The sequence below is a fragment of the Mercenaria mercenaria genome, chromosome 13, assembly GCF_021730395.1.
Source record: "Mercenaria mercenaria strain notata chromosome 13, MADL_Memer_1, whole genome shotgun sequence".
Lineage (NCBI taxonomy): Eukaryota > Metazoa > Mollusca > Bivalvia > Venerida > Veneridae > Mercenaria > Mercenaria mercenaria.
In genome coordinates this window covers 33,297,235-33,364,876 of record NC_069373.1, presented here as the reverse complement: position 1 = coordinate 33,364,876, position 67,642 = coordinate 33,297,235, and the positions used below count along the sequence as shown (strand labels likewise).

The 67,642-nt window shown below is 35.9% G+C and overlaps 1 protein-coding gene across 1 annotated transcript; it reads right to left on the bottom strand.

Moving 5' to 3' along the window:
* Positions 1–10,406: 10,406 nt before the first annotated feature.
* LOC123530442 (cadherin-23-like) lies at positions 10,407–56,319 on the bottom strand. The gene is made up of 17 exons (XM_053520814.1): positions 56,172–56,319; positions 53,976–54,041; positions 39,950–40,120; positions 38,985–39,106; positions 37,703–37,871; positions 37,104–37,265; positions 31,128–31,262; positions 30,341–30,463; positions 29,914–30,096; positions 25,378–25,577; positions 23,663–23,816; positions 20,950–21,039; positions 20,246–20,560; positions 19,312–19,492; positions 18,384–18,487; positions 14,155–14,178; positions 10,407–11,251 (listed from the first exon to the last, which is right to left on the bottom strand). Exons 1-17 carry the CDS (start codon positions 56,317–56,319, stop codon positions 11,220–11,222), a joined length of 2,379 nt encoding a protein of 792 aa, XP_053376789.1. The 3' UTR covers positions 10,407–11,219.
* Positions 56,320–67,642: the final 11,323 nt, after the last annotated feature.

The window sequence follows — 67,642 nt, the reverse complement described above, 5'->3', positions numbered from 1 at the left end:
ATGATTTAATTAAGATCTGACGGCACAAGGCAGCAGATCTACCTTACGCTTACATATACTTTTGTTAGTAGCCCGTAAGATCTGACGGCACAAGGCAGCAGATCTACCTTATGCTTACATATACTTTTGTTAGTAGCCCGTAAGATCTGACGGCACAATGCAGCAGCTCTGTATCTTCCATAATTCTATTTCCTTTGTCAATTTTGAACTGATGGTATTACCCCAGGATGTTATGCTTGTTTGTAGCTAGAATTTAATAAAGATCTGACGACATACGGCAGCAGACCCGCATTTTTCAAAATTTCAATAACTTTGTTCCTTGTCGAGAATTTATTTTCAAACAGAATCAATGTATTACTTATTACTATTTTACTACATTTGCTTGTAACTGGTATCTAAGAAAGAATTTACAAACCATTCAAGATGAAAAGTGACTTTGACACTTTACTTGGGCATCTATTCCATGAAAAGGTTTTGATAGTAATTTAAAATGTTTACTACACGTATCATGCAATAAAAACAAAATGAATTCTCAAGAAATGGATATAAGTTACATAAATAATTGTCTATTCAACCGGATTTGTAACACATTAATTATAACGAGATAGTTTCAGATTTAACTAGATGGATCAGATGCAGAACTCATGACGTATACTGGTATGGACAGTTTCTGTCGAAAAATTTCATCAACCACCCCCTCCTCTATCGTTATTCTATTCATACCAAGGTCAAGTGCTCACAAGCGTTATCACAAATAAACCTCACGTGGTCTATTATTTAAACTAGGTCAATCGTATTTGACAGCCCCGACTGGACAGTTTGTATTATGTAAACATTTATGATTGACTTCAGATTGTTGTGTAAAATAATGGCCAACAAAATTACGTATTTAGGCTTTGTGTATGTCATGGTTTTTTTTTTTTTGTTTTTTTGTTTTGGATTTAACGTCGCACCGACACATGATAGGTCATATGGCGACTTTCCAGCTTTTAATGGTGGAGGAAGACCCCAGGTGCCCCTCCGTGTATTATTTCATCACGAGCAGGCACCTGGGTAGAACCACCGACCTTCCGTAAGCCAGCTGGATGGCTTCCTCACATGAAGAATTCAACGCCCCGAGTGAGGCTCGAACCCACATCGATGAGGGGTCATGGTTTTGTCATCTGTAATACTGAGTATCATAGTTGTTGTCAGCTGTAATGTATATGATATAAGTCAATTTAAATATGTGTAAACTAACAAGTCGTGGTTATGTTCTCTGTGCACAAACAAAAAACCGAATAAAGACAGAGAAAAAGAAAAATGCGAAAGAAGAATATTTAACATCGTGGATGTCTATATTAACGTATCTATGAAATTATGTGTTATTTTTTCAAATCTTTTCTAAAACGCAGACTAAAAACACACGTCTGTCTACAGTATGCCTGTATTTTTGTTGTATCAATAATGGATTTGAACCAATGGAAAATATGTATACATTATCTTTTATGAACAAAATACTTATTTAGTGGAATTTCTGTAAGCCATGAAGAATTCTACGCCCGAAGCGAGGATCGAACCCACAACGATGAGGGGAAAGTGATCTGAACTCAGCTACCGTAACCACTCGGCCACAGAGGCCCCAACATTTACATGGAGGATGAGGATATTACATGTGCCTATACCGATCATAGATTTTTTAACCAAAGCATTAACTGAGATATGATAGGAAGCAACGTTCAAATAGGCTGGTCATTTTAACTTTTGAGGTTGAACTTATTCTTACGTAAACTTTAAAAGACCTCAGACATATCATGGCACATTTTTGAGATTCTGAAGTAGCATCTAGTACGTATTGCGACAGTGACTTGGGATCATTTGCTATATTGTTCAATAACTGGTATACAATAGCAAAAATGTTTGCTTTTGATATCAGAAAAAAACAACACTTTTTTGGTTGCGGGTTTACCCCGCTATCAAAGTTACAAGTGTATTTCTGACATTCGTATAGGATCTTTATTTTATTCCTAATCTTTAATATGCGACAATTAAAGAAACTCATCTAATACAGTCACTAAAGTCTGATGAAAAAATTGCCGATATGTATGTTTCATCGTGTTTCCGGTGTATATTTAAACGACCAATCGGAAATGTATGAAAATATGTGATGTAACAGAAGAGGTTCTAGGATAGGACAGAAATATCAATATGATATATCACGTTTTTATCAGTCAGACACTTTAGATTTTTTTATGTTAGAAACTGTGTTCTATAAATAAATATGTCTTAGTATAACATATTAAATGCTAAACGTTTGAAGTTTTGCAGAGCCACGTACTAGTATTTTATGCAAAAAGACATACAAATAAATTCTTTTATAGCTTTTGAACTCACCTATATATATATAGATATTCACATACGAAAAGTTGCACTTTAACTTTCTAATGGTCTTTTCAATCATTGCTAACTGTATCCTTAACGAACAAGTTGTACCCTACAACAATGATTCATATCATAAAAAGGCGGAATACCACGTAGGCATCGTTTTGAAAACGTACAGCTAAACTAAAGACAAAACATTGAATTGAGCATTTTTACGAGATTTAACAAAGGTATATGAAATGCATTTTTAACTAATTGATACCTAATATATTGGATCCGTTGTTATTACATAATATTAGTGTTGATATTGCTTAAAGTTGTACAAACAAGTTTTACTTAATTAAATAATCATTAGCAGCGTTTTGGGCCAGAGAAACGACCATGTTAGCAAGAAAGCTTAGCGCAAGTAAACAATTTATTTATACGACCTAGGGTCGTATTTGAATTAAACACTTATTCAATCAGGAAACATATAAGTTATGGCAACAGGAAGTATGCTAAACACAGGAGTTGTCGCATAGTTGTTGAAGTCATTGTTTGCTATGGTAGCTACGCAAATCAGCTTGCCTTTATCAGCATTGTAACATTGCGTTAGAAGTCTATGACAAAAGTAACAGGCTTATTTAACACCTGTTGAAATACTATAACGACGTGTACCTATTGTTTGAGGAACAGATATTTTTACTGAAGTTTGCGATAAAACGAAATCTAAGATAGATATGTTTTTATCAGAAACTGTTCACTGCAAATTTATGGAAATGATTGCCGTTTCATTAACTTTGCAAAGCCAGTTTTGTACTATTTAGTTTTCATAAAACTTTTGATAGTAAAGTTATTATGTTTTTAAACGTAGTAATTTGTGTGTAAATGTTTTACGTGTCAACATTTGATATTTAAAAGTTATGGCATGTCGAAATCCTTTCAACAACTCTAAGACTTTCAGATTTCATCAGTTAGCCAAGATCGTGTACCACGATTGTAAATCTTTTGATATCCAAATTTTATGATAAACAGCGTGTAAAAGTGTTTCGAGAAAATATATGAAAAATGTAGTGTATGCCTTTATCGTGCAGTAAAATATTCTGGCGAAGTGATACATACATTTAAATTCAGTAATTACAAAGTTTCTTTAATTGTTACGTATACTTTATTTACTTCATATTCTGTTTAACTACATAACTTTATATAGAACAGACCTCATAAATAATTTCCTGGGATGATGGCGACCCCACTGGCATGTATTTCCAATATTATGAATATAGGAAAGAAATGCTTATGACTCTGCAATTGTATAATATTCTGGGGACTCTTAAATCATAACCAATAGTAGTCTCACTAAAACACAGTTTTACTATTCATGATCGCCAAGTCATGAATGACCAGATCTCCTTACGAATGATGGCTTCAAATGTTTTGACTCAAATGACAAATGTGATATCGACCATGACCCTTATCTAATTCGGTGAGGATGTACCCATGCAATATCTACTCAGGTTTTAGCTCACCTGAGCAATGCTTAAGTGAGGTGAACTATTGTGATCGCTTGATGTCCGGCGTCCGACGTCTGTCGTCTGTCTGTCTGTCGTCTGTCAACATTCAGCTTGTGTATGCGATAGAGGCTGTATTTTTCAACTAATCTTTATGAAATGTAGTCAAAATAACGTCCTTGATAAAATCTAGGCCAGATTTGAAAATGGGTTATCTGGGATCAAAAACTAGGTCACTAGTTCAATTCAAAGAAGAACATTGTGTATGCGATAGAGGCTGTATTTTTTCAATTGATCTTCATGAATTTTGGTCAGAATGATTGCCTTGATAATATCTAGGTCATATTTAGAATATGGGTCATCTGAGGTCAAAAACTAGGTCACTGGGTCAAGTCAAAGAAAAACATTGTGTATGCAATAGGAGCTGCATTTTACACCGGATCTTCATGAAATTTGATCAGAATGTTTTGAGGTAAAGCCGAGGTGGGGTTTGAATATGGGTCATCTGGGGTCAAAAAATAGGTCACTAGGTCAAATCAAAGAAAAACCTCTTGTATGCAATAGGGGCTGCATTTTACACCGGAAATTAATAAAATTTAGTCAAAATGATTGCTTTGATGGTCAAAAACTAGGTCACTAGGTCAAATCAAGGAAAATGCTTGTGCAAGCAGCAGATACTGTATTTTCAATTGATCTTAATGAAATTTGGTCAGAATGATAGCCCTGATAAAACTAAGGTCAAGTTTGAAAATAGGTCATCTGGGGTCAAAAACTAGGTCGCTCGGACAAATCAAAGAAAAACGTTTTGTATGCGATAGAGGCTGCATTTTTCAATTGAGGTTGATGAAATTTGGTCAGAATGATTGCCTTCATCAAATCAAATTTGAATGTAGGTTATCTTGGCTTAAAAAATGGTCACTAGGTCAAATTGAAGAAAATACTTGTTTACACTTAAGATTTTTGGTCCAATCTTAATGAAAATTGTTCAGAATATTTGTTTCGTTTCCATGAAATCACTAGATCAGACATGTTAACACTGTTATGGTGTGTTTCTCAGATGGCCATCTTGGCCCTCTTGTTGCGTTTTACGGTATGCAGTCTTGTTGAATAATTCATTGAACGTAATGGATACATATCCAGTAAACTTCTGCTATAATAAGCTGTGAAAATACATGTTCGTTATTATATATATATGACGTTCGTTATTATATATATATGACTTTACTGTTTCAAAATTAAAATTTACTTAAGGTATTAGAAGCCTGATAGAGTACCTCCTTTTTGAAGAGTATTCAATTCCTACCATAAACCTACTTTTACTGCAATTCTCAGAGGGGCGTAGGTTCAAGCCCTACTGGGACCAAATTTTCTAGTAAGTTTTCACTTCTTTCAAGGCTTATAATTGATTGATTGTACAAAAATGGGAAAAATTTGATAAGCGATTTCTTGCTGTTCAAAGTGAATTTACTACTTAAACAGAAGGGGTAGAGTTACATATCTTTAAAAATATTGAGTTACATGCGGTAAGTTCTCTATTTTGCTTTCACTCTTATATGTCGTGGAAGAAATTTAGGTAGGTTTTACGTCTGCTCCAAGGTTATTTTTGAATGAAGTAAGCAAAATTCAAAACAGAAACACAGGATTCGACCTTGTTTTTTCAATGTTGAAGTAAGAATTCTGTCTCATTAAATCCGTTTACCTGAGGCACCCTAGAAAAATTGATATTGACATTTTTATTTTGTGTTTTATAATTGTTTACCAACAGTTTGATGTTTCTTTGATTAAAATTAATGGTAAAATGATTTCTTTGCAAACGTTTTGGAAAGATGGCATCACTTTGAAATTTCTCTCTACTTGAGCTTGGGGAGATAGCATAAGTTATACAAAATTTATAAAAAAAAAACAAAACGGCACGGTAAAAGTTGTTTAAAAATGGAAAAACAGTGCAAAACACGGTCACCTTTAAGAATATACCGAGCAAATGCCATTTTGTAATCATTACTATTAGTGATCTAATACCTTAAAGATATTTCTGCAAAATCCTCAATACCTTACTTTTATGGACATGTTATTTACAAACTTGGTGAGATCGGAGTCTGTATAATTTCAAAATATTATTACACGCTACTATTTTGAAATGACTTATTTGTTTCTTTATCAGCCATTGTATTCCGTCTTAAATTCTTTGACATTCAACTTTGTATGTTTTTGATGGGAAATTTGAAGATTCTCAAAGCCCGCTTAGATTTAACTTTCACAATCTGAAGACTCTCAAAACCCGCTTAGATTTAACTTTCACATTTGTCGTCAGTCCCCATTTCATTACTGTAGGCGTTTACATGTGGTTCTCTTGTTCTTCTGTCTTCTATAACGTCAAGTACGTGCATATTTGGTTCATTGTGTTTTTCTTTGTTCTTTATACTAGAATATACATATACGCTCTTCGGTGGTTTACCTATGGTGTCTTTTGTTCCCATTATGTACACTGAAGATTCACTGGCGGCATTCGCTTTAATTTACACCGTTATGTAATTTTTTTACACGGCATTTTTGTTGGCGGTGCCCTAAGGTGTTCCTTTATTTGTTTGTTTCGTTCTCGTTATCTCTGTTTACTTTCTCTCAGTACATATCAATCGACACATCCAAACAGCTGCAGAGCTTCATGTTGCAGCGCAGGGACTCAGGTATTCCTTTTAGATCCTTTTTAGACTGTATATACTTAGTGAAAGCAAACAATGTTTATAAAGAGATATAAATTGAACCATTAGGACCGGATTTGTAAGAGGAAAATAAGGGAATGTGAAGAATCATAGAGAGCTACTCAATTATATAAGAAACGCTTGACCTAGTCAAAAAGGCAACGAATTTCTACATGTTCCCGCAGTTTTGAATAGGGCGACTTTGTACTTCACGTTTAAGAGTGCGCAAATTTACACAATTTGTTTTCCCCTGAAACATTAAGTCGATATCTTATTAAGATTCGCGTTTTCATATACCAGTTATTGGGTAATCGGGATAGTCTGAACTAGTACAATCAATCTTACCTAGTTAGGATCTGTATTTTATATAAGTAACATATTTCGCAATTTAGATAGCGAACAGTTAAAAACCATTAAATGGTGGCAGTTCTGGGCTCACTTGGGGCTACTATTGGTGCTAAAGAATTTGACTAACCGGGGAAAATCGCAGACATAAACTAAATAACCAGATTATTTTCTCTAATTGTATAAATCGAATATTTTAGTGAACTTGACAACTCATATTGCATATTCACCTTTAGCAGATTCAGTGCAGACCATGATCAGCCTTCACATCCGTTAAGTCTGATCAAGGTCTGCACTGTTTGGTCAGCCTGCACATCCGTACAGTCTGATCAAGGTCTGCACTGTTTGGTCGGCCTGCACATCCGTACAGTCTGATTAAGGTCTGTACTGTTTGGTCAGTCTGCACATCCGTACAGTCTGATCAAGGTCGGCACTGTTTGGTCAGCCTGCAAATCCGTACAGTCTGATCAAGGTCTGCACTATTTGGTCAGCCTGAACATCCCTTCAAATAATACATGGTATTGCCTAAATTGAATGATCGACCAATCCATTTTAGAAATTTAGCAGGCTAAGGGTTAAAGTTAAGGGAATGGACCCGTATGACAAACGAAAAGTTCCGTACAGAAAACCAGTAGAAGAATGTTACATTCTTTATGGATCCAATACATTAATTCACGTTAGAAATAAATATCGATGTTATCGGTAACGGCTGTGTTCACATGTGAAATCAAAGCGCTCAAAGCGCTGATGGTGGCTGCTAATCAATGTTTAAAATATTACAAAGAAAGTGACAACTGAGGAATTGTTAATATAAACTATAAGAACTTTTTTGCATTTTTTTATATTCGGCTTTGGTTTCAAAATTAATCCTTTTTCACTGCCAGTCATTGTTTACATACACACTGATTCAGTCTTTAACGAATAGTTTTGATTATTTGTGAGGAAAACGACAACATAAATTACATCGAAAATGTTTTACTATGAATAAATAATATAAGCTTTTTCTTCAAATCATTCAGCTTTTAAGATTTCTTTTTAAAGCTTTTGGGCAGTGTCTGTCATGAATTATTATACACACTGATTTAGTCCGTATCAGATAGCTGTGGTTTTCGTGAGACTTTTGTGAAAGGAAACAACACAAACATGCACCACAGATGCACCTCAGAATGTCAGTTCTGCAGCTAGTGTATTTTAGTGGTGCATTAATTATCACACCTTGGCAAAAATGCTGGACATTAAGTCAGACAAACTTACAACTTTAGTCAGACCGAGAAAAAAGTAGAAAATATGTAACTGGCGAAACGAAACCGTTTTACTTTTTATACATATATTTGTATCCAGATATATTGAGACGCACCATGAGAAAACCAGCAAAGTGCGTTAGCGAACAGCAAGGATTCTGACCAGAGTGGTGTATGGATCCGCAGTTTGATTTGGGCCCATGCTGGTCACAAATGCACTATGTTGTTTTTCTCATGGTGCGACTCGAATGAATTTAGCTGAAGTGAGCAGAAACTGTCTTGAAACAATTCAATTTTAAGTTGGTCAAATCTGTTATCCGACGACTTGCTACAGTCTGACACATTGCCTTTTAAAAAAGGCGAGTATTAGTATTATCGCTGCGCCCACTTTCATGGGCTTACAAGTTGATGAAATCGTGATACAGTAGCACCACTTAGTCAAAGCGAGCTTGAAACACTTCTCAGGTTGGGCGACCTGTGGGTTTCCACGTTGATAATTCGTGTTTTGTCGGACGAAATTATACCGAATACATGTGTATCTATGCACACATATAGTATCTTATATTGTACATTTGCTGAAGGAAGATTATCCGTGAGGAAATATTATTTAGAAAACATACATGTCTTTGATTCTCACGGCAGGTCACATTGCAAACAATATCGAATGAATTTTAACTGAATGTTCTTTCATTTTTGTTCACTCTCGTATTGTAAGCATGTTTTAGTATATTTTGTTCTTGATATAACGATGAACTGTACATGTTCAAGTTATATCAATAAAATTCTGTTCTGTTCATAAATCATCTCACTAAATTTGCGCTAATTAATGTTAATTTGGCAGTATCAACGCCTGAGGAAATCTATATCACTGCTGATTATCGATTTTCTATAAATAGCCTAATCAACATGCGGTCATATTTTTGCGTGCTTGAAACGAAAACGAGACAATGCAGTCGAAAATTCAGTAACATTCTTAGATCACTAGAGTTGCATTAATATAACATCTTACAATTTGATAGCCATGACGAAATTTAAGTTTGTTCTGACATATTTGAAAAGTATTACAACTTGCTGGAAAAGCTATCAGCAGTACAAACTGGTATTGTCTATGGACCGGAAATGTTTGGAAACTTTTCCGTTGAAATTCCGTTTCTATTTTTAGCCGCGGATTATTGCTATCAGAAGTCATTGTTCTTTATCAAATAAAGCCTTAAATTTCGGAAGTTATACATGTGACACTGCGGTTAGGAAACATTTTTGAACTGTCAGTCTGGATTCCCAGGCTAGGTTTCTATATACATAAGCTACCTTTTTCAACGTTATAAGCTACGTGACCTCTGGGGCAGTACTACATCGCTCCAGTTCAGGTGACATGAGGTCATCGTTTATTCACGTGACCATAAATTTGCATATTTGTATTCATACACGTTGTTGTTTTAATTAAAACAATTACCTCAGTTTGTATTGATTTTAGTCGCCGAATTTACATTAAAAATGGTATTAAGGCATATACTGTAGCTTTTCAAATTATGCACGTTGTGTAGATAATTGTTTACCTAGAAAGCTTGGAACTATTTTTGATTGTGTTGTTAGGATGGTCTTAAGAACTGACAAGATTTTTCAAACGGAGTATTCTTTTTGACACTGGTGGCAGCTAGCAGCCACCAAAAAACCATAACAGACATTTAGATGAAACAAAATTTAAATACTTTTTACTGAGTGCTATGGTAAACGGACTATTTTTGCCATAGAGTAGTATGCACACAAAAATAATCACGCCGTTCAGGGTAAAAAGGGAATATGACACTTTACTTGGGCATCAGTTCCACAGACACTTGGGGTTCAGCACCCTTCCCACTCCCAATCCGCCCCTGCCAACCTTCAGTCAATATATTTTGGTTATTAAAAGGAGCACTGAGCACATTTCTCGGTCATACAACAACTTCTGTTACCATTTCAACAATATATTGGCTGAAGGTTAGCAGGGGCGGACTGGGAGGTTGAGATGTGCTGACCAACAAGTGTTTGTGATCTATTCCATGAAAAGCTTGTGACAGTAATGAAATAAAAGTACACGGAGACATTTAAGATGTTTACTACATATATTGTGTAATAAAGATAAAATGGAATCTAAAGAAATGGATATAGGTTACATAAACAAATGTCTATTTAACATTTTTATACAACAAAATGGAAGTTGAATACGTATCAAAGATAATCTAAAAATGCATTAGTAAACATTACGATTCCTAATACTTTCTTGTTACTGGCTATGCAATGAGTTAGCTATAGATTTATTTACATGCATTAAATGCCAGACTCATGACGTGCACTTGTATTAAAAATGAGTTTCATTGCTACAACTATCACTCTCTACATGAAAATATCTTTGATCAATGACATCAGATTGTTGTGTAAAATAATGGCACAAAAAATTACGTATTTAGGTGAAGTACAAAATATATTTCTTGGTTTTGCAAACATTATACAGAGTATCATAGTTGTTGCCAGCGGAAATGTATATTTTACTATGTGTACACTAGTATATGTAAGTCGTAGACATGCTCAAACAAGAAAAAAAAAACAATAAAAAAAGGGGGAAAATAAAATTGCGAAAGAAGAACATTCAAATATGTCGATATCCGTATTAACTTATTTATGAAATTATTTGTTACATTTTCAAACTATTTCTAAAACGCAAAACTAAAAACAAATGTATTTCTGTATATCTTTATTGTTTCAATAATGGATGTGAACCGATGGAATAGATAATATTACCAATCACATTTCTTGAAATATGTCTTTTGATATAAAACATCCAGGTTATTTCTTCTCTAAACTGAAAATTGGAAGCACTACCCCACATGACGATCTCACAATAACTGATTGAGTTTTGTCTATTTTTCCTTCTTTTATTTTCCTATTACAAATTTGTGATCCAAATGTTTACTATTTCATAAAGGACAACAGATGATAAGCATTTTATGTAATCAATTTAATATACGTGTAGGCATCTATTTCACGAATAATTTGCAAACAAGAAATGGTAATCGTGTGGTGCGTTTGGTGCCTAATGGAGTGGTTCCTCAAACTGCTGCTGATCGCCAGGCTTGTTCAGCTAAAATATATATTTGTAGATGTTATAATATACATACGTGTCATATGCAATCTACACAGAAACATATATAAAATTATGAAATATATAGTGTGAGAAGTCTCGGTGTAAAAACTGACTATAGCAAACACAGTAAACTACGGTTTTCCGTTTATACCATCGATATATTTTTTAATTTCTGAACCCAATATCTCGTCTACGATGATGATGAAAGTGAGAAAAAAAGGATGCTGAAAGCCGAAATCACGATGGTGAAAACTCGAAAGTACGATGGTGAAAGTCGAAGTCACGAAACCAAGGTTATGAAATTGCGATATCATTTCGCGTTGTCACCATCGTGGTTTCGTGTTTTCATCATTATGCTTTCGGCTTTCGTCATCGTAGTTTCGACTTTTGAGTTTTACCATCGTGCTTTAAACTTTACTACGATTAATAAAGTCGAAAGTCGTAACTACGATGATGACAGTCGAAACTACGATGTTAAAAGTCGAAACCAATACGTAAGAATGATACTTACAGATATTTTTTTGATTTTTTTTTATATTATTATCGATATCATTAATTTTAAGTAACATTGTGTATCAAAACATCAAGGACTTCGGACACTATCATATGCTTCTAGCCTACATTTTGAAGGCAAAATTCCCATTAAGTATTTAAACAATACCCAAATCGTTTCGAGTCAATGATAAACCAATGTGTTGGGTAACTTATTTCAGCAGAAACTGGTGTGTATTGTTCCTATCAAGATGTTTTTCTTATTTTATCTAGGCCAGGTATATTTTCTTGAAAAAATAAAATGTTTATTTCCGTAAAAATGTAATGTCATCAACTTTTACGAATTTTAAATATATGAATTCAGTCGAATAAAGTGACAAAATCATATTTATTAAGGAAAAATAACATTTTAAGATTAAAATCCTTTAATAAAATTAAAAATATGAAAATTTATTTTGCAAACAACTGTACTTGATATTATTATCATGTTCGTATGTAAAGTTTATTGATGGATTACTGTGTGAATAGTAACATGTATAAGTTGACCGGTTCAGTTTTATTACAGTGGTGTCAGGTAGTTATATAAGTACATGTACATGTCTGTATAGTTCTGTTACAAGTGAAGGTAAAGATCCGTGTGACAATAACATTAATTACTAAGAAAAGCAGTCATCTTATCAAGACCGTAGGTAGTTCTTGTTTGGGATAAGTCCAGTGCACAGATAACATTTGAGCCGCGTCCATGGAAAAACCAACAATGGCATATATAAATACGGCATAACTGAAAACGAACTAAAGGTCCAACGAGTTTCAGTGGATTTTATGCAGCAACCTGATACATTTTATTATATGTTTAAGGCAAATGAGTCGTGCATGAGAAAACCAACATAGTGCAATTCGACCAGCATTGATCCAGCCCAGCCTTCGCTATCTGCGCAGAACTAGTGGATCCATGTTGTCGCCTAACGTTGGGTCTAATTCGATAGGCTTTGAAAGCGAACAGCATGGATCTCTACAAGACTGGCCAATGCGCAGGCTAGTCGGAACATGTGGTCGCAAGCCACTATGTTTGGTTTCTCATGGCACGGCTCATTTGGCTTAAACATGTAATAAAAATGTATCCAGGTGGCTGCAAAAAAATCCACCTGAATCGGCTGGACCTTTTAGTTCGTTTCGTCTAGCCGTTATTATATATGCCATCTTTCATGGAAAGCGACTTGACACATTACTTTCGTGGCATCACACTGAATGTGAAAACGTCACCGATATGGACCTAGCCATAAGCACTGTTCTTGACCTATGCATCACAGGCATATCAATGCCAAGCGTTAGTTCTGTTGAATAGACTATAGTCAGGATCGAATTAACTGCTGAGCACATATTGCCTCTTTTTTGTATGTTTAGGCCTATCGCCGCAAACAACAGTCTTCAATTTCAGTTTTTCACAAAAGGAAGAACATGAATTGATAATGCGTGTGACATTTAGTATGTGCTAAAAAAAAATATAAACGCACAGAAAAGATGAAAATAAGGAAATAAAAATATATAAAAATACAAATTATAAAAAAATGGAAAACAAATTACATCCTCATCGCTGTGCGTGCGCGTCCGATGGAGAGGGGCGGGGCGGTGGCGGGTCATGCAAAAGATTACCTGTGTGTTGCAGTATGTTAAGCCATATTTGTCAATCTACTACAACAAACAACCAGGATAAGCCAATGAAAATTAACCCAACGAAATAATAATAATTCACAGTAATAGCTTCTTTCACTATTTACATGTATAACATGCTAGTGTACCTTTTAAAAATTTGTATAGTATTTGAGATTACAACAAGATGTAAAAAATATGTGACTATCAATTTATTAAAAGTGTATATATAAAGTATGTTACTTACATTTGGAACACCCTGTAGTAAATTTTTTTGTTTAAAAGTACTGTTCCACCCTTGCATCATACAATAGTCACAGAAAATGTGTTAATTAAGATCTACATATGCTGGCCAAAATCGGTTTTGATGCACGGGTGGAACAATTTTGTATAAAGCAAACACTTTTTATATCTATATAACAGGTACGTAATTCTATTTAGAACAAAAATCACTGTTCTATGAAACAAATACTGAAAATTTGACTTTAAGAAATAATCTCGAATATATATTTTGATGGCATATGTAATTAAATACTTATTTCTTAGTACTTTATTTTTCAATCTTGGAGTAGGCAAATTCATATAGAAAGTGTCCGAAGTCCTTTGTATAACCCTTCTTTAGCTATATCTCAAATTCATATCGAAATGTATAAATGGAGATATGGAGATTTTTTATTTTTCACCAAAAATGACAGGAAGAGTATTCCAAAACAATAGACAATAAGTTAGCAAATAAGTAAATAAATAATAAATTTTACCTTTTGGTGGCGGTGGCTTTCGCACTGAAAAAAAGTTTTTATATAAAGTCCTTCATTTCATTTAAGCTACTGTATAAAATCTCATTTAGTTATGGAGAATCATTAAGGTTACCGAGGTATCAAACTCGGTGTTTCGTTTTAATCTTATAATAACGTACTGATTATTTTCTAAACTTACGCCTGATTGAGAACTTTTTCTGTAATTAACGTTAATGTACATTTTTGAGCAAGTCAAAGTTGTCAAACACAATAATTACAGATAGAAATAGATTTTGCAAATATCATATAAGTTTTGACATAAAATTAAGAATTTGGTTGATATAAAATTTAATTTTGCTCACTTGGACTGGCTTTACTGAATACTGTGAAATCATTAAATTTCGTGGGCAGGAATTTCGTGGTCTTGGTCAAAACGGCAATTTCGTGGGGATATGAATTCGTGGATTTCAACTTTTGAACATAAAATGAATGGGAATTTTACTTGTTCGTTGGAATTAAATTTCGTGGATTGACTCAACCACGAAATCCACGAAAATTAGTCCCCCGCGAATATCAATGATTTCACAATATAATGAAGCTTAAAAATCCAGTGGAAACAATTGTCATCTAATGTCAGTGGCTTTTTATCGACATAAATGTAATTTGCCACACAAGAAATGAAACTTGAATAAAATTCACCATTTTATTTTGCAGATGATATAAATATATATGTTGATACTTGTATCAACAAGAAAATAGTTCAAAATGTAAGAACCTAAATGAAACATAGGAAATCTCTCACAATAACTGAAAACAAAGAAATACTGTTATCAAATGTACATTGACAGATACCATTCTGTCACACATACAGTTAAGTTAAAAATAAACTATTTCTGATTACAGCAAGCAAAAACACCGATTTAAAATTGATTTCTGTTTCATTTATACCTCTGAAACCTCTTGAGAATACTAATATAAACAGCGCTAGGAAATATAACCTATGGGGAAGTGTTTCCACTATCGCGAAACCTATAGACAAACGAGTTTATTGTCTCACTTAAATCACATGAGACGCTGTCATGCAATCTACATAAAAAATTTAAAACTGGAAGTGCAGAAGAAACACGGATCTTGTTTCCGTAAGTCACATCAAACAATTGATTTACCCAAAGTCTTCTGTAAGTGCCACAAGTATTTTAAACAACTAAAACAGTTCCCTTGTTTAAACTGGCTTGTACGAAACTGGAATATCAGAGCCTTAAGACTTACGGAACATATTCATTGGTCGAGAAAATTCGTAAGTCTTGTTAATTGGATGGACTCGATAAGAATGTTTACAACTTACTGAAATTAATGCTGTAAAGTTTATAAACACAGCTTTATTATTCAGTTTGCGGCTTTCTATCCGTGACAACGGACATATGGTTGAAATTTACGTTCGATCCGCAAGGTTACATTTTCCGTAAGTCACGGAATCCATAAGCAATTAAAGACACTGATTCTGGTATGCAAGGTCTGTGGCTTATGGTCTGCATATTGGCAGTAAGAGCCAATATACAAGACTGGACGATTGATAGACTTGCTTCTGTTTATCATATTAAGCTACTGTACAGCTGCTGTACAGTACATAGATTGCATGTGATATTTTTCACCTTTATAGCAAACCAGTTCTCACTTTTACAACGAGTTTAGAAAGCCTGATTAAATTGGGACTAAACAAACAAAGTGATAAAATACAACAGCATATTTATTTTTCAATTAATCAAGCTTTATAAACAATTATATCTCATTATTGCTTGATTTTTATAAAAAAAAAAAAAGAAGAGGAAAATGCATTCAGGCACCTTTTAAAAAATAATGAATAATTCATCTATAAATAAATCATGTGTATTTTGAACAATGATATCTGTTTATTGCTGGATTTTATCATGAAGGTCCATATTTTTTATTTTTATTTATTGAAAATGCAATTGAGCGCTTCTTTAATTTCTAATACAATCCAGCAATATTCAATTTTTCTGTGTTTTATTTTGTTTCTTAGATAAAAAGATCATAGTTAATTAATAATTGGAAAAAAATTCTTGTAAGTTCTCTTCTTGATATTTAAATAATTATTTCATTTTTCATTAAATAAAGGTGAGAGTTTTCTAAAATGGTGAGAACTGTCTTGATGTAAGAATAATAATTTTATTGGCCAGGACATTACTCAACAAGAATGAGCAATAAAAAATAGTATATTATCAATTAAAATAATTTTGTGTATAATCTGAAAAAAGCTGCATTTCAATCAGTGAAATGTATAGCACTGGAAGTAACCAATTATCTTTACATATCAATAAAATTTATGATCCTCTGACATGGACTACATGTCAAGTCTACAGGGGTTTTATGGACCCTTATCAGACTGGACCAGACAGGATCCTGTTTATTGGGGATTAAAGTGTCTGGCTTTTAGGGGGGGTCACTTATATAGGAGATTTTCTTTGCCTTTAATAACAGTATATATAAATCTATACAAGAGACAGTACTGTATAAAAGTACAGATAATATACGGGATCCGTAAGTTGATAAAGCCGTCAGTCAGTAGAGTCAACATTCGATCACAGATACAAGTAACAATTCACAAGGTCAGCACTGGAGAAGCATAGTACAATGAACGTTAACAACCGCCGCCCTTCTAAAGACACTATTTTAAAGGCAACGCATTTACATATTATTTTAGTTGTGTTGTTTCAAAATCATTCATATAACCTATACCGTTTCAATATCAATTACCGTTCTGGTGGTCATTTCGGTATTTAATACAGATTTTTAGTCGAAGGCATCCTGTACCTTGTACCGTAAAATACACGCCTATGCATAACTTACAATATGGGTTTCTTACGAAAGACCGGTAGTGACTTCACACTTCAAACTTCGCACTTCAGACTTCACACTTCATACTTCACACTTCATACTTCACACTTCAAACTTCAGACTTCACACTTCATACTTCAAACTTCATTCTTCAGACTTCACACTTCACACTTCACTGCACGCTTCGCACTTCGTAGATTAAACATCACGTGACTTGACATCATCTGCTTATTGTGTATTGGCATAGATGTGTACAGTTCGATTACTAGGTCATACGTGTTTACACGTTTCCAAACCAAAATTTCTCTACTTACAAAATGACCTTTCTACTTTTTGATTATGTTTTGTTTTAGCTTGAGCTCACGTTTTCCTTATACAAGACACACTAAAATATGGAACCCTGAATTTAGCTTACAAAACGCAATATTTAATATTTACAAACATGATGTTTACAAAAATGAACTTTATGTCATTTCTTATTTGAGTTTTAAGTATTATTGATTGTGTACATTTTCAATGTTCTAGGAAAATAAACGACTTTTCGAGTTTAGATTATATCACTTGCTGATATTCGAAAAATAAGGGGAATTCACTGTCTGTCGTCCGTCCGTTCAAAATCTTCTTGAGAAAAACTGTTGGGATAATTTTTTAAACAATCTCACGGGAATGATACATGGGTGACATGTATATATATATATGCTAAAACAATTTCATTCAATGCAGAAATGTGGTTGCCATAGTAAACGACAGGAAAAATATGTTTAAAAATCTTCATGTGTAAAATAGAAAGGCATAGAAATTAGATATACGGTGTGTGGCATTACCTAGCGGTCTTCTAGTATTAAAGGTATTCAAATTATGCCAATGGATTCAAAATTATCCCATCCGAGGGCAGTACTTTTAAACGGACTTATAAAGGAAAACCTTATTAATATCTTCTTCTCGTACAGTATATTATACTCTACGATATTCATTCAAATTACGCCCCTGGTGTCAGAAGTAACTCAGCCATAATCATTATTCTACTTCATTATGCCCAATCTCGGTAATTCCAGGTTGTTTTAAAAATAGAAAAAAAAACGCCCGAAAAAGACTTCACACTTCAAACTTCAGACTTCAAACTTCAGACTACACACTTCAAACTTCAGACTAAACACTTCAGACTTCACACTTCACACTTCAAACTTCACACTTCAGACTTTCCTATTATTTGTATGTGTATTAAGAATTATATATATGAAGTGTGAAGTGTGAAATTTGAACTGTGAAGTATGAAGTTCGAAGTCACCACCGGTCTTTCGTTTCTTTATAGAAGACGTGTTGACGTGTTTTTTTGTAGACAAGACAAGTAGCAAGATTCGCAATTAATAAATGCATAATGTTATAAAACATACCAGAGACAAGATATGAATTCGGTCTAGGAGGGCGAATCGGCGGTGTTGGAGGTGTCAGTTGTCTTCTTTGACGAGGCTGCCATACCTTTTTCTTCTTCTTGCAGCTTTAGAATTATGAAACAAATCCGAAAAGAAATAACTCTGATAACGATTTTACTCCGATATGGACGATATTAAAAGAGAAATATCATAAAGTCAGATTTTACTCAAAATATCTCAGTTACACTTTGTAAAACGATTTAGCAAAATTCTACCGAAAGTTACGGCATTTAGGCATTTATCTGGAGAACATATATCATAGAATTGACTTGTCGTATGCAAACAAGAATAGACCTAGTACTAAGAATGTGTAAATAGTAAAATCTGCAACGCTAGGTAAAAAAATAATGACACAAAAGTTGACACGTGAAATTATTCAAAATTTTGTCCTGAAATCCGCTCGAAATTTGTGGATTTCTCAAATCATAGGCAAATATTTCATAAATCAACACAATGGCTCTATACGATTTATTAAGACATAAAATTGGACATATCTTAGCTAACAACTGTAAACAATTTCGTAAAAATCATAGGAAAATTTCTATTTACATTGGCACCAATTTATTGGAACTGCTCAAATTCAGTCTAACAAAACCATTAAGCACACGACCCTATCTTTTTCATTTGGCACATTTTCTAAGTATAGTGTGAAATTAATGAAAAAAAATATTGCGAATTTAATCAGATTCTTCCTTAAAAAAGCTGATCCAAATATGTAGACCTACCTAAAAACAGAACCAATGCCGACTTTCCATTTTTAAGTAGATTTATATATAAAATAGCGCCATTTTACGTATTTTAACACCCCTTTGTATATTTTCGTATTACAAATGTTACAGTTAATGTGAAAATATAACTGTAGCTGTGTACATAGATCATATTTACTCACAGTTGTCTTCTAAATGCTGTACAACCTCTGTCTCCATTGCACGTGCTGATAAGCCAAACGAGAACGCCTATTATAACTACCAGTATTATACAGCACGCGACCAGCCAAGCCACATTCCTGCCGTCCTCGATAAATGTCTTGTATCGATCTGTCGTTGTTGTGGTTGACGTTGTCGTGGTATCTTAAAACAGGCAGCAATTTAAAAGGAAACTTGAATTACCTGATATTTTGATATTTACAGTAATGCACCTGATATTCCAGTCTTTAAACAAATGTACCTGATATTGCAAGAGTCAAAATAAGTTACATGATATTCAAATAGATGCAAGTTTTTTTTTACTTTTATTAAAGCGGAGAGAGAATTTTACCTGATGGCAAATATGTTTGAAGACTTCCTCTGATATTCCAGTAGTAACATGTTACCTTACAGCCCAGTACTAACAACACTTTTCCAGGAGGGTAATCTGTTATCTACAGCGAATTTCAACTTTCATACCAACTTTTATCCAAGACGTCAGTTTAACAATAATGTTCCGCCCGCCCGTTTATCTCAATAGGGAGAGCGCAGACCGACAGATCGCGGGGTCGCGAGTTCGAGCCCTAGGCGAGGTGTATGTTCTCCATGACCTCTAATTCATGTGGGCAGGGGAAGTTGTCAGTTACTTGCGGAGAACAGGTTTGTACTGGTAAAGAATCCAGGAATATTGGTTAGGTTAACTGACTGAAATACTGTTGAAAAACGGCGTTAAACCCAAAACAACCAACCAACAATAATTTTCCTGATATTCCAATGGTAAAAGGAATTCACTTGGGATTAAAAATCAAACAATGTAGTTACAAAAATAACGTAATAATCCAGTAGTTACAAGACTTTTTCTGATATTCCAACATGTTCAAGAAATTTCTTGACATTTCCATAACTTCAATAGTTTACCTGATATTCCAATAGTAACAGATGCTATATCGGACAACCCACCACCATCTGTGGCTGTGACGTTTATTGTGACTGTTGTGGAATATCCAAGGGGACTTGGTGACTTCAGAACCGTAATTTGTCCGTTGGTGTCTACAGCAAAGTATTCATCCAGTAGAGATGCTTGATCTAATGTATATGATATTGTCCCAAAGGTTCCCGTGTCTCCATCGGTTGCTGTGACTATGCCGACGACAGTACCGACGGAGGAATAGTAACTGATAAAGAATGAGTACGAAGCAGGGGAGAAAACCGGCGTGTTGTCGTTAGTATCACCTAGTAAAACAAGAAAACGGTTGTATATTAACAGTATCAGTAAATTTAACGGTAATTTTAGAAAGTTCTGCCGTTTTCAGAACGAAAATAATGTGTTTTCTTTTCTTCTGGAATACATGTACAAGACTGTATATAGTCAACTATAACAATAATCCTAGTTATAATATAATATGTGCACTGTTTCAAAGAAATGTGCTGAATGAGGTAAACAATTACTATGTGAACATATCGTACCAAAATGTATACATAATATGCCAATGGAAATAGTATTAATAATCTAAGGTCTTGAGAAAGCGTTTTGCTAACCCAGGATGACGCAGTTATTTTACTCTTTGAAATCACGTTTTCTAATACTTGAACAGCACTGAATGTGTTTTCCCGCTACTCACTTATATAAATATAAAGCGTCGCTGTATCGATTAGTCCGCCACTGTCTTCAACCGTTACATTGCACGTGACAGTTGATGGCAATCCAGCACCTGTAAATACAAAATATAGCTCATTACATCACTGACTGAAAAATTGTTGAAAAAGACGTTAAACCCGAACACACACACACTCATTGTGTAAGTCTCCTTGTTTCTGTGGAGTTTAATGTGTGTGTGTTCAGGTTTAACGTCTTTTTCAACAATTTTTCAGTCATATAAACGACGGGTGGAGTTTAATGCACATGTAACTTTCAGTTTTGACTTCCATTGGAAACTGAACCAGGTCTTTGATTTCAACATTGAAAACTTAACTAATTTAATGCTGATCATTGACCATGGATTTATTTTTGTTACAGACTGTTCAAACAGGCACAAATTTACCCACATGAATATCAATTAGACATCCTTCCAAACGCACAACACTGACCCTGGTCTGATCCCTCGCTCTCTAACAGAAATTAAAATCGAGTATTGGAACTAACATACTGGTCATTAACGGACTGTACAACCAGGCACATATATCAAAGCTAAATTTGATATCTTACCTCCTGATATACATGTATTTTAGATTTTATCCTCAGAAATCTGCAGTATTCAAAAGTTTGCATTTTTTCTGATCACGACAGTTGCATATGATGCATGATTTCATCAAACAAACAAACTCAATCAGCGAGCACATTTCTTTTTTTTATCAGATCAGATGTGTCTTCTTTAAATGAGTAACATCAGGTGTCCCCAAGGGTACAGTTCTTGGTCCCCCACCTGTTCTTGGTTTATATCAATAACATCCCCCAGTGTGTCCAGTCTACTACTAGACCTTTCGAAGATAACTCCCTAATGTATCGGATCATCAAGACCACTGAGGATGCACAGGTCCTAAAAGATGACCTCAACATACTACAGGAATGGGAAAAGGAATGGCTAATGGAATTCAACCCTGACAAGTGTTAGGTACTCCGAATCTCAAACAAGGTGTAGAACATCAATGCTGACTAAAACATCAATGGCAAACAGCTACAACATACCAAACAGTCAAAATATCAAAGGGCCATTCTAAGCAACACACTATCCTGGAATGCGTTCATCAACATGATAACCAAAAAGGCCAACAACACAACAGCCTTCCTCAGTCGCAACATCTCATCTTATCCCAAGTCCACAAATAGGCCTGCTACAAGACCTTCATTCGACCCAAGTTGAATATGTTGAATATGCTTCCACTGTATGGGACCCACACTCAAAGGCCAACATCACCAAAATTGAAGCGGTGCAACGCAGAGTTGCCAGATTCGTTCTTGGGAATTGCTCACGTAAAAGCAGCGTCACCGCAATGCTCAAAACTCTTGGCTAGGTGAGTCTCTAGTAGCGAAGGAAAGAGGCAAAAGCAGTGAAGTGTTCAACCACAGGGAGTGTCGACGAGAGGCCACTCGATGAGATACAAGACACCTTACTACAGGACATCAGCAAGAGTCATTTTTCCCTACCACCATTGTCCTATGGAACCAGCTCCCACAGAGCCTCGTCGCAGTACCCAACTCGGACTAATTTGGCACTTTGGACCATCCTTAACTTGTGCATATAGTAACCACAATGCGACAATGTCAATCATTTGGTCCCGAATACCTGAATAATGTTTTTATGCCTAACAGTACTAAAGGAGCCAGTGCGGAGTTCATTTTATCTAGTCGCGTAGTGGCGGCCAGGTTAAGGAACATTTTTCACTTTGGATGCCCATAGAAATATATGCGAAGGCTATTTTTGTTGAAATTCCATTGTGTAAGCAAACGTAACAGTTAGTATATTCAATGCTCCTACTTTTCTCTTTAATAAGTAATATTATTTAGTGTATTTCAACAGGCTACGGTATTAAGTTATATAACGGTATTCAGTAGACATACTTAGTAACCAGTTCTCCTGAATTGTGTGATTGTATCCACACGAGACAGAGATGAAAGCTGAATTACAATATACACAATCGCTCCGAGAATATTCACCTTGCACGAAGATATAACGCACTTCCTTTAAATAAGTCGGTCTTTACAATTTTCTGCCCTACCATCATGCGAAATATAGGACAAATGTAGGGTATTTTTTTAAAAACCTTTTTACAAACGACACCGGGCCCCGTGTTCACAAAACGTTTTCAGTCTCAGCTGAGTTTGATAATGAAACTTTATATGTCATTTATATCAAAATAATATGCTTAAAACTTAATTTTAGACTCAAAATTATTTTCAAGTGGCAATTCAGTATTGATGGTCTGTCTCAGATGGAATTTAACCTTGAAGTTTTAGTAAAATTGATAATAAAATATCAAACTCAAACTCAGCCGAGATCGAAAAATGTTTTGTGAACACGGGGCCAGTTTTTTTATTAAATGGAATGAAGGAAACAGAAGTGGTTAGCTTTCTGCTGCACTAAAATCAATGAATATGTATCTGGAAAGGAATGTTATTGAATAAGATCATTGGAGAAATGGTTATCTACTTTTTCTATTAAGCGGCGTTATGGCCTTATATATTTAACCAAGGCCTTATACGTCTGGTATCCAAATTTCAACTGAACTTTGGAAAAGTCGGCAACAAAGTACAATTATTTAATCATGTATAAGAGTACACAGAAGTGGGGTACAAAACATGGCGTTATTCTAACTAGACATGGGTTTTACATTTACCTGTATCGTAGTTGGACTGGAATGAAACTTCCCCTGTTGAGGGGTTCATCAGGAAATAGCCCGTGTAAGTTCCACAATCAATCGAGAGTGTGTGAGAATCACCAGTATCTTGGTCTATCACGCCAAATGAAGGTGTTCCTATAATATGTCCCGCCTTGAATTTACAAAACAATAGCGCAATTTATATAATGTAAGTATCAAACGAATACATAATTCCGCTAAAATGCATATATCAAACCCGTCTCAACGGGATGGGGCCATTCCATCCAAATTGTTGGTCGATACACACTATATCTTATAAGAAAGAACCCTTAAATAAAAAAAAGTTTGAAAGTACTGCAAGCTGTGAAAATTAATATCTTAGTATATTAAACAAACTTTATTATTATTATCATCATTTTGATTATTGGTGTCTTTTCTTCTTCGTAGGCACATAAGGGCACCTAGGGTCTTGGTCTTGATTTTGTAATGACCGTGATAACATTTACAGAAACAGTTTCAGCTTTCGGCTACGAGCAGGGTTTTCATAGTCAAGCAGAAGGCCCTCACAATCAAGGCGATCAGAGTCTGATTGAGATGTAGTTTTAAAATATGATATTTTAACACTACATCGTTGAATCGCTCATATAACTATGGTTACCATAACATTTTGGACATATTTAAGTAGTAAGTATAATATAGATTGTTTCTTGGCTATATTTACTAATATATTAGTACAGCGGTCACATCACATAATGATAATTATAAAGTCGAAAGTTTAAGTATGCGGATTATGAAGCGAATGCGTATAATATACTTATTGACCCGACAAGGAGCCCCCATGTTTTTGTTATCAACGAGTTGTCTTTACAAATAAAGAAACTTTAGTCTTTACCCATGGACATTTTGGGGGAGTACTTCCGAGCTACGTATTTCCGACCCATGTATCGGTGACCTCTACAGAAACTTCTTTCTATTGCTAGTTTTCAAGAAGTCTGTAAAACTTATGTAAATTGATAAATGTTTAACGTTTATCTAACTAATAATTTCCCGTAACACTCTGACTTTACGTGTTACAGTACTATTATTCTCACTGGAGGTCCCTCGAATCCCTACACAAAGGAGATTTGTACTGTGCCTTCTCCAACCATTGCTCAACATTTAGCCAGTACTGGTTTCAAAACAGTTTTAAATTTCCGACTAAAACACACATAAATTATCAATTATCTATAATACACAAACGGTGGCATTTCGTTATAATGCGTGAAAATTATGTTAAACGCAATCTGACTTTCTTTACTTTGTCCTTTCACGAAAAATAAATGTGGTTGGATATTTGACCATTATCAGACATAACTCAACATTCAGGTCTGTTTTTGTGACTTTTAAAACTGGGTAGCGGTCACTGAATTGATTTAAAGATATTTCGTAAGTCGGTTTTGTCGAACTTTCATCGTATTATTAATATAAAGATATATTTTTCTTATTGTATGAGAAATTAAATGAACGTGCTGCTTGAAATATGAAATAAAATCCAAAAACTATCAAGGGGTCGTTAGTTTATTTTATCATTAGACCAGCACGGTTACGACGTTCATATTACATTTCCTGACCCGCCGATCGGTCTATTTTTACGGCCAACATGTCACACTCGAATAAAAGGGACATATTCATATGAGGACGCTTATGAAATCGTCTAGAAGACTTGTAAAACAAAAGAATACACAAATACTTACAGCTCCTTCTGTTGTCGACAAACTATAGCTAGATTGAGGGAACTGTGGGGCCTCGTTAACGTTGATAATATCAATTACTAATGGCTCTGTATCCGAGGCTGTTCCGTCATTGACGCTTATAGTGAACGTAAATGACGTTGTCCCAGCGGCCGCGAGGGTCTCATAGTCCAATACTGTACCGGCAGTAGATATAATCCCACCTGAACGGAGAATAACAAGAAACAATTGATTTTTTTGTAATTTTACAACGTTAAGCATATTCATTGTCAGTTTCCTGAGTGATCTCCTCGTGCAATAAAGTTCGTTTTGGGTTTAACGCCGTTTTTCAACAGTATTTCAGTTATATAACGGCGGGTTTGCAATAAGAGACAGTAATTTAATTAAGCGGGGAATTCATACTGACACATTCTGAGCAATGTAATGTTTATAAAGCGCATTTGTTTTCATCTGTTTGAACGACACCTAAAATGGTAAAACTATGGTAATTTGTCGATAACTGAAGACAAATGGATTTATATTGTATTTATACATAATAAATCTGCTTAATTTTCATGGACTCCTTGTCACGTGAGAACGTTACGTAGTTGTTTCCCTGAACATTTTGGGCGTGCTTTGAAATAAAAAGCGTCAATTCCGTGTTTTAGATTTGACACGTTTGCTTTGCCATTTAAATCTTGGTCAGTATTGTAGAATTTCACCGGATTTATCCTACCCGCAAAACCCTATCATTTACAGATATTGTATATAAACTTTATCATGAATCAGAAATCTTTGCTGCTTCTATTCCTCTGTTTTTTAGGCTCCTACATAGTAGATCTGGTTCAGACCCCAGCATACATCATTAGGGAACAGGACAGTAGCAGAATGTTGAATTCCCACAGACAACATACAACGCTATATAATAACTGGTCAATTATTTTGTTGTGTAATGTAAGGATTTACGTAAAATGCAAACTGTAATGTAGTGACCGGTGCACCTGAAGCTTTCTTTAAAACACAACACTGTTCAACAGTTCTAACATATTTATTTCCTACGAAGAACAATGCACAGTTTCTTATAAATGTTCAGTTGAATTTCAAAGATGTAATCAATTTTCAGTTAGCTTTCTAAAACAGTTCTGTTTACAACTCTATTAACACAATTTCGTATTTATAAATGTATTTCGACCGAGCTTTTAACAATAATTATTGAGTTTCAGCTCCTGAGAGCTGTCAGTCAAACCCGGGACCATGTCCCTAGCCCGTCACCTGGGATGCGACTCCATTTTCAGAATATACATTGTTTTTATATAGGCAAACACAGGAAAAGTTCGTAGACACATTATTCATCTTCATGTCAACTTAGTAATCATAATAATAGCACAGGTTTTGTGAGGTTATTGTCTAGGGAATGAAAAGTGCTACACGGACTAATATTTATTTAGTTATTAAATGTCCTGTTAAATTGCCAGAAACTCAAACTGGAAGAAACATGTTTAATTTAGGTGAATGTATGTCGCGGCCTTATAACGTCAATCTGACTAAAGTTCTTGATCTTCTAAACGAAGATCTGAGAACGACTCATTCACATTCGTCTTCTGTATATTTTGGATTTCCAGTATTGCTATTTTTATTTTATCCAATCAGACGAATTGTTCGAATGTCAAAGAGTAAGAAAAATGTGCAGTCATTCCAGGGCTCGAACCCGGGACCCCTCCTTTACAAAGCAAGTGGCCTACCGACTGAGCTAACCGGCTATCTAATACATTATGACATAAGAATTGTAAATATCAAAAGTCAATGCTACAGGTAGATTTGCAAGATGTTGTAAGTTAGGCTCTGATTGGCTAGCGAAAGGGTCGTCAGAACGAGGCAATGATTAGGTCGTTCTCAGATCCTATGCGTAGCGTAATAGGATATGTACTTTAGTCAGATTGTTATAACGTATACATGGAAATGATTTTAATTTGAGATTTCACAGCGGGAGTACCAAAATACATTATGTATTCAAGTAATAGTATTACCCTAAGTAATATGTTAATACATGTCACGGTACGGACTTGGTCACGTTAGGGGAGAAGATGTGTCAGGCAGCCGGTTTGCTTAGTCGGTAGAGCACTCACTCTGTAAGCGACATAAACTTGTATACCCTACATGCATAGTTTTGACAACAAAGGGACATAACTCTAGTCTGACTGAAGACATCTGGAATAAAATCCAAGGTGCATAACTTCCCTTGCTGTATAATATTTCAATTATATTTCATGCTGAATACGCTTTAAGACTGTAACACACAAACTTTTATGCCTTTTATACCCTTTTATGCATATTTTTGATTAAGTCAAGGGCCATATCTCTGCTCTTGCTGAGTAAAATCTCTAACGAAACCCAATGTGCACTACTTCAAATGCTGGCTGAATACTATTCTTGTAAAGTTTCATAATCCTTAAGTCATATACTTTTTGAGATACATGTGACACAAACTTTTGGGCCCTTTTTAGGCATATTTTGACTAAGTCAAGAGCCGTATCTCTGCTCTTGCTGAGTAAAACCTTTAACGAAACCCAATGTGCACTACTTCAAATGCTGGCTGAATACTATTCTTGTAAAGTTTCATAATCCGTAAGTCATACACTTTTTGAGATACATGTGACACAAATTTTTTGGGCCCTTTTTAGACATATTTTGACTAAGTCAAGAGCCATAACTCCTAACTAAAACACAATGTGCACAATTTCACATGCTGAATAACAATCCTATGAGGTTTGATGATTCTAGTTCAATGCACGGCACAAGTTCGAACGGATGGACGGACATGGGCATGTTTAAGTGCCCCACCTAAAAAATAAGATAAAAACAAATTTGTGGCACAAAAATTCATAGTAATAGAATATTGTCAAACGATTCAGCGTACAGCGGAGAACTTTGTCTAAACTCGTGCATATACAAACCTCGTTTGAACGAACGATTAGGTCACCTGACTGACTATATATGCGGTGACTTCTGAAGAAAAGTCATTTCTACGCAAATCGCTTATTGTTTTACTATGTATTGTGCATAAAAACAATTTTAGAAAAATATTTAAGCTAGACTTATAATATTCAAACCCAGATATGTTTCTTAATAAAATCTGTAAAATGATCCTTTGGAACCCGAGCAAATTAATAGCAGGTTCGGTTTTAATGAGTCTGTCCATGAAAGGTAATGGAAAGAAAAACACTCCTCAAGCCCCTAGCACCGGCTTAAGCTGAATTCTATTATATATATATATTGAACAGATTTCATGGTCCCAAAGGACCAGAAAATACAATAACACTGAATCCAAGTACGGGAGACATTTTACGGCCGCCACACGGCACTTAAAAATTGCTGTTGTGATAGTTAATGAAATATTTTTTTAAAAAAAATGTCTGTTTGATATATATATTTCAGCATGCTTGACTTTGTTCCGTTGTTCAGCGTTGTGGGAGTGGGGGGGGGGGGGGGGGGGGGGGAGGATTCGTAGGCGAACCATACACTTGAATGTTTTTCGTAACAAAGTTAAGAGGCTTGAACTGTATTGTTTGATAATACAGGTGCGTTTTATTTCTGTACTCGAAGTTTCGAAATACATTCTCGAAACTCGAAATTTTCAAAAAACGGAAGTCAAAAGTTTGGATTTATTTACTCGAAATTAGTTATTTCGATTTACTTAGTCGACTATGTATATTGCCTTTCTATCCACAAATTTAAACGCCTGTCTGTCCAAAACTTATATTGACTCTTAGATAGTTAAATGTAAAATGGACACATCTATCTATACATCCATATACTGTACCAAGCATGTAGGGAATTGAACATATACCACAATACATCAATGTATGACCTACCCTAGCCTCTAGAACTACTCGAGATTTCAAACTGTATCCATTATATATACCTACATTTAGTATGTGCCGGTTCTAGGGCTTGAACAAGGTAGAAAATACTCCAGATACTGTCAAAAATATTTTAAGTTCGAACAGTACACGGTCATCTCCTATGACCAAGTACTCAAATTTAGAGCTACCAGGGTACCCGATCTTGGTCGGACTTATACCTACACGCTCATGTAGGAGATATCAATAATTCCTTGTTACATGGGCTTAAATCGGATCGAAAACCTTTAAGCGTTAAACATAATTAAAATAGTAGTATTTTAAGAGCGGAAGCTGCCCGGTCACCTTTGATGACCTTATAGAGATACCCGAGGGCTACGCAAGGTACATAATCTTAGCCGGGACCTATACATTTAAGTATACAATGGTAAATATAAATAGTAACTCGAAATTGAAATTTGAAATAAATGATATACACCAGGAACAGATGTTCTGCCACAGAATGCCACTTATCCATACATCAAATGATTAATTTTATGCCGCTGAAAATATTATTACATATTTCACACGTCTAGTATAATGGTAACACGCCACAACTAATAGAAGAGAAATGCCATCGGAAGTTTGTTCGTTTTACACAGAATAAATGAGAGAAGCATTTAGTGTGCATACGTATAGAGAAATTAAAAATAAAATTTACCCGAATCCAGAGAAAAGTATGACAATCCCGTTCCTGGTGTAGACGACATCGAGAAGGTCCATGTTTGTGTATCTTGATCCGAATATGACACGGTAAACACTGATGAAGATAACGCAGTGTTTTCAGGAACTACGTACGACGAGGTCAAAGGTAAGTTGGTTATCAAAACAGGATCATTTATACCTGAAATAAATAAATTGCCGTCTGTTTCAAACTGCTTCAGCAAGAGTAGACATATCTGTTACCTGCTTATTTCTATAGCCTTACTTTCATATTTGGAGATATGTGACATGCAAAGTGCAAAGCTAATACAATGAAAACTGTTAAAGCGCCTTTTTGCACTTTCTAAAGTTTACTCCATTCGAAGTAGTATTAAACATAGTTAAAAATTTCAAACGAAACATATGAACGCTGTCCAAGTCAGTACCTTGGATTATAACAGTTAATATTGTCGGTCCCACCGTGTTCTTGGCATCTGCTACAGTTATCTCAATATCGTAACCTACTGTCGTATAGTTTGAAATATCCGCGTTCAGCTGAATTTCTCCCGCTGTAATATAAAATATTTCATTTTCATTATATCCTTGTGGAACATTATACATCATATGCATTCAACTCATAAACAATAAATAAAAAATAAATTATTCGTATAATACTGCACAGTATAATATGAATGTAAAATTTATAGTGTTATCGATGAAATAGCTGCTTGTCTAGGATTGTATGTCTATGCTGTGCTTCTTTGTGAAATCAATACTGCAATTCATGTTATCAAAGGTTTATCTATAAAATAATTGTGATGTAATCTAAATATTAACAAAATATTAATAAAAAATTGTCCATTCATGTTTGCATGCTGGTACCTATATAGATATCACATGTGTGAGCTGTATACCTTACCTGTATAAACTAGATTCGACATCTGGTGCCAAACGGCTGAACTAGGTATGTGTCTTAACTACTCAGCTACTTTAATACCCCTACTAGTTGTATAGCTTAATATGTTTTTTGCAATAAATCTCAAAAACGCTGTATATTTTCAGTCGTCTGCTAAAGTCCGTCTCTAGTCCACATCTCGAAAAGTGTGCATCTTGCGTTTAATGAGAGTGTTCAGCTGTGACTTTCATGAGATTCAAACAAGCGACCCCCAGAAGCGGTGGGTAGCAAAAGAGTATTCCCTATTTCTTTCGTTTTTTATTAACATATTAACTTACATGCAAAAATTTGGAAAGGGCATGATGCAGGGTCACAGGTCATGGTATATGTCAGTGTATCGCCTTCATAGTCCGTGGTGTTAACAGTAAACACGTTCGTGCCAATACCAGAAGATGTTGACAGAGTCGTCGCCCCTTTGTGGAAAAATATAATAAGTTTTTCAGATTAGAGTGTTTGAATCACATAAATAATTGAAATTTGTGAAACATAGACACATGTTAAGACCTAAGTGCAGTCACTTTTTCTGCCTTTTTGCTATTTTCTCCTCATCTACTTCATTCTCAGCTAAAACGGAAGCATAAGTTCAGACATTTCTGTTTAAGCACTAGACAACCTACTGCATTTATCGAACGTACATTATATTATGTTATTAAACTGTGCAATTACTTAAGACATAGACCAGAGTGTAGTAGTTTATATTTTGGTATGAAATTATATCTGTGTGTGCATGTGTGCGTGTGTGTGTGCGTGCGTGCGTGTGTGTTTAAAGCATAACCATGTTTTTCATAACAAAAATGAAAATACTTAACCTCGATTAATATCTTCTATCAAGATCTACAGCTCTTTCACATTTGATCCAGTGTTAAATACGTTAGAAGTTATAGATCTATGAATTGGTAAATGTTGCCTTTGGGGTTATAAAACGTCGCATCACAACGTTAACTTTCAATGTTTAACGCCCAGGTAAATGCAATTAATGTATCCTGTATGACAACATGACTTACGTAAACAATCGTAGCTGATCGTGACATCCGTTCAGAATATTTTACTTCTATTTGACGTCATAGTCACCTTGAGCTTAAAATTGACCCCGCCCCCCCCCCCCCCCCCCCCAGGGGGAATTTTCAACACTATGATTTTCTTAAACCTTATGGTAGTTGGCATTCACAGACAAAAGTTTGCAAGTTTCCGTTGGGGCTTTAACGAGTTACGGAGATTTAAAATACGTTACCATGCAAATTTTCATTTAATTCACCATTTATGTTAATTTAATATTATAAACATGCCTGTGGTACAATTAATCGTAATAAACAAGACGCTTAGATATGTTTATGTATTTAAAATAGAAATTATCATATGTTCATATCATTTTAGGTGAATAGATGTTATGTATTATCCGTAACTTACGTTACTTCTTTTGAAATTACTAGAACATAGAAATATATCAACAATGATGATTTTTTAAGTTGTAAAATACTGATAATGGCCAATACACAGTTCAGTAATTGAATTTATATATAATAAAACTGTCCCTAGAGTTAACTTATTCAATATGTCACATATGATACGTTACCTTTCCGAAATATGTGTTAAAGAAAAAATATTTAAAATTTTGGTATTACCTATATGGTCAGGATTTTAAAAATAATATACATTGGACTATAAATAAACATCACCAGACATGAACAACATTATCAAATAAATGTATATAGATTTATAATTCATTAGAAATATTATTTAAATGTATATTAAGAATATATAGCTCTTTGAATGTACCAGTATGACTGCATATCATAATTATCATTAGTATAATTAAATAACATAGACTCCGCATGCGAAGCAATATTAGACCATATAAGGTATGACCTCTGACGACTAAGTGTGACATTGAGCTTGAAGTGAAAAATGGTATTCACTATACACTCTTATAGGGGGTGGAAGAGGTTTCTAACGCTAAAAGGCAGATGGCCTTAGATTTCGGTTGTTGATGATAAATACAACTGCATTCAATAGAGATTGGTCTAGAGGTGTACTCTAGATCTACGATCCTCCTCGCAGATCTGCTGTTTCTCCTGTGACCTCTGACAGTGAGCTTGGTTACCATTAACAGCATTCTCACTACACTCCCCCAGCCCTGTTCTATAAAGTGGGTCATAAGGGCTTGGGAGGCCACAAATGGATTCCTTGCAGAATCAGACATAACAGGTATACCCTGCAGGATAATTAACATGGAGGTTTTGCCAATAACAATCATACATCTAATGCGAAGCAGACCACAAGTACTTCCTTCTTAAAACAGACGATATTCCCCAGTGGATGGTTAATTACTATACTGAAGCATGTTATTCCACACTATCTTATAATAACAAAACTTAAGGTCATCGGATACCCTGACCCAAGTTCATAAACTTCCGGGATGCCTGGAAAATACCAAACTATCAAGGCCCTGGGATACCCAGAGCAAGGACCATAATACTGACACTAATGTATGCCAGGTGATAACACGTACTGCATTAGTTCATAAACTCTTGGGTTGCACGGAGAAATGTACCAAATTATTACCGTGCTGGAATACCCATATTAATGTGTACTTTGGGATACTCATTCTGACCTATATTTCTAAAACACAGTCAAGATACCTAGCAAAACATACAAATATGAGAAACGTGGGTTTTCTTGAAAGTTTTGCGGATGGATGGACATAGCTTCTGCATCTTTCACAAGGATAAACCTGGGATACCCAGGAAGCTGGGAAGACTTCAAACAGATGGACACAGTTTCTGCGTCTATTGCTGTACTGGGCTTTGCCTCTGCTGACACATATCTAAACGAGGGTCTCAAGTAAATAATCCATGACCCGAAGTCCTTTTCCTAGGCCTCCAGCCCAAGAATCTCTATTGCTTAAACCAGACAGGTCCCTCAAAAGGTCCCGAAATACCAATACCCATCTGGAAGGGACTCGTGTTTCTACCCAAGTACAAAGGATGTTGTGGTTAAATAAAGGCTGCACAGCCATATCTACCACCAGTTTTAGAGACTGCAGTCTCACACTGGAGATAAGTTGATCTTGCCGCCACTTAACCAAATCCACACGTCCACTTACTGAGTAAGGGTAAGCAAGCCAAAACCAGACCAATAAGTGAGACTCTGGCACAACGTGCCCCTATGGTCTATCCATCAGAACAGGAACATGAACACATCCCATAGACCCAGCCCCTCAAAGTCGATGTTTCCATAATTGTGTAAAGCCATAGTTTCAGAAGCAAGGTCCATACAGTAATTGTTGTCATAACCCAACTTTTTCCCCGAAATGTGCACAGTAAGGGTAGTGTAAATACCAACCTCGGAATGAAGGAATTAGTAAAATAGACATGAAAGACACTGATCCCCAAACAACGACACTGCAGTTTGCGACGCAGGACAAATATTGCTCAACATTTATTTGTTCCATAGTTGCTGTCATAGAGATGGACTTGATGTACATGCACTTAGGTTAAATGCAGGAAGATGGAACCCTGTTACAGAAGGTGGTACCGAATACAATAAGGTTTCTAGTGGTGGCAACCACCAGGCCTGTATGCCCTCATGACCTAGACAAATACCCTCATGACCTAGACAAAACAATGATAGATTGACTGTTGGTCCAACATTATTAAAAGGCAACTGCCCAGTGTGATTGAAGGGCAGTACTCAAGCAGGCTTTTGATGTTGATGTTGAATAGGGTTGCTAGTATGAGGTAAACAAACCTTTGGAAGAAAGTGGCCTCTGAACTTCACACAAGTGGCTTGACTTTTAGTAACAATATTCCCCAATAGTGTTATTTGTCTCTGACCTTAGGTTCTCTAGAAACCAGTTGAGGTTCAAATGACTGGAAATCAAATAGGTCCTCTGTCTGGAATAAACTTGTCAATTGGTAACAGAATTCACCCATAAAAGTTTAAAGTCCCATATTTGCCATCAAAAGAGTTAGTTTTGTAAGAACTTGCCTTCAAAGTGGGCAATCAAATGCACTTTACTTTACCTACTAGAGTTACATTAATTTCACTTGCAGAATATCCTATTTTGAGGCAGTTCCTATAATTGTCTTAATGAACTACCATCAATATATACATACCGTATTAAAAAAGTCACAGTATTCCAGTCATGACCATTACTGGATATCGGCTCCATAGAAGATACATGTACATGGTATATCTACTTAAGCATACAGTTGAGATTGACAACATGTTGGATGAAGTCTATGTTGATGAATGAATCTACTGTACATTCAAAACAATCACAGTTACAACATACAGCAGTTAACAAAATGTAAAATGTGTGTGCGTAAACATGCACAAGATTTCTAAATATCGTGATATGCCTGTTTTAAATTTAGCATCTTTATAGAGCACTGTGTTGGGCAATGTCTGTATATATTATAAGTATGTCACTTCAATGTGCTTAAATAGCTGAATATATATATCAATTGTTTAAAAAATGTTTGGCTGCATAGTGTTCTCGTGAAGGTGTAATCATGGACCATGTAAATAAGGTTCTAGAATGTGTTTAGAATTGAAAGCAAAATATTTCAAACAAAAAAAATCATTGTAAGTTTGCTATTTTTCAAAGATAAAGTATATGTTCACAATACAGAATACATGAAAATGTATAGCTTATTTGTTAGGTAACGTACAACATAAATTGTAACGTAGACTGTTTTTTAAATACATGGGTTTAAAGTTAAAATGCAAAGCTATGTTAAAACATATTTTGATTGAATTGTAGATATGCTTTTTCAAAGTGCTACAGTATATTTAAGGTAACAGAACACAAGAGATATAGTTAGTTTGTTCGATAACGTAAATTGTAACTTAATTTGATATATTTATACGTGTTTTAAGTTAAACCTTCAGTTTGAAATGCAAAACTATACTGTTGAGAACAGAATTATATTGTTGTTGTTTTTTTCAACTGATAAAGTGTGTTTAAAAGAAAATGAAGACATACAATATAATTTGTATGTTTGGTAACGTAAAATGTAATGTAGAATTCAATATAAGACATCTTACAAGTTAGAGGTTTGTTGATAAATAAGTATACAGTTGTATCACATGTAACTAAAGAATGTCAATATAAAATTGATAGAACATTTTTATGAAAAACATGTTTGAAGTAGGTATGATTGAAAATTAGCATATTTTGGAAGAAAGACGTTACATTTTAAGAATCGCTAAAAGTATGCTTTCCCTTAACTTATACTAGCAATCTATATATCATTAATTTTGCTGAACTTTGAACTTTTTAATAGTAACTTCAATTTCTAATTACCTGGTCATCTAAATTTGCAATAAAAACTTCATGCCAAAAATGTTGCTTTTTTTAGGGTAACGTATCTTTTTCCGATATTTTTCTTCTTTAACATCACATTTTAGATATTGAAATTTTATCAAATTGCAGCATCTAGTATACACCTTGTAATAAAATATGCAAACTTGAAATGATTTACTAACATAATGGTACCATTCATCTGTAAAAATTGATGAAAAAATTATTGGTTTTGAGGGTAACGTATTTTAAGGTGGTGTTACGGAGAAAAGCCCCACTCGCCAGTTGCAAACTTTATGCCAAAATGTTCACCACACATTGGAGTTTCAAAAAAATATGGTCCACAAAATTCCCCCTGGGGGGGAGCAAAACCCCTTCTGGCTCATAGTCTATGTAACTTTGAACGCCGTTTCCTTCTCTTCTCATCACGGTTCATTTAAGATTAACGGCGCACATTTAAACTATTTTGTACTCGGCAGCAAAAACGTGCATAGTGCACCAAAAGACTTACATGTGCAGTATTCAGAGAAACAACAAAAAGTGTTCGTTATCCGATAATATAACATCGTTCTACCATTCTCCTTAAAAACTTCACCAAAATCCCTTACGATCGTCTCTTCTTATTGATTTTATACATACAACCCCATTACTTAAATTTACCAAATTAGTGCTGGATAATACCCGAAGTCCGTGCTCGTGATCTCGGGGAAGCATCGAAAGTTCCCATGTTGCGATTTAATAGAAATATCATAGAAACAAACCCTGTGTATCAAAATACAGAGAACCCAATTCTAACTAAAATCATACACTTTTTGGTGAATTTAGGTAACGTAAGTTGTAAGTTTCAAACCAATAAAAAGGTGGTACTCGTAATAAAATATCATGTTAATTTCAAGAAAAGGTGAAAAAGTGTAATGTCATGGTTCTTTATAAAGAACTTAATGTTTACCTTGAAGGTTGTGAATCACAGGGGGTTGGTTTTTTACAAGGTAAAGATAAAACGTTCCAGTATTACTGTTCTTGTATCCGTCCGTGCACACCACTGTCAGGTCATATTGGTTTACTGTATCGTAGTCGAAGTTAGGATTTGCATTTGAATAAATTCCATAGTCTGAAAAAAATATGATCAACATGTCATACAACATGTAGCCAGTCATACTACTTCTTAAGAACGGTAAAAGTAGTTTGAATATAATTCTGCAATTTTGAATGGTATTTCGATTTTCATTGACTTATTATGAAACAGTTGACGTGCCAGATACTACTTCTTAAGAACGGTAAAAGTAGTTTGAATATAATTCTGCAATTTTGAATGATATTTCGATTTTCATTGACTTATTATGGAACAGTTGACGTGCCAGATACCGTCGTGTAGATAAAACGGTAGATCAAACAGAAAGCATTAGTATGAGCTTTTCTTTTCCCAAAATATCAAAACCTTAGCCTAAGATGTGAAGAATTTAATTTTAGAATACATAACAGTCACAATTTGAAACACCTTTAACAAATTATATTCTGACGCAAAAAAAAAAAACAACGTCTACTGACTGGATGTTGCTGGAATCTGTTTCACAGTGAATGGATCTGTTACAACACCGCTGAAAGAGCAGCTGACTGTGTCAACAGAGTCCGTGGCGTTGACTGTGTACAGCAATGTCTCCAGGGTCGTGTCCTCAAGGAGCGTGTCGGATGCTGGCATAGCGTGGATAACAGGGGCCTGAAACGAATGTTCCGGTAGTAAGATACAATGTTAAAAAACAAAGATAACAGATTTAGATGATGTGTAAAAGCAGATCTATCAATTAACATTCATTATGCCAAATTATTTTAGCAGGAAATTAAATTCGTACTGACCTGATAACGTTAAATCAAATCATTCTGTCAGGCTACTTTTCCCAACACGACTGTGCAAAAAAAGTGTATATAATCATAATATTCATTCGATAATACTGATGACACTACTAAAGCACAGTAAGATGAACATTACATTATGTCTTCCCAAATATTTTGGCTGTCTGTCCGTTTTTGACAAAAAACTTTCCGCTGTTTATCATTTAAACTCGGATAAATTGGCACACAATGACACAACGCGCACAACGCAATGTTTTGTGTCCGCTTTGTATCTTTTAATCCCTTTGAAAATACTTGACATAATGAGTCGATGCGCAGAATGTATCTTACAGGGCTTAAGTTCTTTAGTTCTTTACGCTATGGCCAGTTATTCACGTGACATATCTCCGGGGAGACATACGCAAGGTGCGTTTCGGTGGTGAAACGTTCAGATTTTCAGAGAGGATTTGTAAAAATATCAAGTATCAATAAAAGATAATAGGTAAGGGTAGATTTCTCGGAAGCACAGAGCACCACAAACACAGCCTCAGAGCCACGCATTTGCAAAGTAGGCCCACAACAAAAATAATCTTTAACAGAAAAACATAGACGGGTTGCTTCAAAAATCCAGCAAGTACATATTAATTTTATGCAAAATATAGAAAAAGTGGGGAGGAAGGGGTAGGGGGTAGAAAAGGGGAGGGGAAAGGGAAAGTGGAACAAGGATGAATATTCAAAAGGGAATGCTACGTTCCTTAATCACAGTTACCCTACAAGGTAAACCACAGCAGTGCAGACACTCATGTACAAAAGACAAACACACACACGCACACGGATACGCAGACACACACACACACACGCACGCTCGCACGCACGCTCACACACACACACACACACACACACACACACACACACACACACACACACATAACTAACTTACATTCTTGAATAAAAAACTAGGGGAAAGAATATATAGGATATATAAGGAAAACATATTTACTTCGTTTGTTATGGAAACAGTAACCGATGCTGAAGCAGCGTTTGCACAATAATCTGTTACTGTGAAAACGAGGACTTCTGTTGAATCCGGCCCAGCCAGGGATGAGGCTACTGTCACATTGCCTGTAGTAAATAACAGTTAGTTAGAGGTCTGTCACTGTTGCAAAATATATGTTATACCGTACCCAGGACCATTATGACGAATTAAAAAGTGGTAATTCATTTAATTAATTCAAACATTCTTGAGAGATTTCAACAAATAGAATCAATACATGTTATGTATACTTTTAACATCTATATGAAATGTAACAAAAAGAAAGGCATTAACAAATCTATCAAAAAAATATTAGAAAAAAAGTTGTAGACGAAGGAAGTGCTTAAGTTCTACATTTATAAAGAGCATGAAAATCTTAGTATTCCTGTGACATGAAAAAAAGAATTGCGCTCGACTCGTTAAAAGATACAAGCTTTGGCCCAGTATCTATGAACGTCATACGTATGACTTATATTTTCTTAACATTCTGTTTGCTCTGTTGCTGATGTAAATTTTACAACAATAAATAATTAGATAAACGGCATTGGTGCATCACAGGTGAATGAACTATCTTCAATGCGCCGCAGCTATAGTGACAACAAACCAGTCCACTCTCTCAACTTACCTTAACGCAACAATCATCCGATACGGATGTAACCAAAGAAAAAATATTTACATAGAATTTAAAGTTTTAAGTTTAAGTAGTTTGTTTATTAACCATTTTAAGTTAGTCTGTAGTCTAAACCGATAATAAACATGAATCCAAATATTATGAAATGAGACAAAATTAAAGACAACTTAAAATTCCGTGGAATACACAAATTTAGTTTCAACAAAGGAATAAACTGTTAGATGGAAAATTAATACGAGACACTGCGCTTAAGTTGAATTATGAACATTATGTAATTGTTCATCAGAAAAGCGCGATATACCTGTTCCGGTGTCAAAGTTGAATTTTGTATTTGTACTCATGGAAATTGTCAACTCGTCGCCGACATCAGGATCAGACCAAGTGACTGTATCTATGAAGTATCCAATGGAAACGTCGTTTGTAATGGTATGGGTGGTGCCATCTGCTGGACTGTCAATAGTTGGACCTGTTCCTTTTTGATGAAATCCATTCAAAACAGTTTACAACAACTTATACATAGCTATGATTATATGTATGAACATTTAAAGAAGCTTACTACAAGAGCAGTAGCACCAAAAAAATATTCTAAAAAATCGGAAGTTCTAAATAAAATTGCCTTCAGTAGAGAGCTGCAAAATTGCCTAGTTCTTCTTGTTAATCTTCAAAAAATTATATCACATGTTATTATGCTATTCTTAAAATCAATACAGGATTTAAAAGAATTATAAATGTGTAAGCCCTGCCGGATAACACACACACACTGAATGAATATCTGCTAAAGGCAGAGTTTACACATGCATGAACACCAAACAAAACTATTCAATTTTATCCTATATTGTTTCTAAGTACACATGTTTCCGCTTCGATTTTTCATGTTGTAATGATTTAACACCCAAAGATTTCAAAACAATCTTATCGAAACTATTATCATCAGAAATGAGCCTAACGTTTACACGTTTCGTTCTGAAATAAGAAATGCCAAGTCAGCTGCTGAACATCATTTTGTTGGAGACGTTCTCACAGAAGTCCTTCCCTTATATCTCGTCAGCGCTCTTTATACAAATTTACATGTTTTGTTCTGGCTTCTTTCTTATCTGATTTACTTACAGTTACAGCTAAACCATGACTGAAGCCTACTGAAAGAATACTCCCGAAACATTAAAGAAAACGTACTACATTCTGTATGTGAAAAAAAATACATTGTTTTTCACTGTTTTAGATCAATTGAATGTAAAACTTTGATATTTTATAATGTTTAAAAAATTGGAATATTCAATACTTTTACAGTGGTATTCGAGCTATATACATGTATATTCCATATTTGCAAATTTTACTTCAATTATTTAGTAGAACAAGATTATGTCACTATTTATTCAGTAGAACAAGATGATGTCACTATTTATTAAAGCGTTATTAATGAAATGCTTACCTTCGTTGAATAAATATTGCTCGCTATATATGTCGACAGCGTGTGTTTAATTAACAATATTTGTCATTACAGAATGTATACATATATGATATTTTATTTGTAAAGATGTTCAAGACTGTTTGATTCGCCATATCCGTAGCAAGTTTTGTCCATGATTTCTTTTTAAAATTCATAAGAAAACAAGGGCGGTATTAAGAACTTTTATAAAATAAAATCTCGTTATGTTAAAAAATAAAGATATAGGGTATTTTCCATTGTAAATTCAAGCAGTTGTGGATATAAAAGATTTTAAAAAAATTCAAATTTTAACTTCATTTGATGAAATTCCAAAGTTTTCATTTGCCATTAGTTTAGATAGGGAAATGTTTTTTCTTCCAACACTCCTAGAGACCATTAGAATGTTTTTAATCTATATCAAGATTTTAGAAAACCTCTGTTACAGATCTGAAGGATAACACAGCAGTGTTTTGTATTCAATACGCACCTCCATTAGCTTCTGCCCGAAAGGCATACGTTACAGTACTGTCAGTCGATGCACCGCTCCATGTTAAAGTTTGGCCGACGGTTGGCTTTGACATTGCTAAAATGGTGTTATCCGGACTGTTTCCAGCAGGCTTGTGTTCAACTATGTTAGTGCCACTAACATACCTTTATCGAAATAGTTAATCAAAGCTATGTTTGATATATATGAGCCGTGCCATGAGAAAACCAACATAGTGGCTTTGCGACCAGCATGGATCCAGACCAGCCTGCGCATCCGCGCAGTCTGATCAGGATCCATGTTGTTCGCTTTCAAAGCCTATTGCAGATAGAAAAACCGTTAGCGAACAGCATGGAACCTGACCAGACTGCGCGGATGCGCAGGCTGGTCTGGATCCATGCTGGTCGCAAAGCCACTATGTTGGTTTTCTCATTGCTCGGCTCATATATTAAATATCCAACTCATATCTAAAAGTAGTCCAAATAATTGTACTCAAAGTTGAATATCGTTATATATTTATTTACTGTCTATAGGTAAACAACGTGAAATATCAATGTAAAATCGGTCTACCAGAGATCTCATTATTTAGACTAATCTAAAAGTATAGCAGCAAAATGGCGCAGTTCTCTTTTATTGAAGAACGTTGATTTTTCAGGAACCCTATTTCATTTCTGACCGACAGCGCAAGAATTTATGACTGACCTTTTTATTCATGTTTGTCTTAAAATAATGATACAGTAATATGAAGCTCGTTACTCAACATTTTTGCAATATTGGGCCGTAATATCCAGCCGGTGAAACTTTTAGCAATGCCTCAAACATTTTAGCACCAATGGTAATTTTTATGATAAAAACTTGGTGTATTACTACGAACCACAAAGAAAAGTAAGAGGCAAGCTGTGGGCTATTCAATCCGGAAACGCGACATGTAGCTACGAAGAATGACTTGCAATTGTTAAAAGTTATGTACCCTGTTTTGACCGCTGCCGTCGTATAATTTACTGTTTATTTATATCTGTATCTTTTTGTCATAGAAGCAACAAGCACAATTTACTTAAGCTGAAAGAAGGCCAGTGGTATATTTATGTCTGAATTAATGGCAATATATAACTTTAAACAGATTAATACTTCAAATTTCTACTTTTACCAGCCTACTCTGTCCTCAGGGCGAACCGATATTTGATCTCCACTTGCTATGTTAAACAACTTGAGTCCGGTGGCTCCGACTGTAATTATAAATGAAGAAAAACAGTCATATACAGTTAATGCATCTCTTGCCGGTCAATAATTTTGTCTGATTATCCAATGTCCGAATGATAAGTAATTTTTTAAATGACATTAGAAATAAGGTTTTATTCCTCTAAAGTTTTGTCTACTACTGGTCAGTATGGTTAGGCAATTTACATAATATATTGTGGGGAAGCCACGTGACCCGAAGGTAAGGTACAGAACCCGATTTGTAAACAAATCGGTTCGCTTCAGGTAACATATTTGGTCGTAACTTTGTTAATACTCGATGAAATTTCATGAAATAAAGACGAACGCCATCCTGTTTAAAAGACAAACTCTAGATGCTGGTAAGTAGCCGGATTAATTTGATACTTTTTGCAACGGCGTATTTCGCTGGTCACAAAATGTTGTGCTATGACAAGGAGCATTTCACTTTAAAATGGTCTAAATGATTTGCAAATGATCTTCAGGCTACAATTCGCTACTTTCTTAGCAGTCCCTCCCAATGTTAGACTGATGAGTGATTTTTGTCCGGATAACATCAATGCTTTTCGCAATGGCTTGCTGAAAACAAAAGCGCTATGGTCCGGAGCACTTCTGGAAGATGCTCTGGTGCGAAGCAATTTTTCAACACTTCACCTTCTTTGAAGATCTGTCTAGTTTTTATCTACTACACCAATGGGAGAAAATGTCCGATCGAGCAATTCGGGGATTCCCCTAACACCTTGCCCGATCAGGAAATTCAGCGCCAAAAATTGCCAGATCGGGCAAGAAAATGGTCCATTTCTATATACCTTTGAAAGAATAACCTGTGCATAAGGATATTTAACTTAGAGATGATCTAAATGCATGCTTCGTATCACAAAGGGTATATCTAAGATCCTACCGTCAAAATGTTTTTTAATTTTCTAGATTCTAAGATATTTAGCTTTAAAACTTCGATTTCCCATTTTGGCAACTTACTTTCCAGATCGGGAAAGTGACTTTCCCAATTAGGAAAGTGACTTCCAGAGACTATATAGCAGCAAAACAAATTGAAACAAGCAGTAAGTATCTATAAATGTTTTATTCTTTAAATCAATACATTATAGTTCATGGTATGCATGACTTGTAGTTCAGTGTATCAAACTTACTGCTTGTTTCAACTTGTTTTGCTGCTATATAGTCTCTGGAAGTCACTTTCCTAATTGGGAAAGTCACTTTCCCGATCTGGAAAGTAAGTTGCCAAAACGGATAATTGATGTTTTAACATTAAAATCTTAGAATCTAGGAAATTAAAAAACATTTTGAACGGTAGGATCTTAGATATATATACCCTTTGTGATACGAAGCATGCATTTAGATCATCATTAGGTTAAATATCCTTATGCACAGGTTATTTTTTCAAAGGTATATAGAAATGGACCATTTTCTTGCCCGATCTAGCAGTTTTGGCGCTGAATTTCCTGATCGGGCAAGGTGTTAGGGGAATCCCCGAATTGCTCGATCGGTCAATTTCACCCACTGGTAACTAGACAGATCTTCAAAGAAGATGAAGTGTTGAAAAATTGCTTCGCACCAGAGCATCTTCCAGAAGTGCTCCGGACTATAGCGCTTTTGTTTTCAGCAAGTCATTGCGAAAAGCATTGATGTTATCCGGACAAAATCACTCATCAGTCTAACATTGGGATGGACTGCTTAGAAAGTAGCGAATTGTAGCCTGAAGATCATTTGCAAATCATTTAGACCATTTTTAAAATGCTCCGTGCCATAGCACAACATTTTGTTACCAGCGAAATACGCCGTTGAACTTTTTGCAAAAAGTATCAAATTAATCTGGCTACTTACCAGCATCGAGAGTTTGTATTTTAAAGAGGAAGGCGTTCGTCTTTATTTCATGAAATTTCATTGAGTATTAACAAAGTTACGACCAAAAATGTTACCTGAAGCGATTTGTTTACAAATTGGGCTCCGTACCTTACCCTCTGGTCACGTGGGTTCCCCACAGTGTAGTAAGTCATGTAATAATTTTCACCTATTGAATGGCTTATTAGCCAATAGCCAAAACCGAGGGCTAAATCGTTTTCATAATTGACGTACAAACGTTTTAATAATTGTTATATTACATAAAATCAGAAATACATTTTCTAATATTTTTCAAGGTTTAGTCCTGCAAAAGATCCATACTAAGGATAATAATGTTTTTCATAGAGCTTCTCCCTCAGTCATATCAAAGGGTGGCTAAATTCCGGCTTTTAATATATAAGTGCTAGGGTAAAGTTCAAATCTACCAGTTTTTCACTGACTGATTAAATAGTAACTATCTGATTGTCAGAAAATGTACATAATTATGTCAAACAATGTTTGTAATATTGTGTTCATCAAAAAGGAATCTAGGTTAAACTTGATGTTTAAGATCAAGGGTCAAACTGCATATAGATTACAAAAAAATCCTGCGTATTTCAGATTTATTTTTACTGGTCAATGTTTATTGAAAATCACATTAATTGTGTAAATTGTATATCTATGTCCTTAAAATATGCACATTTTCCCTTCATTATGATCCAATTCTGTTTTGAAAACTGAAGAGAATGTCAGGACGGGCAGACAGAGTGGTGAATTTGATGCTACCTAAGGGATGAACTTTGAAAGACCCAAAAAGAATTAGTGTAAAACTATAATATTCTTACCGACAGTCTCTGCGTTTTCTCCAACGAGTGTGTAACTGGTTCCTGATGGCCGCCATACCTGGAAGTATATGGTATCAAGGGCAGACGCCACTATTTGCCACTGTGTGATTGTCCCGCAGCAATTTATTTTAAAACTTGCATCTGTCCCAAGCAAAAGATAACCTGTCCCTAACATGAAAAATAGCAATTTGACTGATTTACTTTATATCGGAAATCCTAAAATCCTTTTCATTATAAAACAGAAAACTGTTTCTAACTATGTCAAAATTTAGTTCTCCAAAGGGTTAAGACTATAAACTATATTGTATGTTTATTCTTTTTTTTTCAGGATCCGTTTTCTCGACGTTATCGGCTGTTGTTATTTAGTAAAGAATTAAGATATTGTCTTATATGTTACATGATAGTTAATAATATTATACAACCCATCTTGTCTGATGTTGTTGTTAAAAATCTACAGATATTGAATTTTGATATAATGCAGGTGCCGGCGGTTAGGACAATATCTAATGGTAAGCACTCCATCAAGCATGCTGCTCGAACTCGCTTCAAAAACACTTCGGGACCTACTCAAGCTTCAAGAACACTTCAGGACCTATTCCAGCTTCTATAACACTTCAGGACCTACTCCAGCTTCAATAACACTTCAGGACTTACTCCAGCTTCAACAAACACTTCAGGACCTACTCCAGCTTCAAGAACACTTCAGGACCTACTCCAGCTTCAAGAACACTTCAGGACCTACTCCAGCTTCAAGAACACTTCAGGACCTACTCCAGCTTCAAGGACACTTCATGACCTACTCCAGCTTCAAGAACACTTCAGGACCTACTCCAGCTTCAGGAACACTTCAGAACCTACTCCAGCTTCAAGAACACTTCAGAACCTACTCCAGCTTCTAGAACACTTCAGGACCAACTCCAGCTTCTAGAACACTTCAGGACCTACCAGCTTCAAGAACACTTCAGGCCCTACCAGCTTCTAGAACACTTCAGTACCTACTCCAGCTTCAAGAACACTTCAGGACCTACTTCAGCTTCAAAAACACTTCAGGACCTACTCCAGCTTCATGAACACTTCAGGACCTACTCCAGCTTCTAGAACACTTCAGGACCAACTCCAGCTTCTAGAACACTTCAGGACCTACCAGCTTCAAGAACACTTCAGGCCCTACCAGTTTCTAGAACACTTCAGGACCTACTCCAGCTTCTAGAACACTTCAGGACCTACTCCAGCTTCACGAACACTTCAAGACCTACTCCAGCTTCTAGAATACTTCAGGACCTACTCTATCTTCTAGAATACTTCAGGACCTACTCCAGCCTCTAGAACACTTCAGGACCTACTAACTTCAGAACCTCAGACTACTCACTTCAAGAACACTTCAGGACCTACTCCAGCTTCAAGAACACTTCAGACCTCTCAGCTCTAACATTCAGACTTCACAGCTCAGAACACTTCAGGACCTACTCCAGCTTCTAGAACACTTCAGGACCTACTCCAGCTTCAAGAACACTTCAGGACCTACTCCATCATCAACAACGCTTTCAGGACCTACTCCAGCTACTAAAACCCTTCAGGACCTACTCCAGCTTCTAGAACACTTCAGGACCTACTCCAGCTTCAAGAACACTTCAGGACCTACTCCAGCTTCAAGAACACATCAGGACCTACTCCAGCTTCTAAAACACTTCAGGACCTACTCCAGCTTCAAGAACACTTCAGGACCTACTCCAACTTCAAGAACACTTAAGGACCTACCAGCTTCAAGAACACTTCAGGACCTACTCCAGCGTCAAGAGCACTTCAGAACCTACTCCAGCTTTAAGAACACTTCAGGACCTACTCCAGCTTCAAGAACACTTCAGGACATACTCCAGCTTCAAGAACACTTCAGGACCTACTCCAGCTTCAAGAGACACTTCAGACCTACTCCAGCTTAAGAACACTTCAGGACCTACTCCAGCTTCAGGAACACTTCAGGACTTACCACTTCAAACACTTAGACATTTCAGTTCTAGAACACTTCAGGACCTACTCCAGCTTTCATCAGGACCTACCTTCAGACCTTCATCCAGCTTCAGAACACTTCAGGACCTACTCCAGTTCAGGAACACTTCAGGACTTTACATCAGGTTCAAAACACCTTAGGACCTATTCACCTTCTAGAACACTTCAGGACCAACTCCACTGCCCTTCTAGAACACTTCAGGACCTACCAGCTTCAAGAACACTTCAGGCCCTACCAGCTTCTAGAACACTTCAGGACCTACTCCAGTTTCAAGAACACTTCAGGACCTACTTCAGCTTCAAAAACACTTCAGGACCTACTCCACCTTCTAGAAACTTCAGGACCTACTCTAGCTCAAAACACTTCAGGACCACTCCAGCCTCTAGAACACTTCAGGACCTACCAGCTTCAAGAACACTTCAGGCCCTACCAGCTTCAGAACACTCAGAACCTACTCCAGCTTTAGAACACTTCAGGACCTACTCCAGCTTCAAGAACACTTCAGGACCTACTCCAGCTTCTAGAATACTTCAGGCCCGTACTCCAGCTCTCAAACGCTTCAGGACCTACTCCACCCTCTAAAACCCTTCAGGACCTACTCCAGCTTCTAGAACACTTCAGGACCTACTCCAGCTTCAAGAACACTTCAGAACCTACTCCAGCTTCTAGAAACATTCAGGACCTACTCAGCTTCAAAACACTTCAGGACCTACTCCAGCTTCAGAACACTTCAGCACCCGCTCCAACTTCTAGAACACTTCAGGACCTACTCCAAATTCAAGAACACTTCAGGACCTACTCCAGCTTCTACAACGCTTCAGGACCTACTCCAGCTACTAAAACCCTTCAGGACCTACTCCAGCTTCTAGAACACTTCAGGACCTACTCCAGCTCCAAGAACACTTCAGGACCTACTCCAGCTTCAAAAACACATCAGGACCTACTAAAGCTTCTAAAACACTTCAGGACCTACTGCAGCTTCAAGAACACTTCAGGACCTACTCCAGCTTCAAGGACACTTCAGGACCTACTCCAGCTTCAAGAACACTTCAGGACCTACTCCAGCTTCAGGAACACTTCAGGACCTACTCCAGCTTCAAGAACACCTTAGGACCTATTCCAGCTTCTAGAACACTTCAGGACCAACTCCAGCTTCTAGAACACTTCAGGACCTACCAGCTTCAAGAACACTTCAGGCCCTACCAGCTTCTAGAACACTTCAGGACCTACTCCAGTTTCAAGAACACTTTAGGACCTACTTCAGCTTCAAAAACACTTCAGGACCTACTCCACCTTCAAGAACACTTCAGGACCTACTCCAGCTTCTAGAACACTTCAGGACCAACTCCAGCTTCTAGAAAACTTCAGGACCTACCAGCTTCAAGAACACTTCAGGCCCTACCAGTTTCTAGAACACTTCAGGACCTACTCCAGCTTCTAGAACACTTCAGGACCTACTCCAGCTTCAAGAACACTTCAGAACCTACCTCAGCTTCTAGAATACTTCAGGACCTACTCCAGCTTCTAGAATACTTCAGGACCTACTCCAGCCTCTAGAACACTTCAGGACCTACTCCAGCTTCAAGAACACTTCAGGACCTACTCCAGCTTCAAGAACACTTCAGGACCTACTCCTGCTTCAAGAACACATCAGAACCTACTCCAGCTTCTAGAACACTTCAGGACCTACTCCAGCTTCAAGAACACTTCAGGACCTACTCCAGCTTCTAGAACACTTCAGGACCTACTCCAGCTTCAAGAACACTTCAGGACCTACTCCAATTCAAGAACACTTCAGGACCTACTCCAGCTTCAACAACGCTTCAGGACCTACTCCAGCTTCTAGAACACTTCAGGACCTACTCCAGCTTCAAGAACACTTCAGGACCTACTCCAGCTTCAAGAACACATCAGGACCTACTCCAGCTTCTAAAACACTTAAGGACCTACTCCAGCTTCTAGAACACTTCAGGACCTACTCCAGCTTCAAGAACACTTCAGGACCTACTCCAGCGTCAAGAGCACTTCAGGACCTACTGCAGCTTCTAGTACACTTCAGGACCTACTCCAGCGTCAAGAGCACATCAGGCCCTACCAGCTTCTAGAACACTTCAGGACATACTCCAGCTTCTAGAACACTTAAGGACCTACTAGCTTCAAGAACACTTCAGGACCTACTCCAGTGTCAAGAGCACTTCAGGACCTACTCCAGCTTCTAGAACACTTCAGGACCTACTCCAGCGTCAAGAGCACATCAGGCCGCACCAGCTTCTAAAACACTTCAGGACCTACTCCAGCTTCTAGAACACTTAAGGACCTACTCCAGCTTCAAGAACACTTCAGGACCTACTCCAGCTTCAAGAACACTTCAGGACCTACTCCACCTTCTAGATGACTTAAGTACCTACTCCAGCTTCAAGAACACTTCAGGACCTACTCCAGCTTCAAGAACACTTCAGGCCCTACCAGCTTCTACAACACTTCAGGACCTACTCCAGCTTCAAGAACACTTCAGGACCTACTCCAGCTTCAAGAACACTTCAGGACCTACTCCAGCTTCTAGAACACTTCAGGACCTACTCCAGCTTCAAGAACACTTCAGGACCTACTCCAGCTTCAAGAACACTTCAGGCCCTACCAGCTTCTAGAACACTTCTGGACCTTCTCCAGCTTCAAGCCTACTCCAGCTTCTAGAACACTTCAGGACCTACTCCAGCTTCAAGAACACTTCAGGACCTATTCCAGCTTCTAGAACACTTCAGGACCTACTCCAGCTTCTAGAACATTTCAGGACCTACTCCAGCTTCAAGAACACTTCATGACCTACTCCAGCTTCAACCAATTCAGAAACCTCATATGTACTTAGAGTGGCAGGAACTGCAAGTGCATTGCTTGTAAACCAGGCTAGTGAGCTCCTACAGCACTGATGGGGCCTACGTAGAGTTTAGTTATGTATGTATAAGTTGCTTGGTTTTTCATGTCGTTTCCTTTTTTTATTCTTCTTTTTGCGTGTTGCTTTTTCCATTCTATGTTAGTTTTTTGTACTTTCAAGCCTACTGCTATGAAGCTTTGGAGTGTCAGAAATTATATTCAGGTTGTGACGCTTGTATCTACCATTTTGTGTTTGTATTTACATCATATTCACATTATATTACACAAGGGCCATTACTGTTGCACTATTATCTTATGAATAACCCCCTTTTACTAACAATTTTAGGTTAAAGTCGATTCAAACTTAAGATATTTGTTTCAAATCATTACCCACTTCGTATCACATAAATGCCTTAGCTCTAATACCATTTCTTTATGAATTATTGCCCCTTTTTACTTAGAATTTTAGGTTTATTTTTTATGCATTTTCACCGTATTTCTGTAATTACATAAGGAACTTGAAGCAAACTTACAATAATTGTTCCGTATCACCACCAACATCATATTACACAAGCGCTATAACTCTCTCATCAATATTTCATGAATTATGTCCCCTTTTTAATTAGAATTTCAGGTTAATTTTGATGGCATTTCACTATATTTCAATTATAACGAAGGGATTTGAACCAAACTTAAAATAGTTCGTCCTCATCATATGACACAAGAATAATAACTCCTGAACATATGTATTATGAATTATGTCTTTTCTACTTATAATTTCAGTTAAATTCTTATACTTTTTTACTATATCTCTGTTGTGAATAAATCGATTTTATTCAAACTTCAAACGGATGCTCACCATCATCACTCAGATCACATGACACAAGGTCCATAACTTTTGCATCAATATTTTATGTAATATGCCCCCATTTTTACTAGAAATTTCAGGTTGAAGTTGTGTTGAACTTTTGCTCTATCTCAGTTATTACTAAATGGATTTGATTCAAACGTAAACTGGTTGTTCCACATTATTAACCACATATTATGACATATAGTGCATTACAGAAATATTCCATGAATTATGTCCCATTTATACTTAGTCAGTGTATTAATGCACTTTCACTTTCCTATCTGTTAGATTAGTTTAAAATACATTTGGCTAAAACTTAAACTATTGTCCTTTATCATCACCCACATTGGAGTCATTAAACACTCCAGTAAAAGCTCCAGGTTCCTCAGATGTGTCACTATTCAGCACCAAAATGATCGAGCGCGCTGTCTTCTGTGACAGCTCTTGTTACACAGCTCTCAAACACATAGAACAGAAAATGTAAATAAAGATATTTATGACTTTTAACTCTTTATGATAAAAAATCAGTTAAAATACAAACTTTTCTTCAGGTAACAAAATGTAAAACACTTGTGAAACTTCAGTTTATGACAGAAAATTCATCCTCTTAAAACTCAACGGAGTGCATGATTTATCGTTTCAAACTTTTTCAGGATGTGGTTCCCCCACCCCTCCCACAGTCTTCACCCTGGTCCCCCAACTTCGAAAAAAAACTCCTACATCCTGGTATATATACATACATACATACATACATACATGCGTACGTACATACATACATACATACATACATACATACATACATACATACATGCGTACATACATACATACATACATACATACATAAATACATACACTATATGATTTACCCAATGCACCGACCTATACAATGGCAAGCATACGTTTTTGAAAGGCAAAACATTTTAAAAGAAATTTTCTACTCAGTGCGCTCGCAACTTTGTATAGTAATATTAAATTAAACTTAAGTTTAAGAGAGAGCACACAACAGACCCACTGTCTCTTAGTTATACAAGATATTTTGCTTCTTCTCCCTTTTTTTCCCATCAGATTGCTTGTATATAACATTATGTCTAGATAATTGCAATTATTATTAAAAAATATATGTGAACGTTATCAGACCTTTCTGTTTGAATTTACATCAGCTAAGCCACACAAGTGTGTTTAGAGTAGCTATCAATTGGCATAATTACCAATCAAGGCTTGCGCATGATTTTCACAGGTATCATTTGTTATAGTAATAATTCCAAAAGTAAGGAGATCATATCTCCAAATATACATCATAATGCACACATGTCCAGAAATGAGACCGTGTTTTGAAGAGTATTGTCCCTTGATTATTAAGCTAAGTTGTTTAAATTTATAACATCTTAAAGACCCATCACGACCTAGTGACCTACTTTTTTTCACACACAAAAACTTCATGAAAATCATTCTTATGATACAGGTAATATACAGCTGTCTTGGCCTAATATATGTCACTGACAATTTGAAACTAAACACTTTTATATCTCACATTTTTCATGAAAATCATGCATAATTACCATCATGGAAATACTAAAGAATACAGTTATTTTGTGGTGCGTCTTTAACGCGAGTGTCGATTTTTGTTAATCTGTCTTATGGTATCTTGATAATCTTGATGACTTTACACTGGTTTTTTTTTAATTGTAACAGCATGAGAGTGTTCTACATGAACAATTCAATTTTTTTCCGGCTGGAGCATACCCCTGAACCAAAATAATTTGACCCTCAACATTCATTTTTGGCTGACTATGCCTCTTATGGCTCATTTAACTTTTAGGTAACAGTCAAATGATTTATATACATGATTGTCCATTAAGAGCCGATTTTTAACTATTTTGCGTATAGAATATATGACTGAGCTTAAAATAGAAAACTGTAATTTGAGTCGAAATGCTTCTTAGGTCTTTCTTCTTCTAATCAAAGAGACTTGCATTTAGCTATTTCATGTGTACTAATTTAAAAGCAAATTACTCAATACAGAATGTATACCTAATATCGTGCTTATTAGTTTTTGAATAACAAAAGTATAATAGCAAATATATTTTGGTAAAATTCCAAACCCCGCGCAACCAGCCCCAAAAGTTCTACTGGTAGGCTCCTAAACACACGAGGACAGAACGAGTACAGGAACAAAATGAAACACAGCCTAGAAAACTGGCAGTGGCAAAACTACTGCTGGGGTGCTTAAACCAGTTTGTGGAGCACCTAACCCGTGGGGTTGCGAAGTCTTAAATGGTAATAGTCTTTGTGACATACTTCATGGTTTTGCATTCTATGAACTTGTGTAGAAACAGTTGTGGTCTTGTGTAATGTTAAGCCGAGAAATGCATGGTTTTGTACTTCACAGCTTCAGGTATTAAGTTTTGAAATGTGGAATTAGGAAGACACCACCAGTGTTTCATAGTTCAAGTATAAAACGTGTGCTCGAGTGCGTGTGTACGTGCGTGCGTGCGTGTGTGTTCGGGTTTAGCGTGTTTTTCAACAATTTTCAATCTACTTGTAGCAGTAAGGACAATGCCCACCTTTATAGTGCTGCCTCACTGGAATATCACGCCGTAGACATGTGACATGATACCTCACCCAGTTACATAATACTGGGACAAGAATACAGTAACGTAGTTCATAAGCATGGAATGTGGCCGGTTATCAATTCGATGTACTAATTACTGATGAATAAGTATAGCACATTCTGCTATTTGACACCATAATGTAAATCTGTGGAAAATATATGCTGGTTGTTGGCGTACCTGTATTGCCATCCGTGTTGCCAGCTTTACCTGCTGGGTTTTGTTCGCCAATAACACTTGCTGCGCCTGAAATTACAAATATAGCCCTTACAGTAATATATATAGATACGATATTTTGTACATGTTATAGTGGTCATTTCTTGGATCTTGCACTGCTTTTTATGTGTTCTACTTTAGTAAATTCAACCTCTTCACATGAGTCAATGTGTATGAAGGGTTGCTATTATCTTCAGAAGTATTTCTGAAATGGCCAGTTGGTTTACTTTATCAAAGAGAACAAATAAATTATCTTATTTAAAGGCTCTCCATAATTTCGTCATTTGTATTTTTTAAATTCTATTTTCTGTTTATTCCAACATAAATCAAACGAATAATAATAATATATCATTATGATAAAAACCTATTTTACAACTTTCCTAACACCACACTGATTAGTATTGTTTTCTCTGTCAAATATTTACATACTTCAATGAAAATTGGATACACTATTTAATGATCATTTAATAGAAATTTAAAAAAGAGAATAATCGAAAGTACATTTACTGAACAATGGCAGTTGAATTTTTAAAGTATGCGTAGGCATGGACCCTTGACTAACATCGATTATGCACGATCACAACCCTTAGAACTTATTCAATGTAACCCGACTGGGAGCAAGATATCGCCCTTATGTGTGGAAGCAGCCTATATGTATGTGTTAGTACAACAGCTAACACATATACTGTCTGTTACTACAACCATTGCCATAATCAACTGTCTGTCTTTTCTTTGAAATGAATGGACCTTTATACCGACTAGCTGACGTGTTTTTCTGGCCCATTTAGGCTGGTCAGCTTTGTCCTTTGATTGCTTGACTTAGTTGCTTGATCTCCATTTGCTTCACTGAAAGGCATGAGTGGTAGGTAACGGCAAACCTCTGTATACTGACCGCCGTGTCCAGCCGGCTACAGACGTAACCTTCTGAATGTACTCCGTTGGAAAGGTCGAGTGGTTTAAGTGAAATTAAATAGACCCGTTTCCTGTTTGGAAAGTATGTAAAACGCCTAAGGTGAAGTTTCCATAAAAGGTGCTTTTGACATAATGATTAAAGAGTTTATGTATCTATCTAGCTTAAATCGGTAGATGCTCCCTTTTGGTTCAAACACATTTAGAACATTCTTTTATCTTTCGAAGCACAGACGTGTATGGTTGTTGTTTTTTTAAAGAATAAAATAGTTTCGATTCTGCAGTTAGAATACTTCATTCGTGGCGCCTTTGTAATAGTGACGTCAGTTTGAATATAGATAAAGGCCGAAAGATAATACTCAAAGGAAAGGAATTACTAACAATAAGTTGCTTTTATGTAAAACTCACCGTCAAGTCCAGTTGAAACAAATGGAAGTTTGAAATTTATGGAAAATACGGCTGATAATACAGGCAGCATATTTAGTGTGTCTATGATGTCATTTACACACTGCTATATCAATATCTAAAGCATTAGGTGGGAAAAATTTAGGCCCCTATTAATCATTTACAGAACTGAGGAAATTTGCCAACATTACTAACAAGAGAAAGAATGGTCGTGAACAAAAAAATAGTCAAACAATAGGATCACATACATAGACAAGGCAAATAAAAAATATCACTTTGTTTGTTTAAGATCGGCCTGTTTCAACGTACATAATATATTCACCTTAAATGATATATTTTTTTAAAAGAAAACAACGATCATCACTGTTAATGTTTGTTAATGGTATATTTTGAATTGCATTCTTTCATCTATTTCTTACTTAAGAAATAACACAAATAGGATATACTTGGTCTATTTTCAGGTACATTTCTTTTATTCTGTGCTCTTTCACGCTTTCAAAAGTTTTATTTTGTAAATCTTTAAAACCCTATTATAGACGTTTTACTTCCATCAAAGGAATATTTGAATTTCAAATAGTATAATAAACCATATTTGAAATTCAAATAAGACCTATAATAAAAACTATAATATATCATCAACTTTATTTTTAGAAAGGGAGTCATGTCAGCCTGCATATTAGAAAAGCAAACGATTAGTGTCTAAAAAGTGTTTTCAACAGTTGTTGAATGTGTTTTTATACAACAGCCGAAGAACCTTGGGTTCTGGACCTCCATCCTCTCTTTGTCAACGTCGTTTTAAAATACATTATGTATCCTGAATTTTTATTAAAACATGCTTATACTAACGACCGTTGTTCGGTTTATTTTGAGATGCTGAAAGATATTGGCAGACAGTTGGCAGTGGCGGTAAAGAGGGTGGTAGGACCTGATCAACATACTTCTCGGCAGAACACGGGACAACTTCCTCGCATGACTGGACAAGACGTGAACACATTTTCTTTCATGTCATCTGTCTGCCGAAATGTCACGGGTTAAAGGTCAATTTGATCTGTTAAGAATACTGTAAATACCATTTTGAATAATGTTGAACTTGGAACTATAACTTTTTATGGATATAACTGATGGAAATATGAGCTAACTAAGAAGGATATAGAGAGCAATAACAGTCGCTGTTGAAATCTTATGAGCAGAGGATAGTAGGAAAATGTATTGGCTTGTAACATTTTAGGCACAAGGAGGACGGTTGTGCTACGCGTTTTTCTTAAAAGCTATTCTATTCAAACAAACATTTATGGAAAAGGCAAACGTATATCAACATATAAACAAAATCAACATATCAAATGTAGTTTTCAACACATTTCAAGAAACAGTCAGGCTTTGAATGGTTTTATGGTGATATTTCTTAATTTAAAGGTATCTTTAATTAGTATATCGCTTTGTTATATAATCTATCGACATTGAATGATTGAATTCAACAATTGAACACGCCCATTCTTCCCATCATTACCCTCGTCCTGCACCCCGTTATACAAGTCGAAAGCATGTTACATGCACAAATTTCTTTCAATTTCTTGTGTTTCTACACCCCAAATACATATACACTAAAACACTCCCCTATACTCAACCTGAAAATAGAACATAAAATGTCGATCATTCTACTATAGCATCCTCTAGCTTATGTTTTTTCTACGTCTCTAATTGCAAATATTTATGGATAGTTGATGCGCTTTTAATTTGAAAGTAAGAGCAATACTTTTACGTAAAACAAAATTAGATCAACACCAACAATAATATATCTCAGTCCTGTAATAACTTAATAGATATTTCCGTGTTACTTTGTTACTTTGCACAGGTGTTTTACTACACGTTTGGTTTTGTTCCTGAAGTAAGCTTACTGTCGTAGTCAAAAGTTATACATATAGTTACCATTACCATCGTACAATAACTAAAGATCTGTGGTGCAGTACTTCAGCATCTTGTTTATAATTCCGTGATTTGTGTTTGTTTTAAAAGTAATAATGAAAAATTGTCATTAAATATGTTGGCTCAAGTATGAAAAAGATCTTTTCTATTATAAGGTCTTTGTCAAATCCACTGGCACCAGACGACCAGAAAGAAAAGGCCACTGTACATCCTATACCCTACCCCTAGGTTTACTATAAGAACCATGTTCATGAACGGGAAAATATACTAACCCATTTCAACCACGCATTTCTTACGTGCAGTTCGGTGAATGGGCACTATGCATTAATTTATCTTCCATCAGGCATCGGTCACATTACCTTAATATTTCTTATCGCAGAGACACATCACACATCTTATGCTTTCATCAACGTTACAGAAAACACTTAGCTGTACTGTAGTTCCGGTCTAGATAAAAAGAGTTATTATGGTTGGCTGATATGGAAATGTATGGCAAACGCCGTATACACGTGTACTCCAGAATGTATATATGCAACATAAATGCAATATGAATTAAATACACAATACGAATGTATACCACTGTATGGTTTCAAATTCAAAAGCATTTCTAAGATGACTTTCGTTCATCATTTCGAGTTTTATTGTATAATTGTGAATATTTTTCACTCTTTTTTTTTTTGTTAACATTTCGCCAAACATGTGCATACGTCCGCGTCGTCTAGACCAAAAGTTCATCCAAGTTTTTTTTTTTCTGTAACGTTGACGAAAACAACATGAAATATGCTGAGTGTCTTTGCAATATGAAATATTGAAACAATGTGACTGGTGCACGATGGAAGATAAATTACCACTTGTTCAACATGCATAGTACCTATTTACCGAACTGCGCGTTTTAGATGAGAAATGTGTAATCAAAATGGGTTAGTATATCTTTCCGTTCATAACCACGGTTCTTATAGTATACCTAGGAGTAGGGTATAACAGGTACAGTGACATTTTCTTTGTGGTCTAATGCCAGTGGTTATTGTTGAAAACAGTTATTATCCCTATCATATTTGTAATAAGTAAATAATTATAGTAATCTGTTTCAAGCGCCCTCTCTTTCCGTACTAGATGTAAGAAAACTGTGAGATTACTTAAAATGTTAGAGGGAAAGACAAAGACATCATCAGGATTTGTATTCAACACATGCACTGTTTTAAAGAAAATTATATCCTTAGATTCAAATTAGGCTAGACTAGACAGCTATTTGACACCTAGTCTACGCTCATGAACTTCATCGTGCATATAATCGTGATACATGGAGGACACTTGAAATAGAAATCTATTTCAAGTGTCCTCTCTTGTAACTTTCATCCTATAACAACAATACCTTTCTTGACGTTTCCTACAATATCTAACATTCGCAAAAAGCAAGTCTCACAGTCAAGTGTGTAACTGCATCAATGTAACGTGTGGTCATTTATTTTCAAGTATAACTCACTCAAAGTGCTAATCTTGTGGATTAAACATATTTGCAAATTAATGGTGTAAATGGCATTCAATCATCGTCATATTATAGCGTGCAATGTGTTGCAATATTATATCTTCTATAATTATTGTCTATCTTTATATATTCACTCAATGTCTTAACATATTTATTGTAAAACAGAAATACCTTTTCTTCAATGTTTCATATATTATTTCTATCTTTTGAAATATATATTTTAAAACTAAAAAAAATATGCAATGTGACAAAATATTTATTCAATGTTTTCAGATTATTTGTTCAATCCTACAAAAATTTTATTCGATGCAACGATAATAATTGTGTGTAAAACGTTAATGTTCATTCTATCTGCTTAAAATATTTGTTCGAAAGAATTCTGGGTAAATTGCTATTTTGCGGACATCCCTATTCTGCGGTCATACGGCCAAATTTTATTACCTCAATGATAAAACGATTACATGTATTTTATGCTTATCACTGATTTTATCAATAAAAAACGTTAGAGGGTATAGATCATATCATCGATAACAGAAATATACCAAACAAGAGCTTCGCCTAGCGGGGCAATATACGCCCGAAGGAAGACACATATCTAAAGTTTTTTTGGCGGGGATTTAAGGGATTGGGAGGGGAAGGGGGGAAGGATGTGTGTGTGCGGTGCTGGTGACAGGAGACTGTTTACTAAAGAGCAAGAAACTAAATAAAAAATGCAGGGAGCGGGAGTGGTTTGGGTTTGGATGTGACAATACTAAAGGACAAGAAGCTAAATGAAAAAAGGTGAAAAAAGAGAAAAAATAATTGGTGGGGTTAGTGGGGCAGGGGCGGGGGTACAATGTAGACTGGGGTGGGGGTGTAAATGAAAATAAAGATGTTGTTTTTTTGTTGGCCGGGCTGAGGTATATGCTCTGGACATGAACTATGATGGGGAGATTTGACCTTGCTGTGACCTTGACCTTTGACCGTCCACCCTGGTTTCAGCACTCTGCACATCGTCTCATCAGGCTGATGCATTGGAATGCGGAGGGTGTCTTCAACAAGAAAGCTGAACTTGAGCATATCCTCCATGAGAAAGACATCAATGTCTGTTGCATTCAGAAAACTCACCTACAGCCAGAGAAATCCTTCAAAGTCAGAGGATACCAGTGTTTTCGCTGTGACAGAATTAGCAGACGAAAAGGAGGCATCACGACATTGGTCAGGAACAACGTCAGCGCTGTCCAGACCAACACGCATATGGATGACTCCGAGTTCCAAGTTCTGAGCCTCAGAAAGAACGAGTTCAACTTGAAACTTGTGAATGTATACTCTCCAAGTGACAAAGCTCTGTCCCTTGACAAAGTTACAACTGATGCAACCAGGTTCATCATTGTAGGAGACTTTAACAGTCACTCAAAAAGCTGGGAATATGACCACCTGGATAAACGTGGAGAGGAAGTGGAGATCTGGCAAGATGATAACAAGCTCAACCTCATCAACAAGCCAGATGATCCCCCAACTTTTTACTCCAGAAGCTGGCAAATAACATACTATTAACATACCAACTTACTATGGACAGTATAGCCTCCACTTCACCTAACATCCCAAAATGGAACTACAAGAAGGCCAAGTGGACCTTTTACCAAAGTCTGAGTGATGAGCTCTGTAAAGACATCAGAGTGGAAGGTAGAGACATCAACCGGGTTGTCAAAGACTTCAACGCCAGTATACTTAAGGCTGCTTATAGCGCCATTCCAAGGGGAGCAAGAAAGGACTATAAGCCCTACTGGAGTGATGAGTTGGAGAATCTACAGGCAAAGTAAACAGAAGCCAGGGAGGAAGCAGAAAACAATCCCTCACAAGAAAGTAACCTCTCTCTACAGCGAGCCAAGGCCAAATTCCTCAGGCACAAACGGGAAGCACAGAGGAAGAGCTGGAGAAACAAAACAGCCTCGCTCAACCTAGAGCGAGATGGCCAAAGGCTGTGGAGATTGACGAGACAGCTAAACGATGAAGAAACAGAAAGAGGCTCAGTAACTTTGGAAGAGAATGGTGAACAGTTGACGGGTAAACAAGCGGGAAACACATTTGCCTTTAACTACAAAGATGTTTCCAACATCCCCATCAACAGGGAACGGCAAAGGGAAGCCCGAAGAGAAAAAAAGGAAAGGCAGACAAGCCAAGTGACACCAGAATGCATGAAGAAGAGTCTTAATTTGCATGAGCTACAGACAGCTCTTAGGCAGTTGATGACAAAGAAGGCTCCTGGACCAGATGGAGTCACAAATGAAATGCTGATCCATCTAGGCACTGCAGCAATTTGCAAACTCCTGGAAATTTACAACTACAGCTGGACACAAGGACTGCTTCCACAGATATGTAAAGAGGCAGTCATGATCCCCATCCACAAGAAAGGGAAGGATCCAAAGAAGACTGCAAGCTATTGCCTAATCAGCCTAACCAGCTGTGTTGGAAAGACCATGGAGAGGATTGTGAATGCACGCCTGAAGTGGTACATGGAGACTAACAGCCTATTCGCAACGCAACAAGCTGGCTTCAGACAATTCCGCTCCACTGAGGACCAGACCACTTATCTAACGCAAGAGATAGATGACGCCTTCCAAGAGCAGAAAGTCGTGCTTACAGCATGGATTGATCTGCAGAGAGCGTTTGACAAAGTCTGGACTGATGGACTCCTTGTCAAACTGATGAGGACTGGAGTAGGAGGTCACATGCTGAGGTGGATTAAGTCATACCTCCACAACAGTAGAGCAAGAGTCAGTTTAGAACATGCCAGCAGTAGAATGTTTCTGTTGCATCATGGTGTCCCACAAGGCGGAGTCTTATCCCCTACACTCTTCTTGCTTTTCATCAATGATCTGGTGAACTACCGAAAGGAGTTAAGGCTGCTCTCTACGCTGACGATCTGGTGTTATGGTGTAAGGAAGAACATGCCACTACAGCCACATACAGGATGCAAGAAGCCATTAACAAGCTTTCAGCTTGGGCTGAAGTTTGGTGTGTATCGATCAATACAGAGAAATCGTCCACCACACTATTCTCCTTGTCGTCAAAGCAGAGGGCGGGTAAAAATCAAGATGGGAAATACTTCGCTGATTGAAGCAGACGAGGCAAAATACCTTGGAGTGACTTTTGACAAAACGGCTAAACTTGAAGCCCCACATTAGTCAAGCAGAAAGGAAGGCCCGTAGGAAGCTTGCCATGATGCGCAAACTTGCTGGAACAACGTGGGAAGCAAATGAGCAAATACTCAAGACAGTATATCAGGGAACACTGAGACCCCATTTAGAGAATAGCTCAACTGCCTGGTCCACTACTGCCAAAACTAACCAACAGGCTTTAGACAAGGTTCAGAACCAAGCATTGCGGATCATGATAGGTGCTACATAGTCTACACCAATCTCCTTCATGGAGAAGCTAACAGGCACACAGCCGTTACAAGACAGGAGACATGCAAAGGTCCTGCTTCAAGCAGAGAAAATCAGGTCTTTTCAAGACCATCCCGTGAAAGCCAAGCAAGATTGCTACACCAAAAATCGGCTCAAACGTAGCAGCTTCGTTCATGAGGCAAAGAAACTCAACCGAGAGTTCAAATCTGAGCTGAGCATACCAGCGACTCCCCTAGGCAGTGAAGACATTATAAACCCACGAGCGAATGATCTGTCCTCAGTCTTGAAGCACTCATGAAGGCCCTCTCAATGGTTGAAGATTCGACAGAAGAAAGCTCCTCAGTCGTCTTTCTCACAGATGCACTGTCTGTCATGGAAGCTCTGATCAACAATAAAGCTCCGCAGCTAGCCAGGAGAATGCAGAACCTGAGTATAACCTGCAAAGTAGCACTTCAGTGGATTCCATCCAATTGTGGACTTACAGGCAATGAAGAGGCAGACAAACTGGCTAAGCTAGGAGCTCAGTAAGAACAACCAACAGAACCTGTGAGTTACTAGGAGAAAGTCACCATCATCAAGGCACTAACGAGACCAAGGATGGCGGAAGATGCTTTTCATCTCCTTGATCGGTCTGAACAAGTGATGATGGTCAGGCTCCGCTCAGGGCACAACAAGCTCAATGCTCACATGTACAAGAAATACAGACTGGCATCATCGCCAACTTGTCCACGTGGTGAAGAAGATCAGACTGCGGAGCATATACTTCAGAGATATAAAAAGCATGACCAGGAGCGAGCTTCGACTTGGCCGATAGATACCTCAATCAACCAGAAACTGTATGGAGGCATTGAAGATCTGCGGCAAACCACACGTTTCATCGAGGCTACTGGTCTGTCAGTGTAGTCGCGAACGAGAAGAATAAGTGTCATCACCACATACCTACACGCCAAGTTTGAAGTCGGTACCTTGGATGGTTAATAAGATGTTTTTTCTGGACACGAAATTAAATTTAAAATTTCATGTTTGAGCTCAAATTGTGACCTTGACCTTTGATCTTCAGAGCCGGTTTAAGTGCTCTGTACATTGTCACATCGCCAATTAAGAACATTCCAAGTTTGAAGTCAATACCTTGCATGGTTATTAAGCTATGCTCCGGACACAAAATATGATGGTCAGTTTTGACCTTTCAGCGCAGCTTTTGACCTTGACATTTGACCTACAGAGCCGTTACAAGTGCTATGCACACCATCTCATCGCCATCTTCCTATATGCCAAGTCTAAAGTCAATACATTTAATGTTTATAAAGTTATGCTTCGGACATTAATTATAACGGACGGACAGACGGACGGACGCACGCACGCAAGCAACATCACATAATACGTCCGTTTTTTTTTTAAATCGGCGTATTGATGAAATGCGCCGCAGTTGGCCGCATATTTGCCGCAATATAGCAATTTACCCAGAATTCTTTCGGACAAGTATTTTAAGCAGATAGAATAAATATTTACGTTTTACTCAAAATTATTATTGTTGCATCGAACAAAATTTTGTAGGATTGAACAAAAATATTAAACTTTTAATAAATAGTTTGTGATATACAATAAATATTTTTGTTTTATTGAACAAATATTTTTATTTTGCAATAAATACTTTGTAAGATTGAATAAATAATTTGAAAACATTGAATACATATTTTGTCGCATTGTAGATTTTTTTTAGTTTTACAATAAATATTTCAAAAGATAGAAAAAAATATGACAACATTGAAAAAATATTTCAGTTTTACAATAAAATTTTATGACATTGAATAAGTATATAAAGATAGGCAATAATTATAGAAGATATAATATTGCAACACATTTTCTTACTAGTAATCAATTCCATTTTGAATGAACATTTATGTTAATTAAAAAGTCATTTTATATACATTAAAATCAGACAATGCCTTACTGAATTATTGTTACTATCTATTTTGTTGAAAAAGAAAACAACAGACTATTTAACAATAGTTTTAAAACAATGATACTATTGGCAGTTTGTTCTGTCTAAAACTGTGCTGCAGCATTATTCAAAAGAAAGCCTGCAATTCTAGGGTGAATTAAAATAGTACAAACTGCTCAAATGGTTTGTTCAGTTATTAGATTTTGCAAAAAAGAGGCAAATGTGTAAAAAGTCATATCATTGATTCCTTCATTATCCTTAAATTAATAAGAGTAAAGTATATATTAAATGACTTATATTTTTTCAATTAAAAGAATAAAGTTACCTTTTTTACAGTAAAACGTGCTTAAGTAAGGAATGAAAAGAAAAAACGTTATTCAAAATCATTATTAAAAACTATTATTTTTGCCAGACAGTGTTTAAAAGGAATGATATAAGAATTTGGATTTAAATGATACGTAAATCTTTATTATTTCTTTGTCTTTTAATTTTTTTGTAAAAGTTATGCTTTCCTCACCCCTCACATGGGTCATTAAATTGTTTTTAAAAAGGGTCTTCTTCACTGAAAAACTTACCCTTTGATTGTGTTAAACAAAATATTCAACATTAAACAAAAAATTAGCATGCGGGACTTGTAGGCGGGACAGGGGGACGGTGTGTACGCCATATTGAACGGAAATGAAATGTCTATATAACTTCTCTTTATTACATTTTGCAATTTTAAATTTGACTTTTAATGATGTTTTCATGTAAGCTTATGCTAACGCGTTGCAACGTCTGTTAGCTCATGTTAGAAATATCCATAAAACAAAAGCTTAAAAATGATTTTTTTTAATTTTTCTTTAACGTAAATTTCTCGTAGTGAAAGTCAATATGGCTGAAGAATAGCTAATTGTCTGTTCATTATGGGTTAAAATGCTCATTAGTCGTTTTTTGTCCCTCGAGCAAGGCAAATACATAATTATTATATTTTTCTTGATCCTGAAAAGGTTATCAATCATAATAAATGCTTTTATTGAACAAAATCTTGCAATTCAATGTGGAAAGACACATATGTCATATTCTTTTTTATCACATGTAAGCGTTTCCTGCTAAAACATCAAAAGTTCGACTTTTTTACCTATTGTGAATAATTTTTTACCTATCTAGAATAAGTCTATTCGACCAACGTCTCCGATACTAAAAACGACGTCAACGTCAAAAATTATGTAATAGCTATACCTATAACTCTAGGTTACAACACACTAAATAGCTGTTCTTCTTTATTCTATATAAAATTGACATATTTCCAATGGCTGTAGCATACATCAGGGCCCATTTTAATGTATGTAACTTACATTTTCTTGAAGAATATTGTCAATGCTGAATAAAAATAAGAATAAAAGTGGGGGTCATGTTTGATGCAAGAAAAATATTTTCAGTCAAACACACAAACTGTCCTTAAAGTGTAGTGGTGGTGTATGATAATAGTATCCATGAGAAAGTCTGTCATGTTATTATTTCATTATCAAATGCTACCTACATGTCAAGCATAGATCTGTCATGCGATTTCAGCAAAAACATTGCAAAGAAAATAAGGAAATTAGCTCTACAGAGCAAAAAAATCTGAGGACTATTTGAATCCGTCATAATGCGACTACCATTTTGTCCACGCTATTTTCCTATTTAGTGTCTGTATGCCTATAAGAAAAACTTTTTTTCTCTAAGATTGTGCCAGTTTCATTTGAAATGTACAAACAACCTAAGTGTGTGAAAAGATACAAGGTTATGGCTTGATACCAACAGTTTCTAAGATTTAATGGCATTTTCAGTAACGTGAGGCAATGCGTCAAATTTTGTCAAAAATAGCTGCCGCGACATAATTTTCTATCAGTTATCCTAACTGTAGCCTAGTTTTGCCCTGTTTTGTCATTTTCTATTTTGATCTGCATACAAATTACCCATTTAAACGGTTTAATATGTTCAATTTTACCTCTGGCTGCTAGAAAATAGCATTCTTTATGCTACAAATATGCAGGTTTTGAAAATAATACACCCAAAAAGCAGTGAAAATGTGACATTTTTGTGTTTTATCCATATTTACAGCAAAATTGCAATAAATTTGTCATTTTCTATCAAATTCTAATCAAAGTAGCCCATTTCCATCCTCATCTGGCCAGATTTCATTTTTTGTCAATGTTCCCTTCTATTGAAGATAGTAACAAAACAATTATTTTAAAAGGTTTCTAAATATATTCATACTCTTTGTTCATCTTATCTATCTTTTTATTGCTCGGATGTTTGAAGTGATGCAAAGAATATACATTTAAAACTGCAGACTATCAGAATTACAGAATACTTCTATATTTCAATTTTGATCCAAGGACAAACTAGCGAAGTATGTTATACACATTTAAAAATTATTTCTCTCCAAAATCGACCATGGGCACTAATGGAGCGGTCTGTTAAATGAAAAAATAAAATCCTAAATTAAAATTTACTTGCGGAAAGACAGTGAAACTGCAATTTGTATGCACCGTGTTGAAAACTGCATGGTTTACGAAAACAAAATTTAAAGTAGACTAAAATATTAATTCTGAAGTTTAATGCCTCTAAAGAATTTCCTGTAAGTGTAGATCATTTAAGATTTGAAATGTTAGGTTACGTTGACTTGAACCACAGATCACAAAAAACACACACAGAGCCAGAGTTGGCCCGCCGCAAATAGAAACTCTAGATGAAAGATATAGAGAAATTGTTGCTTCAAAAATTAAAAAATATGTACACTTTAATTATATGGAATAAATAAAATTGGGATGGGATAGAAAAAGGGGGTGGGAGATATTTTTATGAAGGCGAAAAAACAAGGATAAATATTAATTACAGAAAGTCACGTTTCAAAGAACGCAACTCACACACACGCACGCACGCACGCACACCTAAAAGGGCAAAGAGAAAGCAAAACAAACAGACAAGTAGGACAAAACGAGCACATTTCCGTCCAGGTGGGGAAAATGGACAATTTTAAAATTGAAATGATAAAAAATTATCATATATTTATGTTTCTATATTATCCATAACATTTCAATGTAAGTCCATAAATGACGCTTCTAAATCTGAGGTATTCGCTTTGATAATTTGTAATTCTTTTCGATACATGTTTTTTCACCATTCTTAAAAAATATAAGTGGCCCAACCTCGAGTTTTCATTAAAAGTTTCGAAAGCCAATGCCAACATTCTAACATAACAGAATAGCGATTGACTGAAGGCGTAGGTTAAAGACATACCATCCGCCAAACTTTATGGATAAAATATACGGTATTTTCAGATGTCCTCATTTTCCAACACTTTACAGCGTTATCCAAAAGGTTAAGAGAGGCTTTTTTATATGCAATTGGATGTCAACTCATTGTATATATTATCTGAAACTTCTTTCATATGAATTTATTTCCTGAATTAGTCATTTTACTGATTATTATTTAAACAAAACTATTTCTGTTCTCCACTCAATGGCGTTGTTTCAAACGAATATCATATAAACTGTTTCAATGACCTACAGTTTTTAAAACTGAATGTAACAGTAAACATTAATTTTGT

Excerpts from the sequence above, each read along its gene's own strand:
- LOC123530442 (XM_053520814.1), bottom strand. The coding sequence starts at position 56,319 with ATGTGTTCACGTCTTGTCCAGTCATGCGAGGAAGTTGTCCCGTGTTCT. Across the intron at positions 30,464-31,127 it reads CCCTTTCCAAATTTTTGCAT|CGGGAGAAATTCAGCTGAAC; the intron begins GTAAGTTAATAT and ends TTTATATTACAG. Across the intron at positions 25,578-29,913 it reads ATACTTTTCTCTGGATTCGG|GTGGGATTATATCTACTGCC; the intron begins GTAAATTTTATT and ends TTCTCCGTTCAG.